This window comes from Juglans microcarpa x Juglans regia, chromosome 4D, assembly GCF_004785595.1.
Source record: "Juglans microcarpa x Juglans regia isolate MS1-56 chromosome 4D, Jm3101_v1.0, whole genome shotgun sequence".
Taxonomy (NCBI): Eukaryota; Viridiplantae; Streptophyta; class Magnoliopsida; order Fagales; family Juglandaceae; genus Juglans; species Juglans microcarpa x Juglans regia.
The window spans coordinates 25,283,813-25,355,901 of record NC_054600.1 but is presented as its reverse complement, the minus strand read 5'-3'; the positions used below and the strand labels follow the sequence as shown (position 1 = coordinate 25,355,901).

At 36.5% G+C, this 72,089-nt stretch overlaps 4 protein-coding genes, 1 long non-coding RNA gene and 2 pseudogenes across 8 annotated transcripts; 3 read left to right on the top strand and 4 right to left on the bottom strand.

Annotated features, from left to right (window-relative positions):
- Window positions 1–14,717: 14,717 nt before the first annotated feature.
- Window positions 14,718–16,023, bottom strand: LOC121258993 (germin-like protein subfamily 2 member 4). The gene is made up of 3 exons (XM_041160460.1): window positions 15,593–16,023; window positions 14,880–15,480; window positions 14,718–14,846 (listed from the first exon to the last, which is right to left on the bottom strand). The coding sequence occupies exons 1-2, from the start codon at window positions 15,705–15,707 to the stop codon at window positions 14,936–14,938; spliced, it is 660 nt and encodes a 219-aa protein (XP_041016394.1). The 5' UTR covers window positions 15,708–16,023; the 3' UTR covers window positions 14,718–14,846; window positions 14,880–14,935.
- Window positions 16,024–17,377: 1,354 nt separating this feature from the next.
- On the bottom strand, window positions 17,378–24,298 carry LOC121259789 (protein phosphatase 2C 32-like). The gene is given in 5 exon segments (XM_041161539.1): window positions 17,378–17,690; window positions 18,160–18,424; window positions 19,777–19,890; window positions 21,200–21,462; window positions 21,465–24,298. Coding segments are annotated over 5 exon segments (2,706 nt in total). The 5' UTR covers window positions 23,413–24,298; the 3' UTR covers window positions 17,378–17,574.
- Window positions 24,299–31,387: 7,089 nt separating this feature from the next.
- LOC121261717 lies at window positions 31,388–34,104 on the top strand. Its single transcript, XR_005939947.1, has 2 exons — window positions 31,388–31,637; window positions 33,658–34,104. It is a non-coding gene; the product is annotated as an uncharacterized LOC121261717 (long non-coding RNA).
- On the bottom strand, window positions 34,058–37,186 carry LOC121261716 (uncharacterized protein C24B11.05-like). 4 transcript variants are annotated; one of them, XM_041164211.1, is made up of 8 exons: window positions 37,116–37,186; window positions 36,206–36,267; window positions 35,890–35,955; window positions 35,710–35,807; window positions 35,457–35,585; window positions 35,087–35,377; window positions 34,914–34,979; window positions 34,058–34,329 (listed from the first exon to the last, which is right to left on the bottom strand). In XM_041164211.1, the coding sequence occupies exons 2-8, from the start codon at window positions 36,255–36,257 to the stop codon at window positions 34,177–34,179; spliced, it is 855 nt and encodes a 284-aa protein (XP_041020145.1). In that variant the 5' UTR covers window positions 36,258–36,267; window positions 37,116–37,186; the 3' UTR covers window positions 34,058–34,176. The 4 variants fall into 4 exon arrangements, with proteins under 4 accessions (XP_041020145.1, XP_041020147.1, XP_041020144.1 ...); XM_041164213.1 differs by having other exon boundaries at window positions 35,457–35,582; window positions 37,116–37,162; XM_041164210.1 differs by lacking the exon at window positions 37,116–37,186 and adding an exon at window positions 36,656–36,911 and having other exon boundaries at window positions 36,206–36,269.
- Window positions 37,187–46,444: 9,258 nt separating this feature from the next.
- On the top strand, window positions 46,445–53,027 carry LOC121260240 (annotated as a pseudogene).
- A 7,163-nt stretch (window positions 53,028–60,190) lies between these two features.
- On the top strand, window positions 60,191–65,069 carry LOC121259743 (pectin acetylesterase 12-like). Its single transcript, XM_041161468.1, is given in 13 exon segments — window positions 60,191–60,683; window positions 61,316–61,398; window positions 61,618–61,747; window positions 61,874–61,947; window positions 62,240–62,326; window positions 62,407–62,428; window positions 62,431–62,530; window positions 62,629–62,689; window positions 63,020–63,073; window positions 63,185–63,262; window positions 63,745–63,850; window positions 63,976–64,121; window positions 64,762–65,069. Coding segments are annotated over 13 exon segments (1,290 nt in total). The 5' UTR covers window positions 60,191–60,442; the 3' UTR covers window positions 64,870–65,069.
- Window positions 65,070–66,877: 1,808 nt separating this feature from the next.
- LOC121259744 lies at window positions 66,878–68,952 on the bottom strand (annotated as a pseudogene).
- Between the last annotated feature and the right edge of the window lie 3,137 nt (window positions 68,953–72,089).

Below are 72,089 nucleotides of genomic sequence, written 5' to 3'. Positions count from 1 at the left end.
ATAGGCTCCAGGCCCCTTTGTTGCTTCTCCCTTTTTTTCTTTTGGTAACATTGACTTCCTTCTATGATGTAACTCCATCTGACATGAATATACTGGGTTTCTTTTCTTTTTTTCTTGTGCATTTCCTTGTTCTTTCATGCTTCTCACTCTCACACACTCTCTCTCTCCCCCCGTCTGGAGAATTTGAGTTAAAGCTTGGGACGCTTCTGGACTTGGGCTTAACCTCGCAAAGAGTCTAGGGACTCGACCTTCTTGGACACGAGGCTCGGCAACTCTGGGGACTTGTATCCGAGTGGCCATGTGGGCAGAGTTTGGGATGCTCTAGGCTCAGCCTTAAGCCTTGGCTAGTCTAGAGACTCAGTTTTGCTGGACTCGAGGCTTGGCAAGTCTAGGGACTTGTATTCGAGTGGCCATGTGGGTGACCACACTGCGAGTTTAGGAACTCAGCTTTGCTGGATACGAGGCTCGGTAAGTCTAGAGACTTGAATTCGAGTGGCCATGTGGGCGACCATGCGATGAGTCTAAGGACTCGGCTTTGCTGGACACAAGGCTTGACAAGTCTAAGGATTTTGCATCCGAGTGGCTATGTGGGTAGAGCTCGGGATGCTCTGAGCCCGGCCTTAACCTTGCAGCGAGTTTAGGGACTCAGCTTTGCTGGACATGAAGCTCAGCTAATCTAGAGATTTGTATCCGAGTGGCCATGTGGGCAGAGCTCGGGATACTCTGGGCCCGGTCTTAACCTCGCGGTGAGTTTAGAGACTTGACTTTGCTGGACACGAGGTTTGATAAGTCTAGGGACTTGTATTCGAGTGGTCATGTGGGCAGAGCTCGGGATGCTCTGAGCCCGGCTTGAACCCAACGAAAAGTCTAGAGACTCGTCTTTGATGGACACGAGGCTCAGAAAGTCTAGGGACTTGTATCCGAGTGGCCATGTGGCCATGTGGGAAACCTCGCGACGAGTCTAGGGACTCGGCTTTGTTGGTTTCTAGTTTTGACAATTTGGCAAATTTGAGGTGAAAATCCATACATCTTTATTTATAAGTTCACTGGATAAATTTACAAGTACACATGTTTCATTCATGGATAACATTCGTGATCCCTATGCGAAGTATTCTTCAGGTGCTTGGCATTCTAGAATGGGAGAGTTCACGGCCTTGACCATCTTTGAGGCAGTAAGAATAGGGTCTATTGCTTGTCGTTACCACCTATGTGCCTTCCCACCGTGGCCCCAACTTCCCCTCCTCTTGGGTGGTCACCCTGATCTGTTTAAGCACCAGGTCTCCTATTTTGAAGGAGCGTGGCCTAACTCGCTTGTTGAGGTATTGCTCCACTTTCCTTTTATTGCTCATCGTTTGCATCGCAGCTTCTTTTCATCTTTCTTCTAGGAGATCCAAGCTTTCCTTTAGTCTTTTGTTGTCGACACTCGAGTCTAAGTGCTAGACCCGGTATGTAGGCATCCCCACCTTTATGGGAATCACTGCTTCTCTCTCGTAGGTGAGAGCAAATGGAGTCTCTCTAATGGGGGTCCTGACGCTTGTCTGATATACCCATAGTACCCTCGGAAGCTCTTTAGCCCAGCCTCCTTTATGAATCCCCAACTTTTGCTTCAAGGTGGACAATAAGGTTTTGTTAGTTGTTTAGGCTTGACCGTTGGCTTGTGGGTTTTTCGGTGAAGAGTACTTGACCTTAATCCCTAGCTCTGCGCACCATTCCCAATACTGTGAGCAACAAGTTGTCTCCCATCATCCGATGTGAAGCTTTGGGGGATACCGAACTGGCAGACTATCGACTTCCACAAGAACTTTGTGATAGCTCGGGCCGTGATGGTTGATAGGGCCTCTGCTTTGACCCATTTTTTGAAGTAGTCGACTGCTACGACTACGAACTTTGCCCCTCCTCTAGTCGGCGAGAACGGGCCGATCAAGTCCAGTCTCCATTGCACGAAAGACCATGGAAAGGTGATCAAATTCAACTCCTTTGGTAGGCAGCGCGCTACGAGCAAGTGTTCTTGGCATCTTGGGCATTTCTTTGCGAAGTTCTCCACATAGCGGAGGGATTGGGGCAAGTAGTATCCAGCCCGGATTACTCTCGTGGCCAATGCCCTTCCGCCTGAATAGTTCCCGCATATGCCTTTGTGTATCTTGGTCGGCACATATTGGGTTTTGTCTGGCGAGATGCATTTTAGGAAAGGTTCGGAAAAAACCCCTCTTGTATAGGATCTTTCCCAACAATGTGAACTGCTCAACCTTGTTTCTGACTTTGCGTGCCTCCTCGCGGTCTCCTGAGACTTCGCCATTCTACAAAAACTTCATGATGTCTGTGGCTCACTCGAAAGGTGCTGAGGAGGAGACTGACACCTCAGCCCTGATGGCCGAGTCGTCGACTGTCCTGACTACCCTGTGTTCAGGAAGGGAGAGCTCCTTCTACCCCGAGGTGGCCTTCACAAGCGATCTACCTTCTGGTTCTATCCCATCGGGATTTGCTGTATGCAGAAGTAGTGTAAGAGGTCACGCCCTTCGCACACTTACTGGAGGTACTTCTTCAACTTCTCGCCTTTTGTGGCAAATTCCCTCACACCTAACTGACATTTTTGTTGACAGGGCTTCATATTTGGTCTCGTTGTTGGTCTTTTTGAAGGCGAGTTTTATCGCGTAGTTGTGCCCTTCCTTGTGTTTAGTGACTAGTTGCACCCCTACACCCCTGCCACACCGGTAGGACGATCCGTCCATGTAGACTTGTCAGGGCCTCCCTTAGGGTGGGACTTGTATCTCCTCTTGGAAGCTTGTGAACTCGGCAACGAAATTCGCCAACACCTGCCCTGTAATTGTTGTACGGGGCAGGTATTCTATGTCAAATTCACTTAGCTCGATTACCCATTTGGCAAGCCAGCCAGACGTGTCGAGCTTCTACATTATTTTCTTGAGGGGGCATTGGTGAGCAATTTCACTAGATGAGCTTGGAAGTATGACCTCAACCTTCTTGCAGCAACTACCAACGCGAACACCAGCATTTCCATCTGCAGGTACCTAGCCTCAGCCCCGCGGAATGCCAGACTTGTATAGTAGACTGGCCGTTGTCCCTCATCTATATCTCGAATTAACACCACAAACACGACATGCAACGACACGACCAGGTACACGGTCAGTTTCTCGCCTGGTTGAGAAGCGGTGGATGGGCTATGTACTTTTTCAGTTCGGCGAATGCTTCGACGTAGGTAGTGTCCCATTCCTAGGCCTTTCTCAGGACCTTAAAAAATGGAAGGCATCAATTGGTCGATCGGGCGATAAAGCGGTTTAAGCCGCCATTCAGCTGGCGAGTCTATGGACTTCGTGAAGGTTGCTGCTAAGGAGGGGGTGGGGATTTCCTACTATTGCCTCAACTTTCTTTGGGTTGGCCTCGATACCTCGCTTGAAGACCATGAAGCCTGGGAACTTGCCCGACTCTACTCCAAACGTGCACTTCAATGGGTTGAGCTTGATTTGGTAGCGTTGAAGCACCACAAAGGCTTATCGTAGGTCCGACAGGTGCTGTTCGAGTTTCTTGCTCTACACTAGTAGATCATCTACATACACCTCCATGTTCCGGCCAATCTGTTGAGCATTTGGTTGACTAGTAGCTGGTATGTGGGGCCAACGTTCTTTAGGCCGAATGACATGGTCTAGTAGCAGTAGAGTCCTCTATCCGTGATGAAAGCCATCTTGTCTTCGTCGTCGAGACTCATCCAGATCTGGTTATATCCAGAGTACGCATCCATGAAGCTGAAGAGTGGGTGACCGGTCATTGAGTCCACTATCAAATAATTGCGAGCCAAGGGGAAGCTCTTTCGAGCAAGCCTTGTTTAGGTCTTTGAGGTCGATGCACAATTTCCACTTCCGCTCTCCTTAACTAGTACCATATTGAAAAGTCACTCGAGATAGTGGGTTTCTCGGATGAACCTCGCCGCAAGGAGACGGTCCACTTCCTCGGCCATAGCCGCATAATTTTTTACACTGAAGCTTTGGCACTTTTGCTTGACCTTATTGGCTATGGGGTCCACGCAGAGGCGGTGTTCAATGATTGAGTTGTCGATCCCAGACATCTTGTCATGAATCCAGTCGAACACATCCTAGTGCTTGACGAGGAGCCGCTTCATGGCTTGCCTTAATTCAAGAGCCATTTTGGTCCCTACCTACACGGTGCGCTTCGACCTTTGTCGATCTACAAAAACCAACTCCAAGGACTCAATGGGCTTTGCCTGCCACAGTGCCTGCTCGTCTCGAACTTCCTCATTCCATTCGACGAGGGTCGGAGGTGAAAGTGGTCCAGTTGCCTCCCCCGCTTCCCCAATCATCTTGATTTCCTTAACTTTTTGCCTTAGCTCCAGGGCATAGCATTCCTGAGCTAGCAATTGCTCGCTGTGGACCTCTGCCACCCCTAAGTCTGTGGAGAACCTCATCTTGACGTGGTAGGTGAAAGTTATCGCTCTTAGGCTGTTTAGGGTCGGGCGGCCTAGTATTGCATTGTATAAGGAGAGGGCCTTCATTACTAGGGAGTTAGCCATCGTGGCTGAAGTCCTGGGGGCCTTCCCTGCTAGGACGAACAGAGTGATGGCCCCATTGGCTGGATGATGTCGCCCATGAAGCCCTTGAGCGACGTCGGGGCAGGGTGCAATTAGTTCGAGTCGATCCTCATCTTGACAAAAGCTTTCCAGAATAGGATGTCCGTCGAATTGCAGTTGTCAATAAGGATCTTCGAGTGGCGAAGTTGGCAATCTGTGTGGTAAATACCAATGCATCGTCGTAAGGGTGGAGGATGCACTCCCCATCATTCTCACTAAAAGTTTTCACTATTCCCCTGACGTGCTTCCTGGTGCCGAGCGTTTCAGGCGTGGGCCCTCCGAGGTGGAGCCTCTTCCCACGTATCCTCTCGCGATCGTGCGGATCTCACCCACCGGTTGTTTGCCCTCACTAGGCTCTGACGTCGTGGGCTCCCTCGGGCCTGTCTCCCAGGCTTTTGTCTCCTTAGGGTCCCACTCTGCCGAGCCCTCAGATGATCACCCTCAAGGCATTCCCGTCAATCCATTATCTGCCACCGTTGGTCTAGCAGGCCCTCCAACGCCTCCCTCATTTGATTTAAGGTATAACAGTCCTCAGTACTGTGTCGATCCGTCAGGTAGTAAGCGCAGTACTTACTGCTCTCCTGTCCCCTTCGTGGCTCTTTCTATGGACTGGGGGTGTGTTTTCCTTCTACGGTCAGGCTCATGTGTGCATGGGTCCTGCCAGGCACCCAAGCCGACGATTCACCCCTTCTTTTGGCCTCCTATGCTCCATTCTTGCCCCCCTCGCAGTTCGACCCACATTTTTGTTCTGCGGCCTTCTTGTCCACTTGCTCTAGCTCGATCCTCTGGGGAGTCGTCAAGGCCTTGAGAGTGTCTTTAGCATTAATGAAGGCATCAACTCGGTCCATAAACTCCCTTAGTGTTATGGGCGTTCTCCAGGCTATCTCGTTCATGAAAGGGTTTCGGGACCAGATCCCCCCAGCAGGGCTGCCAGGGTGATCTTCTCATCCTGATCGTCTGTGGTCATACACTCTCGATTAAACCGATAGAGGTATGCCTTCAGACTTTCGTTGTCCCGCTACTTCATTGTCAGGAAGTAGGTGGTAGGGCGCCTCCTCTTCCAGCTCATCATCAACTGCATTAGGAAAAGATGGGCCAGCTCGGTGAAGCTGTCGATAATACTGAGCGACAAGGATCCAAACCAAGCCCTCGCCACCCCTTTCAATGTGAGCGGGAAGGCTCTGCACGCGACTTCTCTTGGGAACCCGTGCAGGGTCATGTGGACCTTTAACATTTTCAAGTGCTCCAGGAGGTCCTTGGACCCGTCGTACGCATCCATTTGTGGAACTTTGAATCTCGGGTGGAGATGAACCACCATGACTTAAGCGCTATACAGCAGGTCCATGCTAGTGAGCAATTGTTCCACCGAGGATGACGTACCTATTCGTTTGGCCATTTCGGCATATTTATCCTGCATTATGCACTTTTCTTTCGGGATTCGCCGTGATTTGGCGTGCTGGCTGGGCTCATCTCCCTCTAATTCCCCTTCAGTTCTCCGTAAAGCGGCATTCTCCTGGCAAAGAGCTGCTACCTCTCCATAAGTTTCCGTATGGGTTCACCCATCTCGTTATGAGGATATAGAATCAAAATATCTAAGTGTCTGAACCCCTCCCCTCACTGAGGGAAGGGGTATATATACCTAGTCGAGGGCAATCCTTGGGAAAGGGATCGTGCAACAGAGTTGCTAGACTTGATCGTGGTGACTACTAACAACTCAGGGGGCACGTCGTGGCGTGCATAGCATCGGGCTTCATTAAATATGGTGTGGCTCCCTGTTGTGGCGTGCCTGTTTCTGCCTTTCATTAAATGCGGCATGACCCCAATCAAACGCGCCCACTTCTAAGGCCTGTCCAGACGCCGGGGTTCAGGGACAAGGTTTGTCGGCCAGTAATGTAGTCAGACCCATTCTGCCTCCCAGCCTCTGGTAGCGTCTGTTGCCCGACTACTTCTCCTTCTGAGCCTCTTAGGTAGATTTGGTCCTGCCCACCCCTTGTCCTCGGGTCCTAGAACTGCTCGGGCTTTGTGGATTGACCTGGCCCAACCCTGGTGATTCACAAATACTTGATATATACTTGAAAAGGAAGCAGCAACGCCGATATCCTGAAGTCAGGATTGGATGCAATAGACCTGGAGATTGCAACAAAGATGATGAGACATGCAAGAACAAACTTTACCACCATTCTTGAAAATAGCAAGAAAGATCTAGATCGATTGATAGACTATGGGGTTTGGATAATGAGATGAGATGAGATGAGATAGTTTTAGATGAAAGTTGAAAGTTAAATAAAATATTGTTAGAATATATTTTTTTAATATTATTATTATCTTGAGATTTGAAAAAATTGAATTGTTTATTGTATTGTGTATGAGAATTTGTAAAAATTGTAGTGTTGAGATGAGATGAGATGGGTTGAGATAATTTTAATATCCAAACCTAGCTGAGAAAATGGTGAGATGCTTGGTTCAAATGTGGAGAACGAGATGTGTCCAACTGCTTCATTTATATAAGACATGTGCTCAGAATGTTTACAGTCTACAGATATTGTTTGATGTGATGGCTCAAGCAGAGAATTATAGAATTATAATGATGAGATGAGTTGAGATCAATATTTTGAATACCGTACCGGTCAAGGTACTGGAACGAAATATTTCGGTACCGGTACCGTTTCGAGATAATATTTCGGTACCGGTACCGTTTCGTGTACCGTTTCGGAATAATTTATACCTGGATAAATTATATATATACAAGCATTAACTGTATTCTAAAATAACAACAAAATAAGTCATAAACTCAATACTTCTCAATACAAGTCTTAAGTTTTAAGTTACAACTAACATAAAGTTGTAAACACCAATATTATCATGATAAAATTATTAACGTCACCATGTCATCAAAGATACTCATCCTCATCAAAAAGACAATAAGGATCAGGATTTGACATGTTAATCAAAATATTTTCATCAACATCAACACCAACATTATCTTTGTTTTCCTCATTTAGTGAGGCTAATGGCTCCTCAATACTTGCTCAATCCAAATCTTCTCCATCAAGAAGTTCAGATTCTTCACCCACCCATTCTTCCATCAAATCAATGTTTTCAAGATTGATTGGATCTAAAGCATCTCTTCCCTTTTTTATGCTCCTGTCAAAATAAAATCAAACATGAGTGAAAATGTTATATATTTTTCTACAGTGAAAACATTAGTATTAAAAAAATTTACTTCTCTCTCAGCTTCAAGTTATAACGAACAAATACTAAATCATTCAAACGTTTATGCACTAATCTATTTCTCTTCTTCGAATGAATAAAATCAAATGTGCTCCAATTTCTCTTACATCCAGTTGCACTACAACATTGACTTAGTACTCAAACATCAAACCTTTGAAGCGTTGGAACCTCGCAACCACATTGGGTCCACCATGCAACTATAATAATAATGCAATTATAAATTATTAATCAAATACAAGTAAAAATAAAATAAGATAAAAGTTAAAGTACAACGTCACATTATTTAACAAATGATATTGATAAATGATAACACCTGGATTAATCTTATCACGCTGGCGGATTGCTAAAGAATGTCCAAACTTACCTATTGCATTCTTATACAAGTCAAGTTCTGCAATGATCTTGTCTTGATTATCGGGATCAAGTTCCATCTTCATAACACAGCTGTTGAAGCCTCTTACAATATCATTTTTATTTTTAAAATTGGGGCTATAGTAAATTCAAGGGTTAAGAAAACAACCTGCCGCATGTAATGGATTGTGAAGCTGCCTATCTCATCTTGAATCAATGATCTTGGTGAATGGACTGAATAAACTAACTTTGTTATTGCATCTTGCTTTATGTTCTCTTGGCTCTTTCCATTGCATCATACAAGTATCACATTGCAGTCTTCTCATCCCCGTCAACAAGTCATAGAACACGAACCAAAGGCTCACTAACTTTAACAATAAATTGACATTGAGCCCAAAACTCTTTATCGTCTAAAACGATCTCAGTTATCTCCTTCCCTATGCTGCTCTTAGAATGACTTAATGCAATCCATTTATCGCAAGTAAATATTTGTTTGAGTTCTGTCTTAAACAAGAGCAAGCATTGGATACTTAAAAAAATTTTCGCAAACCTTGTAATTGCAGGACGACACAAATCATGACCTTTGGTAAAGTCTTTTCTCATCAATGCCAAAACCCAACCATGGTTATAGATGAACTTTGTTATCTTTTTTGCTTTTTTTTATAGTATCATCAATAAAGGGAAAATATCTTGGATCAGAAAAATTCTCCAACATTAAGTCTATGCAATGAGCTGCACATGAGGACTAGTAGAAAGAGCCATACTTCTGTTGTAATTTTTTTCCTGCAGCTTTATAACTTGCATCATTGTCCGTTATGAACTGCACAAGATTCTCAACTCCAATTTCTTGAACAACCTCATCAAAAATATTAAACAATGTTTCAACATCTTTTCTAAGGCTAGATGTATCAACAGACTTCAAGAACATTGTACCTTTTGGACAATAAACTAGAAAGTTGATTATTGATTGTTGCTTCTGGTTTGTCCAACCATCTGCCATTAGTGAACAACCGGTCTCATTCCAAACCTTCTTAATTTGTTGCAAATAATCTTGAACCTCATCTACAGCCATCTTTAACAAATTTCATCTCAACTCATATAAAGATAGGCCCTTGAATCCTTGCCCGATGGCAGTCATGGCATCGATAGTTAGTTGATAAAACTTGGATTGAGCCGCATTGAAAGGCAGATTAGCATCATACCACCAGTGTGCTACAGTCATATTTACTTTTACAATTATCTCATTTGAACATATAGAACTCTTAATTTAAGGTTGGGCCCCAGGAATTGTTCTTGGAGCAAAAAATCTACTCAATCCCCCACTGACTTTCCAGTTCTAGATTCTTTCGACTTCTCCTTACCTTTTGAAAGCTGAGATTGTCCCTCCATACTATTACTATCATCAATATCATAAGATGTTAAATCTATATCGCCTCTAATCTCTGAATTTATTTTTCTTTTTTTCTCTTTACTTTTTTTCATTTCATTAAACAACTCATTCATTTGCCATTTTACATCTTCAGAGACATTTTTACATGCTTCTACATCGCCTGGAATCCCAGCAAGATGATACTTCAACCGAGTGATCCCGCCACCTCTAATTACTTTATAACAATATAAATATTCAATATTATTTCTTGCCCCTGGCACTGCACGTGCATGGGCCCATGCTGGATCTTCTGATCTTACAGGAGCAAGTGCTGGAGTTGAAGTCATACCATCAGTTAATTGACAACTAGACATTTATAATTATTAAAGTATAAAACATTAACACTTATAAGTAAGCCATTAAGAAGAAACTCATCAACTCTAAACTATAAACAAACATCTATAAAAATATATAAACAAACATCTATAAAAATATAATCTAAAACATTTATAAAAATACAAACAAACACTATAACAATATAATCTAAAACATCTACAAAAATATATAATCTATAAAAAAATAAACAAACATCTATAAAAATATAATCTATAAAAATATAAACTATAAACAAACATCTACAAAAACATAATCTATAAAAATACAAACAAACACTATAACAATATAATCTAAAACATCTACAAACATATAATCTATAAAAATATAAACAAACATCTATAAAAATACAATTATGATTTATTTATCAAAAAGTAACAAAAAAATAATCAAATTAAGTAATAAACGAAAAAAATAATAAAATACCGAGATGAGGGTGGTGGTCGGCGACGTGCGGTGCAACGAGACGGAGGGCGGTGGACTGCTGGGCCACTGGCTGGCCGTCTGGGACTCGGCTGCTGCAGCTGCACTACTGCGTGAAGTCGACTGAAGGTAATGGGATGGGCGCCGCGAAATTGAAATGCAAAAAGGGAATAGAGATGATTCAGAATTCTTCACGTAGGTTTTATGTTTGAGGTGAAAGTCCAAACTTGCCCATAATAATTTGCCAAAATTTCGAGAATGCCATCAACTTAACACCTAGCTCCCAGCTGTTGAATGCGTACCGGCCGAAATTTATGTTTCGGCCGAAACATCAAATACCGGCCGGTACACCCGGTTTTTTAATCGGTATGGAATGGGCATATTTCAGGTACCGGCCAGTACGGTACGGTACCACGGTACCAAAAACAGTAGTTAAAATGAGATGAGATGAGATGAGTTGAGATAATTTTAATATCCAAACCTAGTTAAGAAAAGAGTGGGACGCTTGATTCGAATGTGGAGAACAATTGGCGTCCAGCTGCTTCATTTATATACGACATGTGCTCAGAATGTTTACAGTCTACAGATATTGTTTGATGTGATGGCTCAAGCATAGAATTATAGGATTAAAATGAACTTAAACTCCAAGTAATCCCAATCAAAGCTCATATGTACGTAACTCTACATGCATCCTCTTTTTGCCTAGAGTTGCTACTTATGTTTACCACGTTATCATCTCTCTCTCACCAACCACGCAGTACTGCTCGATCATCAAAATTAACTTAATGTACAACCAAGCCAACATATGTTAATTAACCAGTTCCTATTCTTCTGTGGTTGGATTATGGTCCTGTACGTCTGTCTTGTCGTGATGTATGTGCTGTGAGTAGTACTTGAGCTTATGTTATACGTGAGAGAACGAAGTGTTGCTTTGTTCCTTGTCGTCGCCGCGCGCTCTAGAGCGCCATTGCCGTCATGTGCCGACTTTCCTAGTTAAACCCAAACACAAGTCGGAGACGTACTACACGGCTTCTAGCTTCTTTTTTATGATATGAAGATAATGCATTAATTATATCACTGCAACACAGGTGGTTATACTGTTTTACGACCAGGATTTTCGTGGCAAATTTAAGCTGGTGGCAAATAAGGACCTTTTCCAGCAAGATATTCATCCTCGAAAAACGTTGCTAGAAATAGATACATTTGATCAATTTATTTGTGAGAAATTATACAACAAATTAGCATTTTTCCCTGCAAGCATGGCATCGTTTGCAGAGAATACTCATTTACGGGCAGATATGGCTTCATTCCAGACGAAATTGTTTCGTCACAAATAATATTTAATGATTTTAGTGGCAACTCTTTTTTTCGTAGTTAATGAGACGAAAATATTCTCGTCAACTACTATTTATACTATTCACCATTCTATATTTTATGAAAAATACATTCATATATTATGAAAAATACTATCACGCTCTATGAAAAAATTATAAATATGAGATGTAGAAGTGAATAGTGACTGATGCATAGTATTCCTATAATGAGATTTGTGATCACTCGTGATGATGTAAATTATATTTACGGCAACCTTTCTTCGCCACAAATGACTGTTAATGAATAACTTGTGACCCAGGCCAAAGTCATATTTCCAGCGAATGAAAAACTTGCCTTTAATGATGATTATTCGATTGACTCTAAAATTATTTGATGCTCCATATCTCAACTACGTTACGCTCTCAAGTCTCAACTTTCTCAAACCGCCTAGTACTTCTTGCCCGCTCCTACCACTCCCTCGCTTTCTCACCAAATCCGACGTGAAGCTTTAAGGATCGAAGGCCATGGTCATGGGTCTCGATGATCCTGGTCATGGGTCTCGATAATCCAAGGTCAGATCCATCTCCAATGCCGTGACCAACAACCATGGCATTGGATCTAGCTCAAAGCTCCAAGCTGGCCAGAGATGCTGTGAAAACCGATGCAAAAAAAGTAAAACAAAGTAAGAAATCAATCACATAACATAAAAATTTACGTGATTTGATAATGTGTCTACATCTAGAAAGTTGCAGAAGATTTTATTATTATAAAAAATCATGGGGATTAAACTAAGGGTGAAATACATTAACGTTTTAGAATGGTCATACGGTTCAAAATAAACATATTTATAAGGTTACGAGAGGAAGTTATCAAGTTATTCGTTCGAGTGAACTCTCTATCTAAGTTTCGCTTGAGTGATCTCACGCATGAACCTTTTTCTTTGGCATTTCTTGAGTCACAAACCGGATTCAGGATTTTGCTTCATGGCCTAAGTCTCATCGAAACTCCAAAAAAAAAAAAACGTAACGAATCCTTGTCGAGTTTGGTTATCAAATCAGACTGCTACAAGAATGAACCAGACTCCACAAACCCAACAAGAGATCACTGCCATGGCCATGCGTCTTGAAGCTCCAACCCAGCGTTAGATGATTGAATAAAGCTTTGGACATATTCATGGCCGTGAAAGGAGATCACCGATGACCAGCTATTCCTCTTCTTTCGACTGATCTTGTGTCATCCTCCTGTGTTTTGGGTTGGGTCTCCTTCAGAGGAGAGCAGCCATTACGCTTGAGTTTTGATTCTTTTACACTTATTTTTGGTTTCTGTTTTTGAAGGATTAATGGAGGTAAGGGAAGAAGGGAAGAATGGGTTCAAAGCGCCCTATTGTTCCTCTTATGGAATTAAAAAAAAAAAAAAAAAGTTTATCTTGTGATGAGAGAGGGTTGAGAGACATACGTGCACGAGTGTGATGCTTGTAAGTATCCAACCTTGCATTGCAATCATCACTCCAGGCTTCATATTCTCTATCGTTTGTTCTTTTGTACATAACCTAGACGTACATGTGACATGTGGGAAATCTTACAAATCATGGTGACAATTGCATTAACACTTCATTTGTATATTACTAGATGCATTCTTTTAATTACATATGGCAACACAGTTCGCCATTGTCTAGGTGGTATATCTATGTTATGCTCGATCGGGCCATTAATTTTGTGCTTAGTTTAAAATGCTTTCGCGTATATCATATTTTTTTGGCTTAGACACCTGTTCGGAATTTATTCCAGAACAAAGAACATATGGCCATTGATAGAGGGATGATGATAGAAGTGAGAACACAATAAATTATTCAATCTAAGATCAGAGGGGCTTATTAATTCCTTCAGCTCCTCATGATGTAGCTTTGGAGTTTGGAGATGATTATGACTAATAACAACCAACTAGCCAATGATGAGTACCAAGGCTACCAATAAGCTGCATCGTCTACTTGTTCCATTACCATGTTCCTACAATTGTTAAAAGTTGGGTGTATCTTAGGTTTTTTAGTAAACACTTTTGAGCCATGAAAAATAAGATGCTGATCTACTAAATATAAATTTCAAGTGTAGAAGGGTGCCGTTTTCAAATATGAAAGATGAGATTTGTCAAATTAACCATAAAGGATCATGTGGCGGGTGTGGGACATGCATGAATTAGATGAATTTGGCTTATAATTTGTGACAATTTGCCTCATGAACAGGTGTTGCTCTTGTATATATTCTGTGTAGTTTTGTCTATTTTAATAAAATTCTTAATTACTGATAAAAAAAAATAGATACTAATACTTTTCGTGAAAGAAATACATGATATATACACTAAAATTACTACAAATTTTATTCTAAAAATTTTACAAACTTCATGTAATTAGTAGTGCAGCATCGCTAGCTAATTAATGCATGTAATAAATATTAATTTAAATTATTTTTTATTTTAACTTTAGTTTAGTGATACAAAGTCTATATATGTGTGTGTATATATATATATAATATGTAATAAAGCCGATAATTCAGAGTATAAAATATTCGATTTTGAAAAGTACTATATAAAAATTAAGATCCTGCCTTATTGAAGATTGTGTCACATGCTTTATTTTTGTGGATTTTAACAGTCAAACTTTAATTAAATGTATGAATTATTATAATTTGACGGTTTAGATATTGTCAAATTATAATAATATATAACTCAACTTTAGAAGCACCAATAGCAGCCGAAATAATATAGAATCGAAGGAGTAGAATTTCAGTGGTTTAATTAGCTGCATTAACATATAGTACTTATGCATGGCATTAATGCTAGCTTGCTGGTCCACTTTTACCTACCATGAAATGGATGTCTCAACCCCTGATTACCAACAACACTGCCATGCACGGATGAAGGGAATTTAATTCCTAAGCATCTCTGAACTCCTCTACCCATTGATAGATCATGTCACAAGTGCTGAATTAGGACAAGTACCGTTAATGTCTGATTAATGCATATCGTGCCTCATATAACTACTCATGAATATAATATTCTCTTTTGCTTTAAATTAGAAATTACTCTTTCACACACATCATTGCACATATCCAATTTTATTCAAAATCTGTCCTCCAATATGGGCCATATTAAGACTTAATGTGTGTATATATATATATATATATATATATATATATATATATATATATATGGATGAAAAGAATTTGTAAGGTAAATGATCTCTGGTACTTGATACTTTTGTACTACTTCTTGGGAGCCAGCTTTGCTTTGATTTTGTCAATGTCTTTGCTACCAACCTGAAAGGCTATAGCCAACACATCGTCTGGCACGGGTGGTGTTGCCGTGAAAAGTGTCGGAGCAATGGCTTGGGTGCCGGGGAATTGGCTATTGAATGCCGCGATCACAGAAGCGGGCTTGTCGCCGTTGTTCTTCTGAAAATGGACGAGTCCCTTGGGAAACAGAAAGATTTCACCTTTCTTGATGGTCTTGGCGATTAGCTTGTTTGCTGTGGTGATGAAGCCCACATCCAGCTCTCCTTCCAGCACGAATACGATCTCAGTGCCACGCGGGTGGGTGTGAGGAGGGTTAAGCCCACCGGGGGCATAGTCGATTCGCGCCATCGACACCCCCAGGGTGTTGAGACCTGGAATCTGATTCACGTTGGCCGGCTTTGCAACTGAACCAAACGAGTTGTTAACAAGTCCTGGCTTAGCCAGACCGTCGAAGGTGAAATCAGCTGCCGTTACATTTGCCTCGTCCTTGCATAAAAATCCGTTCACCTTTTTATCTGTTACATGAATGAGTACGTACCGCGTACGTATATGAGAAAGTACATTCAACAACCCAACAAAATTATATACATCTACCCTGAGCATTCAAATAAATATCATATCATATACCTGAAGTGGGAGCAGCAACGCAGAGATCCTGAAGGGAGTCAGGATCGGATGCGACAGCAGAGCTGAAGATTGCAGTAGTAAAGATGACCAGACATGCAAGAACGTCTGCCATCATGTTTTGAGATAACTAGGAAGAGATTGCTATATTTAGTTAAACCAAGAAAAGGGTACTGGAATGTGCTTGGTTTGAATATGGAGAAAGAACAGCCAACTGCTTCATTTATATACAGATATAAGAAACAGAGAGATAGGGAGAGGTTCCGATGTGATGCTCAAGCAGAGAATATGATTTCAACTTAAATCCAAAGCAAAGAAATTAAATAATTAATTATGAAGAAGAAAACCATATACATCTGTGTTACCCCTTTTTCTGATGCACTATTTAGATTTGAATGTGTTGCTTAAACTTCAAAAACGAAATTAATGGCGCTGGAAAGACATACCTAACTGCTGCTTTTCTTTCTTTTTGGAGCAAACTTGCCAATTAAGAGAGAACTTTAGAAGTGATATAACTTTGAGAGTAATGTTATTCATCATTTTAATTTTTATTATTTCATAATGTAATATTAAATTATTAAAAATTATTTATTATATTTTTTTATAAATTTATTATTTAAAATTATATTATAAAATGAGAGGATGATATATATATACACAGATGTTTTCTAACTTTAAACCAAACACAACGGCCAGGCCAACAAAATGAAGCGCGGTTGGTGAGACATGATAAGGATGAATAGCAACTTTCTCCGTACAGTCAAAAAAAGAGGACGCAGAAACTTTAACAATCTGTTTGAAAATTTACCCAAGAAATGGCAGTAAACACTAAGCATCATTTACCGAACTCAACAACTCATCGCGCTGAAGAATGGGCCAGTCAGATGGGACAACACGACTACTTGCTTTATTATGCCTTTACTTTTGCTGCACTACGTGTTTATTTTCCCACTTTCCCGAACAAAACAAAATTAACTTTGTGTATAATCAATCAGGCTGGCAGAGTAGCTAAAAAGTGGATATATCATCATAGATCCTAAGGATATAAATGTTTATGCACGAGAGAACGATATGAGAAAAAACACCCATCTAAGAAAAATGTATTCGGCAGGTCGAGAGATTCTGTGTGCGTGAGAGAGAGTCCATCTATGATACTCTTTTTACTAACTCGACCTCAATTTCTACAAAAATAATTGGTATTCAGAAGGTGATAATTTAGGCTTTTTCTGCTTATGGCCTTGTCCCCGACTGTTTTAATTGACCAATTAAATTAAGTACAATCTCACAAGAAGTCTTGGACAGATTCATGATATAAGGACTACTGTAGTTCCAAAACTCTGAAGAACAGTAGTGCACATGGGAAGCTAGGTATCGTTGAGGAATAATCTCACATTATTTATGAATAAAATCTTTTGATTTGTTTATAAGAAATGAACAATCCTCTCTTGTAGAATCGATTTTATGAGATGAATTAAACTCATAAATTTCTTCATGATATCATAATATATTATAAGACGAATAGAAATCCACACTACTTATCATGTCACATAGACAATGAAAGATACTGATCAGCAAGTGAAGAATGGTGTTGAGAAATAATTTTACATTTTTTGTGAACGAGGTCTTGTGTATATTTATAAAGAATGAATAATCATCTCTTGTAAAATCGGTTTTATGAGATACGTTAAACCTATGAATTTCTTCGGACACCGATCATGATTCCTTGCTTTGTGTCAGATCCTCCAGCCTTGCAAACACACGCGTCAATATTAAGCATAACGAAGGATAGAAGGAATAAATGAACTTCTATTTCCAAAAATGTCCAGAGTATGATTCCAAGTTCTGAAATTCATAAATGTTTTACACCTTGCCTGAAAACTGTGACATTGTTGAGGCTATGTGCAAATGCGAACAAAGCTATAGCCGAGAGAGAGAGGGGGAACCCCCCAAAATAGAAGAAGAATGAAAGAGTAGATGTGAAGCAACTATCCAGATGATCTCCAGATCCTTCCCTCCAGTGAAACCACCATAACAGAAACATCATCATGATATTTGCGTCTATCCCCATGTGGAATATCCAGCAACTCATGAAAATCCATTCCTGCAAAATATCATCCGGAAGCACTCATAAGAATGACAAAGCAAATACAAGCAGATCATTTTTACTACCATCCATTCATTAGGGTTCTCTTTCACGGTCTTTTGTCCCAATTAGTCTCTAATTCAGGAAAGCAAATTTCAAGCAAGAGATTATATCAAATAATAAAGCAGAATAGCATACCCAGTGGTATCAACCCTCTCTATACTAGCTTTCAAAAACTTTTCAGAAAGTCAACAGATTATATCATCATCAGAAATCACCCACTATTTGGGCAAGAAATGTTCTTAATCGAACATACAAAAGCAACGTGTTGTCATCCATGCATATTAAACTGAATGAGGAGACATTCTACTCCTGTCTGCCCACCTAATTCTTTGCTTTTTCCTTTCCAAATTAGCAAGTATTATCCAATCTAAGCTTTCATTAAGTGCTGACGAAATGAAAAAGACTAGTAAGTTAATCAATTTACCATTCTTTTTGGCAGCACGAAAGAGAAGCTCTGCGATAAGGTATTGGGCAGGATCACCTTCAGGAACATTTTCTATGAACCAAGTGACATGGGCAACTACCTCCTCGTTGCTAAAGTACTGGTAAAGTCCATCGGAGGAGAGTACTAGAAATCGATCGCTTGAGGAAAGTCGGTGGTGAAGAAGGAAAGGAATGCAGCTGACATAAGGAACATTTCCCACATAATCAATCCGAAACATCCCCAGCAGAGCTTCATTACAAGTTGGCTGCACCCAACAAGTGAAATTAAAAAAATGTTGAAATGCAACGACACAAAAAATACATGAGAGATGGATTAAATGGAGGGTCTGCAAAAGTAGACATCAATGATACCCCTTTCAAGTAAATGAAAGGATGCAAAGTGGTCTTAATTAACCTCATGAGTTGCATGATCTGAACTTCATTGTAGTCCCACGCTATGCCTTAAGATGCATTACAAGCCAAGTAACTCTTGGAAGAATCATAACCGGATTGAAGGAACAAGAGTAAACTGCCTAACATGGAGCTTAAATCCAGACGATCACACCATTGATAGTGTAACCCATGAAATGTGTCTAATGCTCCAAAAATTGAGTGATTATTATACGATCTATCTCTTGAGGTCACACTTTACAGCTATCTGCCCTGTCCATGACAGAGCCCTAAGTGGTCCATGATTACATGGTGTGAGAAAATCATGATCAACTTCTATTCAGAAAAGCTCCTATGGACAACCCAACTTTGGTCCCTAGCTAACGAATGCATGATTCACATTCTCCAAAGCAAAATATTTAGATATACCCCCATAAACTGCTTTTGCTCCCAAAGCCCACTGATTGTGACCCAACATTAAGTACACAGCTGCAGTGACTGACAGCTGAAAGAGAAATGGAAAGATCGTGCAGGTTGTATGTTTGGAGAAAGTGAAGAGTAAAGACTTGGAATCAAACCAGGTAACAATCACGCTAACAAAAGTTTAAAACTGCAATATAGATACAACCAAACCAACTTTTTCCTCACAATTCTAAAAATGGTTTTCTTTTCCTTACTGCTTAATATTTTTAATGCCTACTGCTCAAGGATGGGTCACCTCAACTTTGGGCCTGGTTAAAGAACTGCACGATTCACATTTTCTGAAGCAAAATGTTATGAATATTGCTTTGACTGCAAATTCAGGAGTAGTTTGAGGAGGCTTTGTGCATTTATACCAAATAATATCAATACAAGAGAAAAAAAGATATAAAAGGGTTCTGGGAGATGAGTTTAGTGTGTGTGTGTGTGAGAGAGAGAGAGAGAGAGAGAGAGAGAGAGGTCTTCTGTCTTTTAGGAACAGCTAATGGATTAAGGGGAAGAGAAATAGTTGCACTCAGAAAAAAAAAAAAAAAAAAAAATCCTATTCTTGAGCAACAAAGTATGCATCATGTTTCCTTGGTGGCATGCAGTCCTCTTTTCTCTAGTAACATTGTAGTTATGACAACTGATAAGCACAAAGGCATGTTTCTACACAGACATAACATGTGCATCTTATGGATGCAATTGAGCTGAAACATTCAATGAAATGTTACGCAGCTAAGAAACAACAAATACAAGAGCAAATAACCTTCTTCAGGAACCCAGCACCGAACGCTCTGGTGACTTTCAGTTGACCCTTAACTCGATCATTAAACACAGCCTGGTTATCATCAGGATGTTCTGCCCGAATTCTGAAAACTTCCTGCAGCAGAAAATAAAATAACACAAATTGTTGGCACATAATCCCAAAATTTCATCATAATTTTCTCTTCCTTCATCTATTTCTTTTTTGCTAATTTCCTTAATCCATTTCTAGTTTCAGGCAAATGAATTTAAAACAATATAGTTTGATTTCTTTATAATCCTAAATGAAGGCAGTTCATTATGAAGTCTAACTTAATCAATGAACAAAACTTCAGGCAACTAATTGGTTAAACCACTAGAAGGCATGGATATGGCAACTAATTCTGACATTCAGATTTAATTAACAGGACCAGGAAGATGATTACTTGTTGCTTGAGCAAATAATTAATTACGGTTCCAGTGCGATGACAAATAGTATTTTTTTTTTTTTTATTGGCACTGGGTGTTCGGGAACAGTGTCCCAACTAATCCCGGCACAGGCCCTTGGCAAGGAGTTTCCTGTAAGCGTACCATGGGTAATTCAAGGGGAAAATCCCCCAGTCCGATAGGCGATAGCCCCTAGAGATTGTTTGCACCCGGTAAGATTCGAACATTAGACCTGGAGGGAGCATACTTCCAGCCCAAGGCCTTTACCACAAATAGTTCCTAACCACATGTTTGGTACATAAAAGCCACAAATTAAATTAAAAATATACAACAAAGAGGCTGTAATTTAGAAGAAATACGTTCTTGTTTTCTCAGTATAACTGAACCAAAAGGTTGATTCTAATATGCGGAGGACAGACTGTAGCCATAGTCAATTATTGCTATAAATGTGACTTCCATATGCATGAACATACAAGGACAGGGGTGAAGGCTACTTATAAAAAAAAAAGGACAGCAATTTACAAAATCACAAAAAGGGCAAGGGTAAAAATGCACCTACACCCCTGTGGTTTAGTGTGGTTTTATTGCCATCCCCTCAATTTCAAATTATTTTAATCATACTCCTTTTTGTATCCAGTAGTCCTGATCAACTAATTTCATTTTCACTTTATGTTAAAATCATCAATATAAATTAGTCATATAAGATGAACATAATCCCAGATTCCCATACACTCACTACCCACATCTCTCTCTGATCACATCTATTGGGATATACAACTGTTCTCCCGTGACAAATTTTTTTAATGGTTTCAAAGGAAAGTAGTTTAATTGAATAATTGGATACCATAGGAGCATGATTATAAAAATATAAACCTGAGGGATGTTAATGGAACTGCATCAATCAACATGGTATCTAGGTGTATTTTAACTAAAGATGATTGAGAAATGCAAAAGACAGATCCAAAAAGCAAGATGATATAGATTCATTATAGAAATGTCACCTCTTCAACACTTGTACTGTGATCAGTGGAAAGCTGAACAGCTCTCATCTTTAATCTGCATAACGAAATCTCCCGGTTTTTATTTATTTTGTTAATCTGACTGTTCTGATTATGCATAGGAGAATCTTCAGATATTCTGTCCAGTTCCATACGCACTAATGACTCTCTAGATCTATTTCGATACTTCATATCATCTTTCAAAAAATTTGGATTAGGATAACGGTCATTTGGCCTTTCCTGAGCCAAGATCACACGGCTATCCCAAGGTTCATGACATACACATCTTGATCCTTCATTAACATCACTAGAACACATGACCCCATCAAAGCAAGCTCTGGGTTTTTGTCTAGAGCCTTTTCCACCATTTCCATGTAATCCTCTTCAGTCCTTTCAAGAGCTCGAGCCATCGCCCTTAAAACTGTATCATGATCAACAACACCAGATTTGCATCTCCTGATAGGTCCTGAGGGTTCCACCATTCTCTCTTCAACACAAGTCTCCTCTCTGTGCCAATCATAATTCCAAGGAAAAAGTTTCTTTCGCAAGGACTTTTGCTTCCGATACATTTTTCTAATCTTTGAACCAATTAATGACTTTCTAGTATTCTGCCTTTCCCTTGAAACACAAAGAGCAGTTGCACCTTGATTAATGGATTCAACCCCAACCCCAACATCTTCACCTGATGTGGTGGGATCTTCACCCCGATGGCTACAACTATTGATTTTGGGGTTTAATGAGCAAGATCTTACCTGATCTTCTTGTGAGGTTTCTCGACTCAATTGAAAATCCCATGAAACCTTTCTTTGGTTCCCGACCTCTGAGACTAGCATAGAACCCTGTCCATCCCAAGGCTCCATCTGAAGTAGCTCATAAAGACGCATGCTTTTCCTGCCTTGACCAGTCAAGTTTGCGGTTGCAACTGAAATGGCTGCACATCCAGAAATGCTGGGCTTCTCACCATTGGTTTCGACACCATTCCTAACTTCTTCATTTTCCTCTACTATTTCACAGTTAGAAGATTGACCTCTGATAATTACAGGCCTACATGAATCCTCTAAACTACAAGAAATCACTTTACTCGAATGAGGTTTCGGCTGGTCCTCCTTCCTGGACCCTGAAGTTGCTTCTGTTTTTCCAGTCTCATGGAGCTTGGGTTTTAATTGATCATTAAGAGGTTTATCTTCATAATCCCAAAGCAGTCCTTCCAGTTCTCTGTCTATAGCTTTGTAGAGATGGCTCATCAGAAAGTCTGGCGCATCTGGCCCACTAAAACCATCATATATTCCAATAAATAACCATCCTTGTTCTTCAGAAAGCACAACCTGTACCCTATCTTCACCAGCCTTGCCATGAGCCCATTGCAAATTGTGAGTACATCTATATTCCCCTTCCGATAGCACCCCATCAAGAAAGTTTCGTGAGGCATCTGGTCGAAACTTTGGCTCCTTAGAATGCCAGGCCAATTGAGACACAGGATTGAAGAAAAACCGTTGCATCCATCCATGTCCCCCAGAATGTTTTGAGAATGTCCGGGAGAAAGTGCTCCTCATTGGTCCACTCACACTCCTCATGAGACGGTGGAGGCCTGCTCTTTGACGAACTCGTGCAAGTGGTGCAGAGAAGTTAGATTTATCAGTAGCATCAAGTGGACCAGACATCACACCCTTCTCGATCGGGCCGGACATGAAACCACCTCCCCTTTCCAAAGGACCTGAAGCAAAGCCTCTTTCAAGAGGTCCGGACATGAATCCGTTCAATGGCCCGGAGCAATGAGGAACAGGCTGCAAAGGGATTGCAGCAAATGAGGAGGTGCTTTCAAACGATGCAGCAGGCTCTTGGACATCGCTGGCAAACAATACACTCTGGTTACCGGTCCTCGCCGTAGAAACATTGGCACTGACGGAAGCCCCTGAGATGGTTCTAAATGTTGTTTCCGGGATGGTCTTACTTGGTCTGTGTAACCCAGAGGGATCATCTATCAGGTCATGTCTAAATGACCCACTTAAAGTTTCAGAATCAAGGGTGCTCGAATCAACAGTATACCTTTCAGAGTTTGATGGGGTAATGGCAGGAGATTCAAAAATCGAGGGCCTAACGTAACAAAAGGAATGGCCTAATCCTTCATCTAATGGGTCTAAGAACTCTAAATCAACGCCATTTTTCTCACTGAAAGGCACAAAACAGCCGACAACACGAGAAGTGCCGTTACCCATTAATTACTTTCAGAACTTAAAAGAGATACCTCTGAGAAGGAGGGTTTATGTAACTATGCACCATGAACAAGTATAGAAGAAAAGAAATCAGCCGAATTGGCAAAAACCCAATAAAGCCCAGAACCACCTTGCTATTATTTTGGTGCCTACGCATCATCAGTCTCTGACTCAAAGCCTAGTGTTTTGCATTAAACATAGACCCAACCTTTTGTGTGCCAGTTAGTGCAAACCAGCCAATTTCTCTCGTCAATTAGAATAGCAGGCAGAAAATATCGAAACAAATCAACAACTACAAACGGTAAAATCCCATGATCTGACCTTGTGGATAGTGGTAAAGCAAGAATAAAGCAGTGGATCGAGCAGAGCCGCAGACAGATCTAGAAGCGCCAAAGGACGGTGAATCAATGAATGGAACACATCAGAAACAAACAAAGACACAAACCCATTTCAGATTATCTTTGTGGAATCTGACAAATATCCAAATAAGAAAAAGCAATACACCCCATATGATTGAATCATGCAGATTGCGGACAATAGGAGAAAAAACGCTAACACAGCGTTGCAAGAGAATTTAAAAAGGAAAAAAAAGAAGCCTACAGAAAATAGTTTTATCGCGAGAAATCAAAGATTGAAAGCCGGAGTACGTATTTTGACTAAATGGGGAAGAGCAGAGCAGAGCAGAGAGGAGGAGAGAAAATGTGGGTATCGATTGAAACATATTTATATTCAAGAAAATATACATAAAAAAATAGGGATTTGGTCTGATGATGATGAAGAATCAAAGTTGAGTTCACCAAGGAGAGTCCCTGTCTTGGGGTTTTCAAATGGTTTGGGAGGGTAAATACTATAAAATAAAAACCCACTCCAACCCAAAAACAATTAATACAAAAATCAAAAGATAAAAACCACAAAAGTATATAATATTATAATTACATTGAGAAGGAGGAACTGTTCATTTCTTTGCCTTTAATTCTATAAGATTTTCCAGCGAATGATTGGGCTGTGTATTGGTGGTGTTGGAGTCAATAAATAACCACTAGCCCCATCATCATTCTCATCAATGAAATTGGATAGGTGGGGACGCCACCATTTTTGTTTTACCATAATTTCATTGAAGGATAAAAGAAATGAAACTGAATTTTAGTCAACAAAATCCCAATGCTATAAAACCAGTAAAATTCACAAATACGCAGTAAATAGTTATGGTGGGAGAGGATTGACTCGATGAGAAGGAGTTGGTGATACTTCTCCGAGAGAGCACTGCCAGGGATGAATGTAGGGGGGACCAGAGGTTCCTGTCCCCACCAAAATTATTAGTGAGGGGAAAAAAATCTTACCCAGCTTTTTTTTTTTTTTTTTTTTTTTTTTTTACCAAAATTTGAAAAACAAGAAAAATATGAGGGGGCTTTTTTTGTTATATATTTCTTGTTCGATAATTATAATCCTAACTTTGTTGCTTGATCCTGCAATGAATACTTTTGAGTCTAGCGGTGCAAAAGAATGGGAGAGGATGGCAAAACAAAAGACTAAGAAAATAAAGAGTAATGTTATATATGATTTTAAGATGTACAAGTCGTGTTTTATTTTTTTAAAAAAAATATGTTTTATCATTAAAAAAATAATTTTTTTATATAGATTGTATATTTATTCATTTTTTCAAAAGGAGTATCTAGTACTTACATATTCTAAAACTGTAAATATCATTTCTTCAAAATAATTTAGTTTTTATTTTGAATTTAATTTCTCATTTCGCTTAATGAAAATGAATGCCAATTTATTTTTTTCATAAATATATTTTTTTCACTAGTAAATTCCAACTGCACCAATTAGTTATTCGTTTCATTTCTCTAAAAGATGAACAAATAAATCGCCTCAATCACTCATTGGACAAACTCAAGAGAGTATGAGTATGTCCCTGAGATCTCCATAACTAAGATATGTTTTCTTAAATAAATATCAATATTATAAACTTTTTACTATAGAGATTTACAAACTTGAATAGTCCACGACTCCACGTGGTCACTTTAATTCTCGAGTATCAAATTTAGGATGAGACCGACCATCTCGTCGGTAGACAGTACCGATCACTTCCTTTTCTATTTTTTTGTATTTTTTTGTAATTCTGTGTTTTTTAATATTTAAAAAAAAAGATTAAAAAAATACAAAAATATTAAAAAAAAATACAAAATGAAGATAAAAAGTGTCGGTTCAAAAACATTATCCATCAATTTAATTATAAAATTTAAATAAAATAGAAAAAACTATTAGGCGGTCAAGTCAACCACACCAGCCATTAGGTTGTTAAGACTCTCTTTGGGGAGCGAAGGCTGCCCACTCAAACAAGAAATTAGAAAATGAGGATGGACGGGGGGTGGTTGACCACTCCTTTATAATGAAAATTGACTACTTGACTAGTGAATCAAGTGATTCTCATGAGGAAAATACTTTAGATACAAATCATATCAAGTAACATCAGTTTGTAAAATTATTTTTGTATAATTCTTTTATAACTATAATATTTTCTTATTTAAAACTTACTAGTTACTGAATAGTTTTTTTTATATTATTTTAATAAATTTTTTTGGAATAATGGGATACTTATCACGTCACAAGAAAAATTATAACTTCAATTTACAAAGTGATTTTTATAGTAAAGAAAAAATGCGTCCCTAACATTGTCATGTCTTTTTATTTTTGGCCTCGTGAATCCTATGTCCTAAAGATCGTGCGTGAATGAATACCTTAGTCAGCCACCGAATCTCCTATTTCAATCAATTATTTCCTAATTATATGTCTCCAAAAAGTCAACATACTGCACAAATATCCTACTAATTATCTCCTAAAATTTCTCCTTAATTCCCTCCTCTTACTTCTCTAGCTTTCGATTGCTACCAATAATATTATATATACACAAATTTCGTTATCGATTTTCCCCACTTTTCCACTAGCTCTTTCAATTATTTCATATCCTCAAACTCTATGTGTGAACGTCATGTTTTATATATTTTTGAATCAAATTTTAGCAACTCAAATCTTTAAAGTTGGGTTTGCAAAAACGAAAAAGAAAACAGCTAGGAGAGGACGGCCTTGGGACCGAGGAGTCTCCGATACTAAAGTCAGTAGAGTATTTTAAAAATTTGTAAATAATCAAAAAGTCTAGAAATCAAAGAGTTTTCGTACCTGAAAATTGATATTTATACTGAGAATCTGGAGACAAATTGTGCCTTCCCCCATGAGACCTACGTCCTTACTACCGTTCCCTTTGTCAAGATCCTTTAATGCGGTGTGATTCTGGGACAACGTCATTAATGTGACGTGTTGCTCTAGTAGTGGTGTCATTAATACGACGTAACTTCCTGATTGCTTTATTATGCAAGCCCTATTGGCCTTTCGTCAATGTTCCCTTGTCAAAAGATTAAAGATTCTCCGTTTTTTCCATTCTGCCCTATATAAGTCCCCATAAACTGGATGCGGTCAAGTGGCGTTAGTCTTATCCATCCCATCAGTCATCATTACTTACTTTCCCTTGCAAGTGAGTTGCTTCGTGGGCAAGTTTGGGCCCTAGGGCTTGGTATTAAGGCGAAGTCCATTACTCTCGATCAAGTGCTAGTGGGCTTATAAATGAAGAAAAAATCCCCTTACACCACAAATCTATTATCAAACACAACACTATTTTTATCAATACATATTTGAAGTTTATGTGTACAACTATCCTCTTTTTTTAATTTAAATATGCCAATGAGACAATAAGAGACGTTATAGAATCACCTAATTTATCTATTTTTCTCATTTTAATTTTTAAAACTCACGTTAACTGTGTCGTGAACAGTAAAAAAACACCCTCGTAAAAAGTCTATGAATTCTTACCCGTGAGACTATCAATTTTTTTTATTCAATAATATTAGATACAATTCTAAATTTTGCACATTTTTTTTTTAAAAAAAAAGAGATTTATTATTAAAAAAATAATTTTTTATGTAAATTTTAAATTTTTTCAAATTTTTTAAAAAGAATGCACGAGACTTAAAATTTTGACACTGTAAATATTAATTTTTTTTTATACTAATCAATTTATTTTCTATGCTTACAATAAATAATTTTCTGATCAGATGGAAGGTTTGACTGCCTCATCTCAGATTCAAAACCCAAAAACAGCAAGAAGCTTTTATTTATTTTTTAGAAACCCATATCAAAATGGAGTCATGGGAAACGTGGGACATTAAATACAACTTGGACGAAGCTTTTACATGGTTTGATTATAGTTGCTGTTCTTCAATTTCTGGTGGCATTCTGCTATATATTGATGAATAGAAGGGTACTTTTGAATTCAATAATTCAACGCACGAGATTTCCTGACATTGCCATCCATATATGTATCGGGATTTTGACCCAAGAAAAACAAAACAAACCGCAAATTAAATTGAGATATACATACAGTCATTTTCATGTATTGCACATGTTATTAATGTGATTAGTTAAAATAATTATTTTATATTAAAAAAAATGATACATCTAATTACATTAGTAAAATATATAAAAAATACATAAAAGTGATTGTAAATAAATTTTTTGAATTAAATAAAGGTAAAAAAAAAAGACATCCAAAGACTGCAGCATTATTGTCTGATCTGACCCCAGGCCCTCAGTTCAGTGGCAAGCATACATATATGGAGGATACGCCCAGATGCAGAACAATGATCTTGTTGTAAGAAACTATAATGCACTTAAACCATGCGTACGTGCGTATATGCCACTTTGAGCTCGATGTATGCCACCTCCTGATCAGTGGCCTGAATGATTGATGTACAACCATGTAATCACGAACGTGCATGCATAGTATTTATTGTTACATGTGCGAATGTTTTAAGCAAGATAAAAGTTCATTAAAAGTTTTATACATAAGGAATTACATAAATGTAAAATCTTAAAGTGACGTGAATTCATATGATCTATTAAATCTACTTTAGAATAAAAGTAAATTTACAATTTAACGTACGATATCAAACCACGTCACTTTGTGAATTTATTTTTGTATAATTATTTTATAGTTAAAATATTTCTCTTCATGTATTTATCTTTCTCTTATTTTGTCTTAGAATTCAGACCAAAATATTCATAAATCTTGATCCAATCCTAAGTGTATATTAAATGATAGTCAATTAAATTCTCCTCTTTCATCAACCATAACCTTTATTACAAGTGATGATATGAATCATGGCTTGATATATATATATATATATATATATATATATATATATATATATATATAAAATAAATTCACAAAGTGATATATTTTGATATGATGTATCAGATTATAAAGTTTTTTTTATGTATATATATATATATATATATATATATATATATTCCGATTTCCTACCTTGTGAGGGTCGTGGACTAAATTTTGGTTCGACTAGGTACCAAAATTAAGTGTAACTGCAAAGCTTCATCTAATAATAATTTAAAAAAGAGAGAAAAAAAAAAGTCAGAAGAAAAGGGAATAATAATAGTGATGCAGCTGATGCTGTTGCTGTTGCTGCCGCTGCCGCTGCCGCCGCCTAATACTCAAGGACCGACTCCACAAGCACCCACTCCTCTCACATTGTTGACCAAACCCACTAGATGATGGCGACAAAGAAGCAAAGAACCTGTCCCCACATGTACTCTTTTCAACGCCATTAGAATATAAATCTCTTTGCTCAGACCAAAAATATTGTTTTCATATACTAATGTTTTTTTAATAATAATAATAATAATAATAATAATAATAATAATTATAGTATTAGATTTTCCAAGATTTATGAGCTTAATAGTTTAATAAACCCCAATAGAATAAAGACATTGCGTAGGAAAGTTGGTGGAAGTGGGCATCTTCATGAACCAAAGTCTAACCTATAATATTTTGAATTATTTGGACTTAGGTACGTAGCGGCTCATCCATCAACCTATCCACGTACATCGAAAACGAAACTTCAAAATAAACAGTGATAAATTATTGAAAATATATAATTTTTCTTATAGATTATAATTGCCTCTTAATTTGTCACTCACATTCGTACAAATAATCATAAATTAACCATTGCCTCTTTGACACTTTCACTTGAGTTTACTTTTTAGTTCCGTTTAAATGTTGAGTTGAGTTCTTTATAAATAATAGTGAGTTGAGATGGTAGAGTACTAAGTTTTGTGGAGTCTACTTAAGATGAGTTTAGATGTATTTAGAAGTTAAAATAAGTTTAGAGGTCTTGAGTTAAAATGAGTTTAGTGATTTGAGAGTTGGGTGTTTCGATATTAGACTCGACTTAAGATTAAACTGAATTAAATTGATTTCAGTTCAGTCTAAATTCCAAACGGAGCCTTAGGATTAGTAGCTTTTTACCTAATTAGTAAGTTTGACATTAATCTAATATTCTAATATTAACAAACTAGAGTTAAGGGTTATGACCTAAAATAAGTCAAAATTATAAGCCATTTGAGTTCATTTAAAATGAACTAAACTAAATACATGATATTTAGAATTGATAATTTTGTTACAACTTGTAAATCTCACACGAATTTAAGTGAATATGTGGAGTTAAATTAATTTATTTAAAATACAAATTTGACTTAACACAACTTGAACTCGACATGATAATACAAGTTATCAGCCAAATGTACGCTTTCATTCAACTTATCATTAAATTAAAAGTTTGTGGACGTGCACTAAAAAGAAATTAGTAATTTATAAGATATAGTGGAATTTATTCATGGATCTTTAATTTTTACTGGTTTGCAATCGTTCCAAGCCACTTGTCCACTAAATAGGACGCTTGTTTCCTAGGCAGAAAAGAAAGGAAAGCTAAGTCTACTTCTTAAGGAAGGGAGGAGAATTGAGAAGAGGTATGGATGGACCATGATTACACCCAAAGTGGTGACTAAAAATAAATGTTTTTTTTTCCTAAAAAAATACATTAATCCAAGGCTAATCAAACTTTTTTTTTCGGTTGCAGATCCACTAAAAGATGTTTGGGTTGATTACTTGCCAAAAGTTGATAGGTTTTGACTATAATGTGCTATGAGATCATGATTGCCTCTGATTATGTCTAAAGAAATAATGGAATTATATAAAATTCACAACTTGAGTTTGCTCCATTTAAGTATTTCATATCCCCCAAGAAAACAACAGTTTCTGATTGAACCTAGCTATAAGAAAACTGCTTATTCACAATTAGTTATTTTTTGTGAAAATGATTATTTTTTATTAAAATAAGTCTGTTTTTGTTACAAATGATCATTCTCGTCGTAAATGATCTGTCACAAATGCTCAATTTTTTTTATTTTTTTTTTGTGCGCACCCTAACACTATTGTGTTGCTTTGGACTAATCATAGTTGGCAGCATACACAAGAAAAGAGAAAAAAAAAAAATCTCTATTTTTCACCTTATATCTTATCATTTTTTGTGGGATAGATTAACGTGTCACATTTTAAAGTGATTGTTTTTATTGATCAGTTTAAGTATGATTGAAGATGAAAAAATATAAAAATAAAGAAAATTATTCCTCTATGGATAAAATCAACTAGTTGTAGATAGCATAACACTACAAGATAATATGGATCATAGGACTATCAACTAACCATGTATTATAAAGAAGGTCGACCGGCCTAAAGATAAGGCCACTTAGGTCATTGCTTAAGGCGCCTCCCCATGGTAAGGCCCCCTAATGTTTTTGTCTTGTTTTTTTATTTTGAGAAAAAATAAAAAACCATTACATTAAAAAATAAATCAAGTTAATGACAAAAAGTAAACGTGTTAGACAAGTTCTTAAATGCATACAATTGTAATATAATACTATTTACACTACATGGATGTGGCCAATGCACTGTCGTTCTTAGAATATTCCGAGGATTATTCATGAAATTATATTCATTAGCCTTTCTGTGGGCTGTGGCCTGTTGCGAATAATTCGAAGACCCCCCTCCCCCTGTCTGAAGAATCGATGTTCATTTCGGGCCGTAGTGTAGATCCATTCCCGCGCCACCACCAAAATAACGAAAACGAGAAATGCCTCCCAACCTCATTTCCCACGTATCGGCACATGACTCGTAACAAGGAACCCCTCCACTAACTTCCTTCTCTTCTCTCTTTTATTCATCCTATATCGCGCTGTGACTAAAAACCAGAGTCCATGGCTTCTGCAGTCCCAATGCAAAGGAGGTTTGTCAAAACACTCTCTCTTCTATTTTCCAGGTTCTTACTACTTTCATCTCGTTTCAAAATCTCAATCCTCTCAGCTTTATTACTAAATCAAACCCGACCAACTCAAACCCAAGTGTGCTTTAGATTTCCAGTCAATATTATGGAATTATTATTGATGGCTCTTTAGGTACGCTTTACTCTTTCTTTGCACTCTGAACCGTGTTTAATTTTTGAGTGGTTCGGAGAAACAATCAATCAACATCTGCATTCGTTGCAAAGATTGTTTGATTTGATACAGGGACACGAAATGCACTTCTAACGTGGAACTGGTTGTTTTTCGCATGCCCGTATTGCCCACCAACTATTTCAAATCAACTAACATCGCATTGAAGTTTTGGTATTTATAACTACTAACTAATATTCAATCATGCCATGTTAAATCCAATTCCTTGCCTTTTTTAATTCCTTTTATTTCAATTTCCACAGACAGTGCATACAAGGTAGGGGCTCTTACCATTAATCATCTTTGTTCTCTCTGTGACTAAACCGGGCATTGTCGGAGTTTTCAGGGTATTCATAGCCAAGGCTTGTCTAATGTGCGTATGCCACATTTTATACGGGGCTCAACTCCTTTGCAGTCAAGCTACTCCAAATATAAAATAAATAATAAAATCTACCTCTTCCCATCAGTTTAAACTTTTGGGATAAGTATAAGTTCACATGGTATCAGAGTATATGTCCTGAATTTGAACATATGCATTATAAATACTATCTTCTTACGAATCAATTTCATTAATATCTTAATGCTCACCTTCCTGTGTTGTCTCAGCCCGTTCCCTGGAATAGTTAATTGAAGCGGGGGTAAAAGCTTTGATGCATGTTAAATCATCAATTATCCAAAATGTTAATGTATACTGGAACAAATGAATCTAATCATTAAATTAAAACTCTTTAACCCATTCTATGGCTTTTTGTGTCAAGGAATATTTACCGTAATCCTTGTAGCTATTATAGTTATTGTCGGTAATCTGGTTTCACTATCTTATATTGGGTATGTTACTTTAGGATCTAGAGCTGCAGGCCAAAGTGACAACAAAGTGCTTCTTTGATGTAGAAATCGTCTTGAACCTGTAGGTAGAATTGTAATTGGCCTATCTGGAGATGTTCTTCCCAAAACTGTTGGGAATTTCCGAGCCTTGGCCTATCTGGAGATGTTGTTCCCAAAATATTTGAAGATGAGAAAGTCTTCAGGTAACCTGGAAATGTTTTTGACTCCTAATTGACATCCTATGGCAACGTTAATGTGGTGGCATGGTGCTTTACAAATTAGCTAATGAACCACTGGAAAATGAAAATATACTCAAATGGTATCTCCCCTACCCACTCTTATGGGTGAAGGTGAGATTGTAGGTTTAAGACCCATCGCATGCATGTGTAAGATACCAATATAAATGAATAGGCATAATCACCAGCTAAAGGTTGAACATTGGCATTTCTCCTTGAGACTTCTCAGGAGGCATGATCCTTACTTGCACATATCAAAATGGGTGTAGTTTGGATAGTGAGTTGAGATGAGATGAGTTAAGATGGAAGTTGAAAGTTGAATAAAATATTGTTAGAATATTATTTTTTAATAATATTATTATTTTGAGATTTAAAAAAGTTGAATTGCATATTATATTTTGTGTGAAAATTTGAAAAAGTTGTAATGATGAGATGAGATGAAACACTCCTCGTATCCAAATCGGAAAAGGTGGAAGCTGAGGGTTATGGCCTGAACTCAACCAACATTACACCTGAATAAGACAGTCGAGTTATTAGAAAAGTTTCATGAGTTTTATTTATTATCTTTTAACTGTGTTCATTTCAGGTCAAAAGGTATGGGCTTTTAACCGAATTCAAGCCTTTTTATAGGCAGATGTTTACAGTGCTGATCAGGTCTGCTGGCCCATTTATAACTTGCATGTTTCAGTGGAAATATAAATAGTAATACAGAATCCTGTGGTAGTTTATGTTGGTTCTCCATGGCTAAAACACCTAATTGATAATGTCCTGAATTTTTTTCATGTAGATTCCATGGTTGGACAATCGACATGTCATGTTTGGACATCTTATTGATGGAATAGATGTTGTGAGAAAACTGGAATCCCAGGAGACAAGCAGGTCATATACTCCTTGGGTGCCATGCACAATGTCAATTGCGGAGAGCTGCCTATAGATGGTTGATTTAGCTGTTAATTGATTTGTCCCTTGGTTTCTTTCTGTCTTTTTCCTAGTTGTCACCTTTTCTGTTTATTGTGCAAATGATTTGGCCAACAATCCCGTACATCAGATATTGTTAGTTTTGGGTGAGGAAAACTCAGACGATTTTCGATGAGCTAGCATTGGAGGAGGCAGTTCACAGGCAATTCTGGGATGCCAAGTTGGAGAATATGGCTTGCTCAAAAAGAAAAGCAACTTGGGGACTACGATTTTTGTGATCTTTATCCTTTAATGATAATTTAATAAGCTTAAGATAGGCATTCCGGATACACTTTATTCTACAATTTTGTATGAGAAGGTATACATAAATGTGTGGCTGAGGTGAAAACTATGCCAGGATAACGGTTGGAACAGCACTGGGCTGAATAACTTGCTCAATCTGTTCTTCTTCACCTTCCCGTATCTCAGGTAGTGCTTCTTTGATATTGTGGATGCTAGTCAAGGCATGATCTGCACCAGGCACCAGTGTTGAGCTCCCCACCTGTATCAATAATCTTGCTTTGATTAAATATGAAAAATGTTTATTCTATTTCTCATGAGTATACGTAATGATACAACTAAACTCTTTAACTATATTTATAACTCATAATCAGTCAATAGAATTGTGTCACTTTATTAAAAGTAATTTTAATTTTACACGAGTACTTTTTATTTTAAATAAAGTTACAAAATAATCGTAAAAGAATTGAAGGTTTATAGATAGATATAAATGTAATCCTTGCTTAAGAGTTTCAAAGATATGATATGTGTGAAATCACCAATTGTTTCAAAAGTTTAAACTAATGGAAAAATGTAGATTTTTTTATTTATTTTATATCTTAACACTATCCCTCGCGTGCGGGTCAGACTTATTCTTAATGAGTTGCCTAACACGCAGAATATTTAATTAAATAGGGTAGAGTGTATAGTTAGGGTTCGAATTTAGAATCTCTACTCTGATACTATGTGAAATCACTACTCATCTTAAAAGTTTAAGCTAGTAGAAAGATGTAGATTTTATTATTTATTTTATATTTTAACAATCCGTAACGGTCTTTTACAAATAAAAACAAACATAGGGCTTACGATAACAGTATGAAGTCCGGCTGCTTTCCCACTCAAAATGTTTCGAGCACTGTCATCGAAGAAAATCTGAGAAAAGAAAAGAAAAATGACCTCCATCACTCACTCCGAAGATGTTTAAATCACCAACTACTATCAATAGCTTTCAAAGAAATGAGATGTGCTTCGAATATTACAGTTTTATTGGGGTCAATATTTGCAATTTGAATAGCAACTTCAATGGCTTCCACAGAGGGCTTGCAGAGAACTCGTGAATAAGTGCTGAGATTTGCACAATCAGGAACATTGGCCTCGGCGCCTGCCGTGAATTCAGCATCATCATCACCATCTGGCACGTCCATGCAATGAGAAACCGGTTCAAGGGGAGGGTTAAGAGTTTCAAAGCATATGATGCCTTCAAAACAATCTTCCAAACCCAACCTGCTCAGAACTTGATCTGCATGTGCTTTGTCCGCATTAGTGAATATCTGAAAACCAGCAGAAAATAGCCTTTGAATCGCCAATTTCTTGCAGTATTTTTCATGTACAGATATGATTTATACGTACTATTTTGCGCTGTGGCATAGAAAGTAGAAGGTTCCTTAAAGTTGGATCGGGCTTGAGGACATCGTAGGGTAGTCTTCCATGGACATAAGCATGAAACTCATCGTTGTCAAACTCGAAACCAAGAGCCTGCTGGTTAGGAAAGACTAAAACTTATGGATATATCGACCATGAACAACTTCTAATTAGTTCAGGAAAATCCTTGAGATATTGACAGAAAAAACTTTGAACAAATCCATGTCTATTGTATTTTTACCTTTAGACCCGCCATTGTTGTCCCGTATTCCTTGTACAAATCCAAGCACAACCTTGGTACTTCAGTTTCTTCCATGTGCAAATGCTGCAGCATGAACTCTGCAATTTTAAAAGCTCAATTTTATTATCTTTGTAATGATAACACCACCACCATCATCATAACATCTGTTGACAGTCATACCTTCTATGTTCTTGCGGCAAGCCAAGTTGATACCTGAGCTCATGGGGTACAGAGTATCATCCATATCTGCAGAACACGTTTGGTATCCACTAGTTATTAAAATTTCCATGCAAACTTCATCATCTTAAAGGATTTTTTGTCAACTTTAAATGGTGATGGATGCACTTTTATTTCAAATTTTCCAATCTCTTATCCAATTTGGTTGATCAAACATTAAAATTTGCTTGCACACACAAATGGGAGACACCCATTAAAGCAACGCGGCCTTTATTCTTCATAGAACATAATTAAACTAACTAGATTAAAGTTTCCATACCAAAGAGCAAGCACTCATATTTAGCTGCATTGGACCTCCGAACCGAATCCATCTTCAAGACTATCTGCAAGAATGTTCCATTTCATAAGATTGCAGAAGACTGATTAGAGGAATCTGTTTAGAAAATCCTACTCTATAAAGCTCATGTCTTTCCCTCACATAAACTCTAAAGTTAAGGGAAACAGTCTCTTATCATAAAAACATCTAACAAGTAACAATCCTTGCAGTGATGAACATGCGGCCATCTAAAAATTATATCCATCATTTAATTATTTACGTTTATTATCTCATATATTCGAGAATCATGAACTTAATTTTGATCTGGTCCACGATAAGATTCATCAAATGAAACAACTATGACAAGAAAGGAGAAGATGGGGAAGAGGTCTATGATTAAAAACCATTTCGGAAGGAAACAAACCAAATTTGATGAGGAGAAGAGAGAAATACCTGATGAACCTTTCAAGAAATGAAATGAAAGAGCATATAATAGGTTCAAGGCTCAAAGCTTCCAATATAAATAATTGATAATCTAATCAGACCAGATTTGAAATTAGGACAACATATTCAGCAAATTTCATGGAAATTATGATGAAGGCAATGCAAATCCATCAATGTTAACCACAAACACAGAAATACTCTTAAATTACTACTGCATACATAGAAGAAAACAAACATGTACATATATATATACACACTAATAAATTTCCTGAGATAGTGAAATATATTAAGGTTGTGAATAGTAATAAAAAAGTAATGAAAAAATAATGATATATAGAATATTAAATAGTAGTGAATAGTAATAAAAAATAGATAAAAAATAATAAATAATAGTAAAATACTCTTCAATAATAGTTGAGAATATCTTGACACCCAAACTAGGCAGAAAAGAAAGCATAATATATCTTTGGTACCTTCAAATAGTAGAAAGATATAACTGCTCTGATCACACGTTATCGGCCAATAGTGACAAAGAGGGCTTATTTATACATATGTACAGTAAATGATGCCCCACCGATCAGAGTGAGGAATGCGAGAAGTGACGCATGCGATCTTGTCTGAGGTGTTAAGCATATTTATCTTTAATTCTTTGGTATACATTGTATGAGAGTCATGTTGCTTTCTGTTACCCATCATTTTCGATCGTCATTTATATATATATATATATATATTATATATATATATATGTATGCTTGATACGAGAGATCTCTCATCACAACACACTCATACATGGAGTTCGTTTAATTTTCCAAGGCATATCCATATATAACAAAAAGATACGGAGCTGTATATGTTTGTGAAAGGACTGCATGCGAATACTTTCAGCCAGCTGGGGTATCTTGGAATCATGGATATGTGGGTGAGATATTACCTATAAGTGGGTTATTAAAGATGAGGATTATTCTTTTTTCTAAGGCATAATGGATCATAAAAGTATCAAATAGCTATATATATATATATATGTCATATTCTGATAGAGGACATGATAACATGCATTCTGCATAATAATATACATATATAGCATCGGACCTCTTGAGATATCCTGTCTTTTGCAATATTCAAGTCGGCTGCGCTGCATATATATGTTGCCCTTTTAATGTGGCCATGAACCAGAACTTGCGTCAACTGCATAAAGTCGAATCATGATCATCCATTCAGTTGCAGGTTGGCAAGTGTACTTAAGGTGGAAATTGATGTTAGAACGACAAAATTCGTTTGGCCGGAACAAGATGCTCTTTACAATATTGGACAGTGTTGACAAAAGCAAAGATTCGAAATTAAGGCATCTAAATTCTATTTGCACGCCTTGATCTTAATATTATTCGAGCCTACCTTTTGTCACGGAAATTGAATTTCACAAAAGTTGAGCGGACAGTCGATACCACTCTTTCGTTGCATTCTCATCGACACGTACATTTGTAGTGAATGAATTGAAAGTCCAGAGAAGAAGAACTCGATCATCAGCATTAAGTATATATTGCTTGCAATATTCATTTGTGCTCTGATACCTATCTTTTTTCTCCTTGCTTTATCATTCAAGATAAGAAATTTGGGTAAAACTGATCCTGCAAGCTGGATTCTTCTTCACCAACCTGAAACAGATTTATCACGGAGACAACTCGTAATGATGATTTCCCTCATGATCTTGACCTCTTCAAAGCCAATTAAATTGCTTGTATTATGTGACGACCCAGTCCCAGAGGTCCGGAGAGTTAATTTCTAATATTGAATATCTTTTCCAATAACACAATTATATATAATCCACCAAAATAAAGATTTTAGGGCTATAGTCTATTCCCAAAAAAATAAACTCGAATACTCAATTGGGTTTTCTATATGTATAAGCCCAAAAATATTTAAAAAGCAGACTAGAGTTGGGTCCGGATGTTACATCCTCCCTCCTTAAAAAAAATTTTGTCCTCGAAATTTGTTAATGCACCATAAGCAAATCCTAAATATTTATCCTTCACAACCCTTCCATGCATATCTCAGTCTTCGATCATATTGTCGAACCTAATATTCCAAAATTCTAACCCTCCAATATTGTAATAACCTCATACAAATAGTAAAATGAACTCTCAAACCATCATATTACCAAAAACCACATTTCCGCTGCACACTCTGACAACTTATAGTTATAAACACATTGTATCTCACTCACGTACATCTGAAATTAACTAAACCTTCCATTTAACCAATCCATAGAATTACGCCTACCGGAACTAACATCTTGAATGTCATAAAAATCGTTTCCTTAAAATATGCAAAAGCGAAAACCCCAAATTGTGTGGGACACATTGCATAGGTCTGCAAGTGTTAAAACCTTACGTATTGTCAAAAAATCATATCCTAGAGCTCGGAAAATTCTACAACCTTTAATCTCATCCGAATCACTTTTAAAATATACAGCATCTCTAAACCTCAAATTTCCAAAAAACTCAATCTATAAAATCTACAGGATCTCAAACCTTAAATTTCCACATAAAATCTACCGAAACTAACATCTTGAATGTTATAAAAATCGTTTCCTTAAAATATGCAAAAGCGAAAACCCCAAATTGTGTGGGACACATTGCATAGGTCTGCAAGGGCTAAAACCTTACGTATTGTCAAAAAATCATATCCTAGAGCCTGGAAAATTCTACAACCTTTAATCTCATCCGAATCACTTTTAAAATATACAGCATCTCTAAACCTCAAATTTCCAAAAAACTCAATCTATAAAATCTGCAGGATCTCAAACCTTAAATTTCCACATATCATCTCTTAGTCCTCAAATTTCTATACCTCCAATCTGAAATAACTTTCTAGCCCACAAATATTCAAAACCTCATATATTATAGTCTGCAGAACCTTAAATCTGTCTCTAATACCAATTGTGATGCCCCAGTGATCGGTTCCAAAGGTCTAGAGAGTTAACTCCTAATACTGAATATTTTCTCCAATAGCACAATTATATATAATCTACCAAAATAAAGATTTTAGGCACATAGTCTATTAAAAAAAAAAAAAAAAACTCAAACACTCAATTGGATTTTCTATACGCATAAGCCTAAAAATATTTAAAAAGCAGACTCTAGCTAGAACCAGGTGTTACATATTATGTATAGTTCTTTAACGTGTTTGATTATAAAATGTTAGCCATGCAAATAGTGTGCAAGGAGTTTTGCTACTTCCAAATTAGCAAGAAAACATATAATTTATTCTGTTTTTTATTATGAGTAGCTTTTGTACTTGGACTCAGCTCAAGCATTCCCTTCCCTAGTTGCAATGTGGGCTTGCGTCCAGTTCTGGACTTACAAGGTAATCCACGATTGGTTGATCCGCTAAGAATTGCACTGTTGCAATATCAAAGTAATACTCTATATAATTTTGAGTGGGGTTACCATGCCCCCACTCTTACCGCTGGGTGTACCGTTTAGTGATTTTTTTTATTTTTTATTTTATTTTTTCATATTTTTTTAATACATTTAAATATTTTTAAAAAATAAAAAAATATACCAATATACTTAAAATCACTTCCATAATCACTAAGTAAAAAAAAAAAAAAAAATTGACCAGCAGTCAAATGGAGTGGTCAAAGTGGGGAGGCAAAGTAGTTTTATTCTATAATTTAATGTAAATATATCCCTACGAGTTTTGCTACACAACTACCGCTGTTCACCCAACCCTCGCACTCCAGCCGATTAGGATTTTTATTTTTATTTTTTTAAAAAAAACGTGTCTTTCGTCCTGAAAGGCATTTCAATCCACCCCCCCGTGCCCCCCACGCATTCTTCTTCACTTCTTCAGAAATCCTTCCCCCGCTTTCTCTCCTCCACTCCCTTAGCTCGTGTTCTTTCGCCGGCCTCACCCTCTACCCGCCCTGTATGGCTCCATCACTCCGAAACTATGTTGAGTTATTACTTCGGCACCGTGTAACAAATATTTTCCTCTGGGTTCACCATTTCCGTACGGCTTCTCCAGCTTCATCATTTCCGCACGGCTTTAGTCCTCTGCTGGTATTGTAGCTGCCGAGAGCTACCGTATGTCATCTTAGAAGGGTAAGAAATTAAATAAAATGGTTTTTATTTTTCTCTTTTCATTTCATCTCTCCATTTCTAGCATTACTCATTTTGTATGTTTATGCATTTATGGATATGCGATTTGATGTTTGTTTGATCTGTATTTTGTAGAGTTTTTGGGTTGTTGATGTTGTACGTATGCCACTGATTTTTTGGTTGTTGATAACATCTGAAATGAGCTGATTTGATGTTTGTTTGATCTATGTTTTGTGAGGTTTTTGGGTTGTTGCTATTGTATGTATGCCACTGATTTTTAGTTATTGATAACATCTGAAATGAGCCGATTTGATATTTGTTTGATCTCTGTTTTGTGGAGTTTTTGGGTTGTTGATGTTGTATGTATGCCATTGATTTTTTGGTTGTTGATAACATCTGAAATGAGCGAGATTTATTGGTTGGGACTGGTTGGAAGGGGAAAACACAGAGGGAATATGCCAAAAAGAGTTTCACAGCCTTAATATACAACATGGTATAAGGTTCATAAGCATGGTCTCAAATTCTAAAATTTATATTTTTTACTATCTCTTTTAAACCAGAACCAGTCGTTTTGTGACCCCGAGGGGGGGGGGGGGGGGGGCGGGGGGATTATTGACCACAATTACTGATATCAGATGCAATTTCTAGTTTAGTTTATCAGTAAGTATTTTTATGAGAATTTATTGATGATTTCAAAGGCGCTATGCAAGTAAAAAGGGAGGATACAAAAAATTCCCCTAATCATAAATAGCTAAATACTACCATTTTCAAATGTCTATTGTTCATTATCTTGTTTAAATAAAATACTCTTAGTTGGTATGATTGCTAATCTTGTTCATATTTCATGGTTCCATCCCTTTGTCTTAGCATTTGTTTTTTTTCCTTAGGGAACAACAAAGACCCTTGTGTTGAGAGAGATACTTGAAGATGGAGTTTCCAAACTACCACCTGATAAAGAATCTTTGGCTTCTTTTGACATAGCAGTGTTTGTTCATGACAGGTAAATCTTTGGTTTGATAACTTGTATTGTTTTTTTTTTTCCTTTCTATTTCCTGAATTTCTTGGGAAATTTCCCTTATTGATGATGCTGCACATTTGCACATGGGGTAGGTTTAACCAATGGCTTTTTAACTTGTCTGCATGATAGACAAAGCGTGTGTATGGATTTTGACCGTCTTTTCTTTTCTTTTTCTCTTTTTTTCCTCAAGAGGTTTAACTATCTAGTATCTGCTTTGGAAGCTACTTACTCTATTAAAAGGTGGACTTACTTTTTCTCTAGAATACTATTTTTTTTTTATAAGTTCAATCTTTTTTTTTTTTACTAATCGAAGTGACAAGAATACTATATTATTTGACTTGGTATGATTTGTTGTGTGGAGATAAGGTTTTCAAGGTAGTTTATCGAAGAGTGTTGGTGGCAGACATTTTTACTTCTAGTTGATGACACTTACTTGTGGGATGCTGGTTTATCTGTGAGACACCTATTGGGAGGTGGGAATTCTTCGTTTTTTATTTGTTCTATTCCATGCCTTTGAGACGGGGCGGTAAGACGGTAAGATAGGCTTCGTTAGGTCCCCTTAAATAAGTGGAGTTTGAGGTAAGATCGTTTTACGAAGTTTTATATCCTCCTGGTAGTTATCCTTTCTTTGGAAACATATATGGCAAAACAAGGCTCCCTTGAGAGTGCTTTTTTTTGGATTGACTATTCTTGGAAAGATTCTCACATTCTATACTCTTAAGGAAGAGGCACATGACAGTGATTGATTGGTCCTGCACGTATGAGTTGGTTTGTTGCTGATATTAATTGTTGCTCTCAAATAATTGGTTGGTTAGTTTCATGTATTAAAGCAACATGCATTTACATAGCAGTTAGTTAGTCAGATTTATGTTCAGTTAGCATTTTATTTTTAATTTGTTCGTACAGTTATAAATACCAATATTTTATTTGATTTATAAAGGGGATAAATGAGAATGGATGTGTAATATTTTCTTCAAGTGTAATATATTCAATAAGTGTAATATGATATGTAAAGGGGTTAATATTTTCTTCAACTGTAAAGGGGATAAACTAAATATTGTCACGCAAGGTTTATTGTCTTGAAGTATACTAAAAAGGGGTAAACCAGATATGTAATATGATATGTAAAGTGTAATATAATATTTTCTTAAAGGTGGTCTGTTTCTATATAGCCAACTCACATGCATGCATGGCCCCAAACAAATATTTGATATTGTAAAACTAAACAACTAATTGATATTGTCACGCAGGGTTGAAAGTGTTTGTGTAAATAGGTTTGGATTGAAAATTTTAAAAAACCAACGCATTCAGAATTTAGACTTGTGGGTTTTAGAACATGAGGAGTTGATCATTTTATTAATATAGATGAATAATCTATCTAATTACAACATGCACCATAATTGCATTAAACAGTGAGAGATAAAATATGTTTGTAGTTTAAAAAACTAAATAAAGAGAGAACAATTTATATTGATTAAAATAAGTAATGAAAGTTAAAAAAGAGGGTCACCTTTTTTAATATTTTGGGTAAGCTGTAATTATTATAGTCATAGACAATATTATAGCATACAGTTACAGTCCGAACAATCTATAGCAAATTTAAAATTAACTCATTACAACTATAGTCCGAACCAACCAAAACTATTACAATAGGTACAATCCAATACAATAGATACAACCAAAACTTTGATAGAACGAAAGGGATACAAAACAACAGATGATCTTATTTCTATCGATCCCAGGTGACCAGACAAGGCATCTACTTATGAACTTTGAATCCATGTTTCTCTTCTACCAGGCTTTAGAGCTTGATGAAATATGTAGAAAGAGACAAAACTGAAGTGCAGACAACCAAAACAGAGGAAGTGGAACAAAAGCAACGAACCAGAGAAAATATAAAAAATATTTCAGTTCAAGTAAAGATCCTAGCCCCAAATAAACAAAAACCAGAAATGTGTGCATTGCTTACAAAACAAGATACCAATGCACCTCTAGGACTTTAAGGCTTCAAACCTCCAAATAGAGTGTTTTTTTTGCATGTTACTAGGAAATAGTTCACAAGTCATAAAGAAAAAACCTAAGTACATGTTTGTGCACATACTGATATAGAAGTCAAACATCTAATAAATCAAAATATCAGCCAATTCAATACTTGATGTATTTGTTCTCATTGATAATCGGGGGGATCAAGGCTCAACAACAGAAAAACACAGTGGGAAAACACCCTGGTATATTATATTTTGAGCACTTTCTCTATGAGAAAATTGTGAAAAGATTTCTAAACAAAAAAAACCCACTAGAAAACACCCTGGATGATTTTGTTGTTACTTTTTCAGAATATAATGATAGCCAATTAATAATTATTCTCTCCATCAAAAAATGCCAATGGAAACCCAAAATTAAACAATAAGCATCTAAGAAGAGTCACAAATGGAGATACATCAACACATCATTTTTCTCTAATTAGAAGACAAAGATAGGGCGAGTCAACATTAACTGCATATTTTCTATTATTTTTGGGATCCAAAGCAATAGTTCAAGATATATATGAAGTATGTGGAAAATGATCGATATTTAGCTCATTAAGGTAATTGGGAAATGCATGCAGTTTATAAGCTATTATATCTCAATAAGGTATAGTGCAACTAGCACAAAAGTACTAGAAGCCCACATCTCGTGTAATGAACACACTTTAGTACCACATTGGTTATTAACCAAATCAATGTATAATAATTAAACCAAATCAATGTATAAAAGCAATAAAATTATCCAAATCAGTGTATAACAACAACAAAATTAAACCAAGTCAGTGTATATAACCAAATCGGTGTATAAGAGAGACAAAACTAAACCAAATCAGTGTATAACAACAAAAAAAAATTACCCAAATCAGTGTATAACAACAATAAAATTAAACCAAATCAGTCTATAAGAGCAACAAAATTCTACCAAATCAGTGTATAACAGCAAAACAATTTAACCAAATCTGTGTTAGCACGGAAACCTTATAGCACTTGGTGAGAGAGAGAGAGAGAGAGAGAGGCTCAAAGGGGGTTCATGGTAGGAAGTTTACTCCTTCCGATATTTAGGACAATATATTCTCCTATGAGACTTCTATACCCAACGAGAGTGGGTCTCAAGAAAAGTCACCGATAGTGCAATTTTTTTTTCAAACATTTTTTAAACCTATAAATATTTAAAAAAATAAAAATTTTATTAAAAAACACTTTCTTAACCATTAAATTAAAAAAAAATCAATAGATTTTATCATTTTCCATTCTCTTACCTCTTATGAAACTGATGGCAAAAAATATGGCATTGAAAAGTAGGGATGAACATTGACTTAGTCAAAATTCAAATTTGAATGAGCCGGATTTGGATATTCAACTTTGGATTTCTATTTTTTTAGCTTCATATTTAACTCATTTAAAAATAATTCTTTGTGGGCTTTCATGGAGTATAGAGTGAGTCATGTTTTTTATAAAGGAAATATTGTGGCTAATTTTCTTGCCAAGCAGGGAGCTTAGGGTTTAAATCTGGATTGGTCTGATGATAGTGATATGTTGCCCAGAAAATTAAGAGGTCTTCTTTGTATAGACATAATTGGTCTTCTTTATTTGCAAATCTCATAGTGTTATTCCTGGTAAGATGTTTTGGTTTATTTGCTTTGTTACTCTTAATTGCACGTGCCTTTTTCTTGCAGGTTTTTATCTATTTTTGTCTTGTGTTTGTTCTCTCTTTTGTCTAGATTTGGTGTTTGTATTTACCCTGAAATCATTAGTATTTTGTATTTTGGTTGAGTGTTTTAGATTTTTTATGCTTGCGTTTTGGTCTTTTATGATTATTTGTATCTCTTAGGTACCTGGTTGTAATCATGAATTTCCTCCGTCACAAGTGAGGACATTTAATAAAATTGGGATACCGTCATCTTATTAAAAAAAATCAATTTTTTGAAAAAATTAAAAATTAAAACTAAATCATTCATTGTTAATTTACTTTTATACTAATATCTAATTTATTTTTATACTAGACATATACTATAGTGTCTAATTACATGTTATTATACTTTAGTAAATTGATATTCTATGTTATTAACTTATTACACTAGATTTATTAGTTATTTTTATATCAGTGTCTAATTTATTTCTATATAAGACTTATACTATAATGTCTAATTACATGTTATGATACTAATGTCTAACTTATTTTTAACTCAATTATATATTAGAATTTATTGTGTCTAATTACATATTATTATACTTTAGTTTATGTATTATTAACTTATTATACTAGACTTATTTAAATACTAGTGTCTAACTTATTTCTATACTTGATTATAGTATGGTAGTAATATTATAATATTTATATATACTAAACTATCATTAGTTTATTTATATTATAATATAAGTATATTATTTTATAATAATTAGTTCATATTAATATATTATTAAAATTAACTGTATAAGTTCTAGTTATATAGCTATATAATTATAATACCATATATGATAAATACATAGATAAATATATATTTTTATAACATATATACAATATTAGACTTAGATTTAAAATCAAAATCGGACTTAGAGTCAGTTCAATAATACCTCCAACTCCTACTGAAAAATTAAAAAAGAAATCCGACTCTGATTCATTTTGTCTAAATCAAAATAGAATCGAATTTTCAGATTTTTCATTTTGTTCAAATAAAAAAAACTCGAGCAAAGCCCAGGGTGGGCCTGTTCATGAAGTTTATCAGATTTTGCTTTCTCCTCCTTGGGCGTCCATGGACCATGTCTGTATCTGTTGATTCTGTTCACTTTGGAAAGGGAAAATTCAGCAGCAAGTGCAAACGCAAAAGAAGTTGGTCAGATAGTTAACGTCTTTTATGGGTTCGTTGAAGGAGTTGGGAAGGCTCGTGAATGGGCTATCGTTAATCGCCAAGGAGTTCATGATAAGTTCCCAAGCGTTGGAAGCCGCCAATAATGGGGATCTCCAACAACTAATCAAGAAAGCCATTGTGTCAGCCACTGATCTCTCCGTCCTCACTAAGGGCAACGTCTGCCGCCTCTCGGACTCTAGCTCCTCCAACCCCGATTCCGTTGTTCACTTCTCAACTACCACTGCTAACGATTCCTCCTCGTCCTCGGAGGAGTCTGTAGCTTTTCAACAACGACAACAACACCCATCATCATCTAATGATGACGATGACACTCTTACTAATATAGCAGAAGCTGCTTCTTCTTCGTCCTCTACTTATGCGGCGGAGAATTTGGATACTCGAGAGGCGTTTGGATCGGTCAAAGAAGGTGAGCCCCAGGATTTGGAGGAGAAAGACAATGCTCAAGTGGTATTGAAGAGGAGGAAGCCGAGGGAGAGGCGAGTTCCTTCTACCCCGTTTTCCAGAGCGCTTGGGTCAGTGCTCTTTTCTGCATCTATTCGTTCCAATTTTATTGTAGCCTCCCTCGTGCTTTATGATATGACTTGCTATTCTATGATGGTTGTATTGTATATCAAGGTCAAATTTTGCTTATCAATTCCTGACTCAAAATTCTCCGACTTTTCTTTAAGGTTTGCTGGCCTTGGAGCGGGACGTGCATGGGGAACTGTTTAGGACTCTGCCAGGAGGCTTGTCTTTGGTTCGCCACGATCACAAGACAAACAATCTGCGGTCTCTCCATTCCTCTCTGAACAAAATGCACAACGTCTGGCCCTTGCACTTTGCAGAATGCGTGGAGCAGCGCTCAAAATAGGCCAGACGTTGAGTATACAGGATGAATCGCTTGTGCCTCCTCCGGTATTCTAGTTATTTTCCTTTGTGCAATTTAATTTGATTGCTCGGTATAGTCAAATGAAGAGGTTCATTTTTATAATGATAATTGTTCCAACTTCTCGCATACTCATGAGAATCAATTACATAGTGTCTGGATTTTTGAGCCGAGGTTGGTGTCAAAAACATCGAGATCCAATACATTTTCAAGCTTTCTGTATGTTCCATAAACTGTAATGCAATAAATTCTGTCGCATGGCTTTTAAATTTGCAGTGCTATGATAATATAATCTAAAGAGAGTTGCTGAAAACAGTGATCACAAACTGTCATCTTGTAAGATGAATGCCAGGTTCCGTGGCATTGTTTGTCTATAGTTGTAATTTAGTCTAGGCTATGGGGAATCTATGAAAATGGCGATTCTGATCTTTTCATTTTCTCTTTTGTTTTATTAACACTGTACCTACGCTTAGAGTATAGAATATTGAGAATTTTTTTTTTTTTTTTTTTTAAGTAATTAAGAGATTTTATTAAAGCAAGTAAATAGGCGTACGCCAAATACATAGGAAGTGTACAAGCTGAAAAACCTAAAAACAAGTTAGGAACTAGGAGCTGAGAGCTAAGAAAAGCTAAAAGAAAAACATTCATGTTATCCCCATTCAATACAAGAACTTTCGCCCAAAGACGGAGTTTGGAAGAAAACCACTCTGAATTCTACCAACAATCATTTTCTATCGTCAAAACACCACTCATTCCTTTCCCACAGGCAACCACATCAAGCATTGAGAAGCTTTTCTAATAGAAAAAGAATATTAAGAAATCTCATTTGAACGGATTAAGCTATATGTATGCTATATACATATATACGTGCTACAATATTTTTCACATATTTTGATTCAATGTAGATATTGGCTGCTCTGGATATTGTCCTTCAAGGTGCAGATGTGATACCAAGGAGCCAGATTAATCAAGTTTTAGATGCTGAATTGGGTCCTGACTGGACATCGAAGTTGACTAGCTTTGATTATGAACCAATAGCTGCTGCAAGCATAGGTCAGGTGATTAGACATTGCTACATTATTCGGTACAATCTGTTCCCTGAATGCTAGTCCCACCAAACCCCCACCCCTCCCCCTGAATCTGAAGCTCATCCTATATTTAATGTTATCCAATCATCTTTAAAAAAAAGTAAAAATAAGAGTAAAGATGGTAGATGATGGGTATCAGAAAATATGATATTTTTCAGATTTTGTTTTCTCTGTTAGCCTCACAGTTCTAGAACAATTATGGGTTTACCGAGCTGTCACAAAGGATGGAACGCAAGTGGCAATGAAAGCTCAGTACCCTGGTGTTGCAGATAGTATTGAAAGTGACATAGAGAATGTGAGACTTCTTTGAGATTATACAAACCTAGTCCCAGCAGGACTTTATCTCGACAGAGCTATGAAGGTAAGTACATTAAAAAATGCGTCATACATTGATATTTATCCGCATTGATTATTTTAGTCCTAGTATTGGTCAGTCTTCAACACCATATTTATCCGCATGCAATCTCCAAGATACCCAGCAGCTTATTGTTATTCACAAAGCCCAGTTATCTCAACTTTTCATGCCAACCTCCTTCTGTCTTTAAAGTCACCAATGAAATTCGTGGTGAATTATGGTTCTTTGATCCTCCAACAAACTCGTGCCACTCTTCTATACCAGTTGTCAGTACAGGTTTCAGTCTTTGCTCATATCACTCTCTTTTGCCACATGATTTGGACACTTAGGCCTTGTTTGGTTACACAGATGAGATGAGATAAGATGAAAGTTGAAAGTTGCATAAAATATTGTTAGAATATAAATTTTTAATATTGTTTTTGTTTTGAGATTTGAAAAAATTGAATTGTTTATTGTATTTTGTGTGGGAGTTTGGGAAAGTTGTAATGATTATATGAGATAGTTTGTGCAACCAAACGAGACCTTAGTTCTCTTTTGTATGATTAGGTATGGAGATTAATTCATGGAGGATGCTGGCTGAAGCTAAGAAAGATGTAGGGTTATATGTATTGAACTGTTTGAAATGCATGCTTAATTGCTTCTTGGAATTTTCATAGGTGGCAAGAGAAGAATTAGCTCGAGAATGTGACTATGAATTGGAGTCAGCAAATCAAAAGGGCTTCCGTAATATTCTTTCTGGCACCGAGGGGTTTTATGTTCCATTGGTTGTGGACAATCTTTATGGGAAAAAAATCTTAACTACAGAACTTGTTTCTGGTAATGGCACTACTGCCAATAATTTGCTTCAATTACGACGCATGTGCAATCCGAACCAAAGCTTTTTAAATGCCCTTAAGCTTCCAAACAGAGAAGTACAAGGGCAATTCTTTACAGTTAAGACAAAAACAAGGGCATTAGTCACATAGAGACCTGCTTATCTATTAAAATGCATAAAACATAATTTATGACTGCCAGAAAAGTCACCTTCTTGTTTCAAGTAGTTGCGATCATCAACTGCAATTGCCGTTTAGTCAGATTGGCTTTTATTATTAAAAGCATCAAAATATATGATTGCTTTAATTTAATGCCGCAATAAAATTTGTGGCAGCTGGTGTTTTTGGAGGCCCCTCATGTTGAGCCAATATTTGATTTAAAAATGCCATTAATATTTCCTGCTGTGGTTCACAGAGATAATGAACAACTCTCTTCCTGGTTTCTCCTTGTCTGCAATTAAAATAATATTCTCTTTTGGAGATTTCATATTGATATGATGCCAGCACTAATAATTTTATCATTTAATGGAGATGAAAAATTAAGCAAGAGAGAATCTGTTCTATGATTACTGGTGTTCGAATACATAGGATCAATTTTCTCCTGTTACAGGAATTCCAATTAATAAAGTGGCATTCCTAGACCAGGAAACTCGTAATTATATTGGCAAAAAGTTGCTGGAGCTCACATTGAAGGAGTTATTTGTATTCCGTTTCATGCAGGTATACTCTTTTCTTTGTGTATAATGAAGTTTTTTTAGTTTTATGTGTAGTCGTTCTTATTTTTTGTCTTGTATTCTGTCTGAGTTTCTTTAACTTTTTCCTGTACATGGTCCATTTTCTATTGCCCTAGGAGCGGCTCAGGCATTTGTTGTCAATGACTGGGGCTGTTCATACCGACAGTGGTTAATATGAGCGGCTTCCTGAAGCTCAGTCCCTTGCTTGTTGATTTACCAATATGCTAGAAAGGGCTTTTCTCGCTTGTTTAGTAAAGTCATGTTTTAATAGAAAATTTATACACACATCATTATAAAGTCAGTCATCTGAACTTGAAATTTTTTGGAGTTTTTGGATCAGATATTGTAATTAAGTTTTAGGACAAGCCTAGGAGAAAAATCCACTTGTGATGCACGGCATGTTTGATTGTCAAATTTGCTGCTGTAAAGTAACTAGTATGACTGATGATGATAATGCTCTGGAATAGAAATGCCCCTTATGATTCTTTCAATCCACTGATAATTGTGGGTGGTTGACATGCTGGAACATTGTAATTAGAGGTGTAGGCAGTGCTTCTTGGAGTAACAAAGCTAGACAAGATGTTTGGTTGAGAAAACCATTTAGTTGGGAAGGTGGGAAAGATATCACAGAGGCATGGAGGAAAGTATTTAGGAGGTTTTGCTTGACAAAAAGTGTCAAGACATCATCTAATGGGAAGTCAAAACTATATGCCTGAATGGGTCTGAAAATGTTGGGATAATCCAGTTCAACCAAATGTTGGTGGCTAGATAATTCTCATAAATGGGTGTCTACCCCGAATAAAATGAGAAAATGTTTTATATTTTGGGTGATATGGATTCTAAGCGTTTGGAGCCCTAGTCAAATCAGACCTGCTTAGAACAAGAATGGATTGTGCGTACTAGAAGCTTACAGTTTAGCGGAGTGCCCCAAGCGGTGATCTAGTCCAATTTATATTTTTTATAGTTTCTGACTCAGTCGCTTAGTAATAGCAAGAGTGAAAGCATCTGTTTTACTTGGCATGCATGGTTTTGTATGGTTGGTATGGTTGTTACTTCATGATTTCTCTGCTATTGTTTGTTGACACTTCTGCTCATTTTCCCCCTAACTATGGTGTATTTTTGTCTTCGATCAAGTGCAGACTGATCCTAATTGGAGTAATTTCTTGTTCGAGGAGGCAACAAAAGTAATCAATCTTATTGACTTTGGAGCCGCTCAGGATTACCCTAAAATTTTTGTTGATGACTACCTAAGAATGGTGAGTTTTTTTTTCTACATTTAGCTTATTGAGGTTAAAAGTTTTGGTTTTTTGGTTTCTCTCTCTGTCCCCTTTGAAATTTTGTGGTTCACATTTTTAACATTTTCCTCAATATATCTATAAATATGGCATAATAGAGGGAGTAGGGAAACATTAATAAGCATACTCGCGTGCTTCACTGCAAAGAAATCTGTTGAAGCTAATAGAGCACTGATCATTCTCTTTTCTCCCTTAAAATGACAAGGATGTCACTGTTCTTTTTGGTTGCATGTGTTCATATGAGGTGCCGAGGTGACTCACCTGCCCTATTTTCTGGAACACTTCCAAGTAGCAATAATATAGTGTTTTATTATATACTTACAAAGCAGAATTCTCACAAGTAGCTTGGACATGACTTATATGTAATGACAATATCTAATGGGCTGGACATGTATATAGTTCTCTATAATAATCTGTGTTTCTCTACCTCCATGACAGTGCCCTTTTCTAGAGCCCAAAGAAACTGTGAATATTCTAGGTTGGTTGTATGAGTTTAAAGTGAAAATTAATAAGATAGGTTCACACGCTATAATTATATTTGGCCTGCAGTCATGGCAATTGCAAAACTCCTCTAGTGCCTGAACTTGGCTCTGTGGATTTTGACATTAATTCAGAGTAGGGTGAATCAAGTTGACAGTGTATGATAGATAACTTCAGTTCTTGATTGACTATAATAGAATCCATGAAGTTTATGCTAGATACTTGGATTAATGAGGCTGATTTTGTATTTTAACTGTGAATCACAGCAATATACCTATTTTAGACCGAGATCCATGTTCCTGAATGCTTTTATGTATGTTTGATCAGGTGACTGCATGTGCAAATGGTGATAGAGATGCAGTCATTGAGATGTCAACAAGACTCGGGTTCCTCACAGGAAAGGAGTCTAAGAAATAATGTTGGATGCCCATGTTCAAGCTGGTTTTCTTGCGGAATTGCCTTTTTCGAAGCCAAGTGGGTACGACTTTCACTCCACCAATATTACCCAAAGTGTCTCAAACCTGGGGGCGACAATGCTGAGGCACAGGCTGACGCCCCCACGTGATGAAGTCTACAGTCTTCATCGGAAACTTTTGGGCGCTTTTTTGGGCTTGTTTTAAGCTTGGGGCTGTTGTACCATGCAGATTGCAGACAATTGATAGTTCAAGTTTATGAGCATCATCAATTTGGTGAAGGAGATAGGTGAGATCTTTTCAAGTGGCTCAAGTTCTTCCTAGGCTTATATATTCTTAATTCTTTCAAATTGAATTATCTTACATCTGTATAATAATTCTTGTATGCAATTATGCATCTCAGCAATCATAGAACATTTTTTTTGTTGTTCAAAAATGTAGAGAGAGAGAGAGAGAGAGAGGCACACCATGTGGATTCATTGTCCAGGCTTATGCAGTCTAAAAGTGACCATTCGTATTTAGTCTATTTTGCCAATGGGAACGCACAGATGAGGGATCCACCCGCATATCATAAAAATATACGGCTCATTATGAAAGCATTTCATGCGGATTCATTTGTTTCTTTTCACAAGGAATATTTCTTTCTTCATATTCTTTTTCTTCAAAAGCGATCTGTAATTCATTCAGGTCCTCAAGAAGCTCTGCTTGTTTCACGGGTTGCTCGTTTAGACTTTAGAGTCTTGTCTGGGACCTATGGAAGCAAGATTTAAAAAACTACAACTTTTTGAGAAAATCATTAGAGAGATTTTTATGGGTTTTTGGGGGAAGCATTAGATCCATTACAAATAACATTTTTTTTTTTAATTTTTTTATTGGGGTTTTAGACAGTACTTATAGAGTTCATTGAAATAAGTTTGAAAGAAAGATTTTCTAAGCATTTTTCCTAATGAAATTGTTTTGGCTTTTATCTGTTATAGAAAAAGAGATAAATTATGCTTTGATGAAAAATAGTTTCAAGTTTATTTTGGTGTAAAGATGTTTTCCAATTTTAATTTTCAAAATACTTTGTGTTGCCTAACATCAATCTCCCAACTTGGGTTTAAATTTAACTTAACAAAACACTGTTTATTTAGTACACAAGAAACAACTATTTTCACAATTTTTTTTCACAAGAATCACAATTATGTTTGAAATGAAATATGTAAAATAATCTCACTATTTTGGATACAGAGACATCTCATCTCATCTAATTTTAACTAATAATCTCACTACTATTTACAAACTATTTCATCTCATCACATTATCCAAACAGACCCTAAAAGGTATCATCATTTTATAAAAATGGCCTTCATTTAAAATATGATTTTTAAAGATAGTTTTGAAAATGATTGGTTGTTTATCAACAAAATGATTGTGTTCATTTTTGTGGTGTTGAGTGACGCTTGTCAATTTTTAGTTGATAATTGACTTGATGTTGTCTCGACTCTCTTCTAAGGTAAGTCCCAAGTTTGAAAGGTATAATAGAGTGAGTTATTAACTCTAGACTTTAATATATATATATATATATATATATATATATATATTTCAAGCAATTTATCTTTTTTTAAAATAATGATTTATTACGAAAGACTGACAACTAATCTGATGGTTTTTAAATTCTAATAAATTACAAATTTTAATTGAAATACTCAGCAATATATACACACACACACATATATATATATATATATATATATATATATATATATTCAAATGATTCTAAATGGCAGTTTAAATTTGTCTTGTATACATTTTTATTAAGAAAGTAACGGAAGTTGGTGGTGAATGGAATCGATATAGCATATGGAAGTGCAAGAAAGAACAAATTAAGTTGAAACGATGATGTTTTTCTTTTTCTTTTTCTTTTATTTTTCCAGATTCCAGCAATGAGTAGGAGTAGATAGCAGTGTTTTTGATACCGTTCCGTACCGGCCGGTACGGCCGGTACATACCGTACCGGTCAGTTGGCCGGTACCGAAAATATGGTATTCCGTACCGGTTTAAAAACCGGGTGTATCGGCCGGTACCGGCCTGTACCGGCCGGTATTTTATGTTTCGGCCGAAACATAAATTTCGGCCGGTACATATTTCGGCCGGGTCAGTCGAGTTTAAGGCTGATGGCATTTTCGAAATTATGTCAAATAGTTAGGGGCAAAGTTGGAATTTCACCTCAAAATTAAAACCTACATTTCTCTTCTCTTCTTTCACGTTCAGACTTACTTCTTCCTTCACGGCAGCCGAGTCCCATAGCCAAACAGCGCAGCGCAGCGCGGCAGCGCCAGCCCAGCAGCCGAGTCCCAGACCGCAGACGGCCAGCCAGCTGCCAGCGTCCACCGCCCTCCGTCTGGTCCCACCGCACGTCGCCGACCACCCCCTCATCTCGGTATTTTACTATTTTTTTTGTTTTTTACTTAGTTTGATTTTTTTTTTGTTACTTTTTTTATAAATAAATCATAATTGTATTTTTATAGATGTTTTAGATTATATGTTTGTAGATGTTTTAGATTATATTGTTATAGTGTTTATTTTTATAGATGTTTTATATTATATTTTTACAGATGTTTGTTTATATTTTTATAGATTATGTTTTTGTAGATGTTTGTTTATATTTTTATAGATTATATTTTTGTAGATGTTTTAGATTATATTGTTATAGTATTTGTTTTTATAGATGTTTTAGATTATATTTTTATAGATGTTTTATAGATGTTTATTTATATTTTTATAGATTATGTTTTTATAGATGTTTATTTATATTTTTATAGATTATATTTTTGTAGATGTTTTAGATTATATTGTTATAGTGTTTGTTTGTATTTTTATAAATGTTTTAGATTATATTTTTATAGATGTTTGATAGATGTTTGTTTATATTTTTATAGATTATATTTTGATAGATTATATTTTTATATATGTTTGTTTATATATTTTATAGATGTTTGTTTATAGTTTAGATTTGATTGAGTTTCTTCTTAATGGCTTACTTATAAGTGTTAATGTTTTATACTTTAATAGTTATAAATGTCTAGTTGTCAATCAACCGGTAGTATGACTTCAAGTTCAACTCCAGCACTTGCTCCTGTAAGATCAGAAGATGCAGCTTGGGCCCATGCACGTGCAGTGCCAGGGGCAAGAAATAATACCGAATGTTTATACTGTAATAAAGTAATTAGAGGTGGCGGAATCACTCGGTTGAAGTATCATCTAGCTGGGATTCCAGGCGATGTAGAAGCATGTAAAAAGGTCACTGAAGATGTAAAATGGCAAATGAATGAGTTGCTTAATGAAATGAAAAAAAGTAAAGAGAAGAAAAGAAAAATAAGTTCAGAGATTGGAGGCGATATAGATTTAACATCTGATGATATTGATGATGGTAATAGTATAGAGGGACAGTCTCAGCTTTCAAAAGGTAAGGGGAAGTCGAAAGAATCTGGAACTGGAAAGTCAGTGGGTGGATTGAGTAGATTTTTTGCTCCAAGAACAACTCCTGGGGCCCAACCTTCAATTAAGAGTTCTATGTCTTCAAATGAGATGATTGTAAAAGCAAAGATGGCTGTAGCACGTTGGTGGTATGATACTAATCTGCCTTTCAATGCAGCTCAATCCAAGTTTTATCAACCAGCTATCGATGCCATGACTGCCATCGGGTCAGGATTCAAAGGCCCATCTTTATATGAGTTGAGAGGAAATTTGTTAAAGATGGCTGTAGATGAGGTTCAAGATTATTTGCAACAAATTAAGAAGGTTTGGAATGAGACCGGTTGTTCACTAATGGCAGATGGTTGGACAAACCAGAAGCAACAATCAATAATCAACTTTCTAGTTTATTGTCCGAAAGGTACAATGTTTTTGAAGTCTGTTGATACATCTGGCCTTCGAAAAGATGCTGAAACATTGTTTAATATCTTTGATGAGGTTGTTCAAGAAATTGGAGTTGAGAATCTTGTGCAGTTCATAACGGACAATGATGCAAGTTATAAAGCTGCAGGAAAAAAGTTACAACAGAAGTATGGCTCTTTCTACTGGTCCCCATGTGCAGCTCATTGCATAGATTTAATGTTGGAGAATTTTTCTGATTCAAGATGTTTTCCCCTTATTGATGATGCTATCAAAAAGGCAAAAAAGATAACAAAGTTTATCTATAACCATGGTTGGGTTTTGGCATTGATGAGAAAAGACTTTACCAAAGGTCATGATTTGTGTCGTCCTGCAATTACAAGATTTGCGACAAATTTTTTAAGTATCCAATGTTTGCTATTGTTTAAGAAAGAACTCAGACAAATGTTTACTTGTGATAAATGGATTGCATCAAGTCATTCTAAGAGTAACATAGGGAAGGAGATAGCTGAGATCGTTTTAGAAGATAAAGAGTTTTGGGCTCAATGTCAATTTATTGTCAGAGTTAGTGAGCCTTTGGTTCGTGTTCTACGACTTGTTGACGGGGATGAGAAACCTGCAATGGGATACTTGTATGATGCAATGGAAAGAGCCAAAGAGAACATAAAAGCAAGATGCAATAATAAAGTTGGTTTATTCAGTCCATTCACCAGGATCATTGATTCAAGATGGGATAGGCAGCTTCACAGTCCATTACATGCGGCGGGTTGTTTTCTTAATCCTGGAATTTACTATAGCCCCAATTTTAAAAATAAAAATGATGTTGTAAGAGGCTTCAACAGTTGTGTTATGAAGATGGAACTTGATCCCGATAATCAAGATAAGATCATTGCAGAACTTGACTTGTATAAGAATGCAATAGGTGAGTTTGGACATTCTTTAGCAATCCGCCAGCGTGATAAGATTAATCCAGGTATTATCATTTATCAATATCATTTGTTAAATAATGTGACTTTGTACTTTAAATTTTATCTTATTTTATTTTTACTGATTAATAATTTATAATTGCATTATTGTTATAGTTGCATGGTGGTCCCAATTTGGTTGCGAGGTTCCAACGCTTCAAAGGTTTGCTGTTCGAGTGCTAAGTCAATGTTGTAGTGCAACTGGATGTGAGAGAAACTGGAGCACATTTGATTTTATTCATTCAAAGAAGAGAAATAGATTAGTGCATAAACGTTTGAATGACTTAGTATTTGTTCGTTATAACTTGAAGCTGAGGGAGAGGTAAATTTTTTTAATACTAATGTTTTCACTCTTGAAAAATATATAATATTTTCACTTATGTTTGATTTTATTTTTACAGGAGCATAAAAAAGGGAAGAGATGCTTTAAATCCAATCAATCTTGAAAACATTGATTTGATGGAAGAATGGGTGGGTGAAGAATCTGAGCTTCTTGATGGAGAAGATTTGGATTGGGCAAATATTGAGGAGCCATTAGCCTCACTAAATGAGGAAGACAATGATAATGTTGGTATTGATGTTGATGACAGTGATGACGTTGATGAAAATATTTTGATTAACATGTCGAATCTTGATCCTTATTGTCTTTTTGATGAGGATGGGTATCTTTGATGACGTGGTGACGTTAATGACTTTATCATGATAATGTTGATGTTTATAACTTTATGTTAGTTGTAACTTAAAACTTAAGACTTGTATTGAGAAGTATTGAGTTTATGACTTATTCTGTTGTTATTTTAGAATACAGTTAATGCTTGTATATATATAATTTATTCAAATATAAATTATTCCGAAACGGTATACAAAACGGTACCGGTACCGGTACCGGTACCGAAACGGTATCGGGACCGAAATATTATCCCGAAACGGTACACGAAACGGTACCGGTACCGAAATATTTCGTTCCAGTGCCTTGACCGGTACGACTTCCGGTACGGTATTCAAAACTTTGGTAGATAGGAAGGAAAGGAAAAGGTGGGTGGAGGTGGACACTAACACAATCGTCAATCAATACAATATGGAATACTTTGGACGCCTATAATTAACGGCTCGGAAAAGGAAATGGCTGAATTGAGAGCACACCAGCATCAGCTTGACTATTTCATTCCTCAAAATTTCTCTAATATTATTATTATTATTTTATTTCATTATCTTAATTTATAATGAAAATTTTGTCGATGTTTTATATTTAATAATATAACTGTTATTCAGTTAGTATTAATTATAACTATTTTTTTTTACTATTTTCAATGATTATCATTTTTTTCAAATCTCATATTAATATCTAAAATTCTATGATAGCGTTAGTCTAAAATTCCATCTAATAGTCACACCTCTCATTTTATCTATTTTTTTCTAGACAAATTTTGGAGCTATAAAATTTTACCACTTTGTAAGTGTCGGTTTAAATTTCCCTTTTTTTTTTTTTTTTTTTTTTTCTCTGGCAAGTAGCGATCTTCTGTTTAAATTTCCTTTTATGACGTAACATGTCAACCTTGTGTCGTTGATAAAGATTTTCTCCATCTACAAAAGTCTACCGTTTAGATAAAAAGTTGAGATAAGATAAAAGTTAAAAGTTAAAAAAAATATTGTTAATTTTTTTTAATATTATTATTATTTTAGAATTTAAAAAAATTAAATTATTTATTATATTTTTTATAAAAATTTTAAAAAAATTATAACAATGAGATGAAATATTTTTAATATTTAAATACAAGTACAAGAGTCATAGTTTTTGTTGTAAAAAGCTTCTCCACTTTTGTAAAAGATGTTGTTTTTGCATAAAAAAAAGTTCCCTACTTTATAAGCTATAGCAAATATTCTTCTTGCAAAATAACTGTAAAATGGAAGCAAAAAACTTCAATATCACAACAAACAACAGAAGCACGCACATGGATGTGGAGAGAGAAAATAAGAACTTTTAATTAATTGCCAATAGCTTCAGTTACGCTCAAAAATAGCTAACACAGTAGATAAAAGCCATCTTCCATGTGGGATGCCTATTGCCATATTGAGAAAATTCAAGTGATATTAGAGAAAAAAAAAGAAAAAAAAGATTGACACTGTTTGGATTGAGAGTTGAGCTGAAAATTAAAAATTGAATAAAATATTATTTTTTAATATTATTATTATTATTTAAAAATTTTAAAAAATTAAATTATTTATTATATTTTATGTAAAAATTTAAAAAAAATAATTGAAATCACTTATTAATTTAAACGGAATCCAAATGCAACACTCCAATACTAGTGCTAGCCGAATTATTGACGAGAGTCCATGTTACTGTGTCGGCAGCCATTCTTTTGAGCACGACAGCGACAAATAACAATGGTGGATGCAAGAGGATACTGCCGGATGGTTACAGAAAACAATAATAAATTCAAAACCCAAAAGCAAACATACTAAAAAAAAAACGTAAGAACTGCATTGATTGAGACGTGGCTTTACAGCTCTACGTACAGTCCATTGATAGATCACAGAGTGGAGAGAGAGAGAGAGAGAGAGAGAGGGACAGGCAAAGGTCTTCCTTTCCTTTATTTATTTTTGTTTCATTGAGCAAACAGACTGTCACTCTCTCTCATCCTTTTGTTTTTTAGGGACCCTTTTGATTATGTTTCACTACGAATACTTACACCATCAAATTAATTTATTCCCAACAGCTAGCATTTCATTGCGGGAGTGAAATTTCCAAAGACAAAAAAGGCCTGCCTGTGTTGCATTTCGCAAACATTTGTTTATGCTCTACTTTACATAGTAAACATGTGGTAAAGAATGACGGAGTGAGGACGGGGGTTGGATAATTACAACAAACGTAGGAAGAGGAAGAGGAGAAGAAGAATGAGGGTGATTCAGATTCTGACGGTGCTGGGGTATGCCTTTTGCTTTGTTGGGTTCGTGTTGAGCGGATCTGAACGTGGTTCTTTTGAGGATTTCAATGTCACAGAGTTGGAAATAGAGACACAGAAGGAGGGTCTGCTTTCTTTCTTGGAGAATGATGCCGCAGCTTCATCACCTTCCTTGTCCAAACCCCTCATGGTCCCCTTGACTCTTATTTATGGAGCTGCTTCTAAAGGAGCCGGTCTCTCTCTCTCTCTCTCTCTCTCTTCTGTGCGTGCGCCGAGTTGTTTATGTACACTTTTGTATTGCGTGTCTTGCACATTGGCTTCACTCGGAAGCAATTTATATTCATTATATTAAGTGCATGTCATTCTTGTCATCGTTCATACCCCTTGCTTTCTAGCTAAAATCTTTCTTCTTTTTGTTTTTTTTGTTTTTATAACTTTTCGTGTTTTACATTTTTGTTTGGGATTGTGGACAGCAATTTCCTTTTCTTGCGAGCCATTGCAGCTCTAATTGTTTTATTAGTTTTAATTGCTATCAGCACTGAAGTTGGTTCGGATCATCATCCAATCAACTTGTTAATTCACTGTCTCAATGTCATTGTTGCTTTGATGCTAAAATTTTCCACCGTCCTGCTTAATGTTTTCACGCTACTTGTGGCTGCACTCATCAACATGCTGCATCAAATCTCATGTAGTAAAACCGAACTGGGGTCTTCCTTCTATTCCAGCTGTTCATTGGTTAAGAAGGAAATTACATGTTTCAAGTTTTTCACGATTGTTTGACGTGCCGATTAGCTGCTAAATTTAATTAACTTCTTAATCTTGTGTGGGAAATAAGTTCTCTGTTTGCTGTTTTCTATTGCAACAGTTTGCTTGGATGGGACGCTGCCAGGTTACCATCTGCATCGGGGTCGCGGATCTGGTGCAAACAGTTGGCTCATTCAATTAGAGGTCTGTGGCACCCTTTTTAACTGTTGGAATTCTCATATTCTGAAGAACGGTGGATCGAATACTATCCATGTTTGATTTTTAAAGGCTGTGTTTGTTTGCTTGTTTGTCATCGGTTCTGTGTAGTTTCAAGTGGCTACTAAAAGTAGTCTTGCCCTCTACTCCTTGAATGCTTTGTTTTGGCCAATGCTTCTGGCTTTACGTCATTATATCTTGATGTAGGGAGGGGGATGGTGTAATACAATAAGAAGCTGTGTTTACCGCAAAACTACTCGCCGCGGGTCATCAAAATTTATGGAAAAACTGATACCATTCACGGGAATATTGAGCAATAAAGCAGAAGAAAATCCCGGTTTATTTTCCAAGCCTTGATACTTTCTCTCAACACAAACAATTTTCTTTGGTTCATTTATTCCCCTCTGTTCTCGTTTTCTGTTTTCCTGAGCATTTACCTACAGAGGGCTTCTTATGCTTGCAGATTTTTTCAACTGGAACAGGGTCAAGCTACGTTACTGTGATGGGGCATCTTTCAATGGGGATAGTCGGGATGAGGTTGGTTGGAACAAAATCTGCCCTCACACTTTTTCCTGAAACATTAGATACCCTTTTTTTTTTTTTTTGTCCTACGGCGTTTATATATACATGGCATCAGTTTCATGAATATCTTGGAAGTTGGACCTTCAGAGTAAATTTTGTTTCTTTTTATCACTTAATTTACACGAGGTGAGGTGCAGTCATTTACAAAATAATAACCCCCAAAATAGGTGTAGTTTCATTCCAATGTCAATTATCATACAACATTGTTTGACAAGGTCTTTCTACCTGTGCCACTATCAATTTTTAGGCTGCACAACTCAATTTTCGAGGACAGCGGATTTGGTTAGCTGCTATGGAAGACTTAATGTCCAAGGGAATGCAGAATGCTAACCAGGTTTACTGTTTAACATTGAATTCTTTATTTTTACTCAGATTTGATCTTAATGGTTATTTTTTGTCCAAATATCTCTTCAGGCTCTTCTTTCTGGATGCTCTGCTGGGGCCTAGCATCCATACTACACTGTGATGAGTTTCGGGACTTGTTTCCACGAACTACCAAAGTGAAATGTCTAAGTGATGCTGGATTGTTCCTCGATGCGTAATCAGCTATAATACTTGGAAATCTTTTACAACTTCTATTAGCATGCAAGTTGTTGATAGGAAAATGTATACTGATGATTTCATTTGACCATATAGAGTTGATGTATCTGGTGGGCGAACTTTAAGGAATATGTATGGAGGTGTGGTTAACTTACAGGTAATGATCATTTTTTCATTTCCATTGTTGTCAAACACAGTTCAGAGTCTTAAGACAATTTTTTTCATGTGATTTTTAAAAGGTTTGATTGTAAACTTGAATTTAACTTCTTGAGTGCTCTTTTCTGAAATTTTCAAGCTATATCTGTGGCATTTACCTTTTACATAGTAAAACTCAGTTGCCGAAGTATTGTATTATAATCACAAATAATCATCTTCTTGATTTTTTTTCCTTTGATTGAAGCAATATAAATCTTATGGGTTCTGAATAAATTTTCACTTGCCTTGTATGTCTGACCTTTTATTTATGGATATCTGTATGAATTTTTAGGGAGTGCAAACGAATCTGCCGAATACTTGTACCAACCACCTGGATCCAATATCGGTGATTCTCTCTTCTCTTGATTGTAATGAAATTTCATGAGTGAATTTTATTGAGAGAAAAAAATCCAAGAATCTGACATATTTGAATTCTCTCTCTCCCTCTCTCTCTTAGTGCTTCTTTCCTCAGAACTTGATTGCGAATGTTAAAACGCCATTATTTATTCTAAATGCAGCCTATGATGCATGGCAGGTAACCCTTTTTTTCTTCTCTCTCTCTCTCTCTCTCTCTCTTTTTGGTTGTTGGGGGGGAGGGGGGGAGCTTAATTCTATGCTCTATTTTGCTTTCCAACAATTTATAGTTATATCCATTTAATATGTCAGTGGTGATGATTGATAGAGTTATCTATGCTTCCCACATCAGTGGTGAGGATTGAGAATGAGTTATCCATGCCTCCTGAACTGCCCACAAGTTTCAAATGCTACTTTGTATTAGAAAATTCATCTTTTGAGCTGTCCCCTGTACCGGCTCTTAGCGTGAATGCACTGCTAAAGCAGAGTATTTTTCTTATAGTTTGGTAGAGTCAGTAGATTTCCGATAAGCTTAAAATAATACCTCTGAGGCAAGCAATCCAATCATTGTGCTATCATCATACTCTTACGTAAAATGGTTTCTGCTAACCAATATAACCTGCAATTACTATGATTAGATCTCATATTATTTGTTTTGAACAGCTCCAAGAGAGCTTAGCTCCACGTTCAGCTGATCCTCGTGGCTATTGGAATAACTGCAAATTAAACCATGCACTTTGTAGTTCATCACAGATCTATTTTCTCCAAGGTAATCTTTAATTTATAACTTTGTTTTGGTTTTGTTTCCTTTATTGCATCAATCGTGGATGTAGATATTTATTTTGGCATATTAAGCTTTTTTTTTTTTCTCTCTTTTTTGGTTCTATAAAGCAGGCTTTAGAAATCAAATGCTCAATGCCGTTAGAGGTTTCTCAAGGTCCCGTCAAAATGGATTATTCATAAATTCCTGTTTTGCTCATTGCCAGTCTGAGAGGCAGGACACATGGTTCGCTGACAACTCTCCCCTAATTGCAAACAAGGTATGCTTACTTGTAAAAAAAAAAAAAAAATGCAAATAAGTTTGCACTATATTGATATCCATAGCAATCTGTCACTGTACTGTCACGATGATATGACAAAAATCATATATATGGAATTTTACGTCCTTTATTTTCTGGTCATGTAGAAAGAGGCCGTAGGTTTAGAATTGAGGGTTGGTAAGCATACTTTTGTATCATGTGATGTGTAAATGAGATCTGAACAAGCTACAGGAGAGAAGTAGGATGTTTAAGAACATCCACAACTAGGTATTGCAAAGCTTGGAACCATTGTTGCTGCACCAATATGAAATCAGTTGGAAAAACAACTATAAAAAAGCAAGAGAGCAAAACCGGAACAACCCCCCCCCCCAAAAAAAAGAGAAAAAGAAAAGGAGAGGGGGTGGGGTTGAGAATAGAGACAGACTGCAATATTTGCTATATATTGTAACCGGACATTTTAGTTCTGAAATTTAGGGTGGACTCTACTCGATTGATTAATATGTTTACAACACTCTTGATGCATACATATGCTTTCCTTTTCCACACATGCACACATATAGTTATGTTTTTGGTACTTGAGAAAAGAAAAAGCTTTATTAGTGTGATCTGTATGTTATAATTACATTATTTCTTTATGCAGGGGATTGCAGAGTCTGTTGGAGACTGGTATTTTGATCGAGTGGGTGTGAAAGCTATTGACTGTGCATACCCCTGTGACAACACATGCCACAATCTAGTTTTCAAGTGAGTGCGAGATTATTCAATTTCTGCTCACGTCTTCTTAATTTTCCCTGCATCCTATTTCTCAATTGTGAAATTGTAAAATTCATTTCATTGAAATTTGAAATGATAAATTCATGCTTGCCAAGGAGTGTAACTATAAGAGCTAGCACATTCTTGCTCATCATCTCTTTTGCATATATTTATGAATGAGGTTCTGTTGTCTCAGCAGAAGTTGAAGGTTCCCCAGGCTCAAATGTCCAGAAATGATGCAACTCACAGACCCAAACATAGCATAGTTCAGCACTCCTCACAATCTTATACTGGAGACAATTGAATTATTTCGTTCCAAATAGTTTACAGGACCTCAAAATCTTTGAATTTACACGATTGTTAATCTTTAGTTCCCAAACTGTACAGGACCAATCTCCCACCAACTCCTAGGCTAGGCATTACCTAGTGCGGGTGTGCCTAAATTAAGAGATGCAAAGCCAGAACAACCAATTAGCTGTCAAACGTATGATGGAACGTGCCATTAGGAGATTTCAACTTCTGATAACTAGGTTTCCATACTGGGGGGCTTTCTAACTGCCATGAACCTAAAAAACAAAGTAGTTCTGAAGCAAAGGTGTTCTAAGTAATTTGTAACTGGCCGGATTTTAAATGACAGCAAATGAAAATTTTGAACCGTTATTTTGAGAAGAAACATTGGACGTCAGAATTTAAGGCTTGAGGAAAACCAAAGTGGTATCATGTTTCTCCCATTGAATTGATCTGCATTTGATGATGCTAAAGAAAATTACCCATCCTAGTATCCTACCATTTCTGAAGCACCAATCTTCTAGGTGATTGAGTTTTCCTGTTACCCACCCTTCTTTAGTCTAGAAAGTACCGAAGTTGTTGTCATTCGTAGTGTGCGGTCCGTCTAAAGGAAGTTTCTTTGTTATTAGACACAGATCACAAGCTCATGGTCTTCGTAGTTTCTTGGCTTTCAATATCTTAGATACACCCTTTCAATTCTCCTCCCAGTTTTGGTGTTAGAAACTAAGATTAGTGCCTTCTTCTGCAGTGATGCTATAGCCACCATGACATATTCCCAATCCACAAGGATGACTTCTACCCACCTATATCTGTTAAGAGCATTCTTGATGCCCATAACATGTTCCTGATTCAGTACCCTGCATGGGGTTCCAATTAGCACCGTGGGAGTCGAATATCATTGATACTATCCCCATGTAGAGAGAGCATGGATTTCATTGACACCATCACAAAATCTTCAAATCAAGCCACATTTCTCTCTTTACGTTTTTATATGAAATTGTGATATTTAATGTAGGTAGTAATGGATGTGGATGTAGGGAAAGTGATTCCTCGAATCCCAAAGGTTGGATGTTGGGTTAAGCAAGTTATTTAAATGCCTATAATGAGTGTTAGTGGCAACCTTTTGTACTTTTGGGGTGGTTTTTGCATGAGCTATATATCATAAGGTGCGTAAATCCATTCATTTTTTTAACTCAGTACTAGCAGGGCACAAGGCCTAACTAGATTTGCACCCTCCGTTTCCTCTTTTTAAGTGTACCATTGGTGTTGAATTGAGCGGTACCCAGCTAGGCGTTCGCATGCACTCCAATGAATGAAATAAAAACTACTATGGCACCACCTTGGTGCCTGTTCACAAATCGCCTTTGGGGTTTCGAGAATTGAATGATGCGATAAAAGTGCACTCAAACTGAGATTAAACATAGCATCACTTACGGTATTTTCCTCTGTGCAGTTGTGTCTAATCCATCACCTTTTTATATCACATCTACTTTTGGTTACTTGCTAGCTGATGCGCTTTTTCTTTGCCAATACATCTTGACTCACAATTTTATTGTCTAGAGTAAGAGTTTGCGTTGTGTACATTTAAAGCACTACCTGTCTTAAAATCTTAGGCTGATGGACAGAGTTAAATTTAACTGTTGAAATTATACTCTAACGCGATCCCAAGCAAAGCAGTGAGTAATCGAGTCAATCAAGATGCTAAAGCTAAACAATTTCAGAAAATCAAACTAGTATTCAACTGTGTTTATAGTCTATCATCAGTACTGTTCCATCCTCAATCTGGCTATAGTGCTATATATACAGTGAGGAGAATTTACATATGAATTGAAAAGCATGCAGTGCGCAACCAAATAGAAAACTGCACCTCATGAAATACCAACAATCCCAGGAAAAAAATTGAAGAAACGCTGCAAAAAAGGACCACTCTTTCAATATCGAAAGAGAGATGAAGAAACAACATTCTTCGTCCCACTAAAACACAGGCACGAAAAAATAAAAATAAAAAAATAGAAAAAAAAAAGGTGGATATATATAAGTTAGAAAAGTAGTCAGCTTCCCTGTCGAGATGTTGATGCGAGCGCCACAGCCAGTGCCCACACCTTGAGCCGAGCCTTGACGTCTCGTGGATCATCACCTAAGTCACAGTACGTTCAGCACTCGATTAGTCGTGATATATGCAATCTATGATATTTTTCTTTTCACTCAAGCCAATCAAGAATTAATGGTTCAAATGCACACACCACCGCACGCATGCTAGCTATACCAATGAACACCATCATCAAATTTTTCGGTAAATTTGTATGGGATTAGATTATGGAGGAATGTAACATAATTATCCTAATTTCAGTTGAAAATCCATACCTAATGAAATGTTACATGGATAGAAGAAGGCATTGCATGTAAGCGTGCACAAGACGTACGAATCGAACATATTGCCTAGCTAGCATGTCTTTTCATATTATAATTGTTCTCCTGTTTTGTGTGTTTGCGTTCACGTATGTGAGAGTGGCAATGAGCACTAACCTGGGCTGGAGATGCGCCAGTTGGCAATGGGGAATTGCCGCCACTACTGGTGTCAAGCGGTGAACCGGAAATAGAGAGGCCAGAGGGCATCTCCAGCATGCGCTCGTGTTCCAACTCAAACCCAAGATCTCTGCAAGCCTTCACTTCCTCCAAGTCCATGCACAGAGACCTCCTGCCTCCCTTTGGCCTGGTTATCACCATCACCCCTGCGCCACTACAGCCGCCAGAACCTCCACCGGCACCGCCCTGGTCGCTTTCCCCACTGACGCTTTGGCAATTGGAATTATTTACCCCCGCGGCATCCATCCCGCCCATGTCCATCATCATGTTGTTCTTGCTCATCTTGTTGCAGTCAAAGTTTTCCCAACCAGCTTTTTCCAACAGACGTCTCTCCCTGATGATTTTCCTTCTCCTCACATTGTTCCTCGTCTTCTTTCTTGCTAGAAGACCCTTTTGAGCTTCATTCTCGCTCGCATACTCTTTGACCCCTATCAGCTGTTGATGATTCTGATTCAGCAGCCCATGACCCCGGTTCCTACGAGGCGGTGTCGCCGGGAGTGAATAACAACCCTGTTCGCTATCGGAGTCAGATGACAACCCCGTTAGTTCTTTGCCTTCTTTTTCATCGGAGTATTCCTCGTCTGCATCAAAGCTTTCAATGGACAAGCGTGACATGAACATCCTCATGCCATTGTCTCCTTCTGCAGCTTGATAGTAGTTCCCATGGCCAACATCATCATCATCGTCATCATCTTCATGATCATTCTCGTACAAATTAGAACTGCTCGTACAGACGGAAAGCCTAGACAAGTTGATCAGGGGATGGGGTTGTTGATCATGATCATACCTATCATAGATATCATCATCGTAGTCATCTTCCTGTGTTGAAGAGTGGATGGTCATAGTCTCATCTGAAGCCATCTCAAACAGTCTCCTCCACGCAGATACCAACTTGGTACCAAACAATTAAAGTCTGATCAATTATTGGTGCTAGCACCAGACCAAGCACGAGTCAGAAAAATAGATATTGGAAAGAAAACAAGTGAAGAAGGTAAAGCGTTTACGAGTGAATCAAAGCAAAACTGAGTAGAGAGAGAGAGAGAGCGAATAATAAATGTGGAAAGAGAGAGAGTGGCGTTTGGGATTTTGTGAATCATTCGTATCTGCCTTGATGTATCATGATGATAATAAAAGGATAAAAATGGAAGTAGAGTCGACAGCTGCAGCTAACGACCCTATTTATACCGTAGCACCAGTTCTCCTGTTTCCCAACTTACCCCTCCAGCCTTCGTGGCTTCCATTATCAATGATTCCAGGTGTCACTTCATGTGCTCAATGTGTACAATATTTTATTTATATAATAATCAGATATTCATTTATTTAAATAAGTCCACAACATACACAAGGGGTGGAGCGTCTCAAATACAATCCCATTACACGATATAAAAATTTAAAAATTCCAAATTAAAAGAGGAATTATTCAATTATTTTGATATTTTATAAATAATTTTACTTATCATTCTATTGCTCATAATCTCATTATATGACATTAGATGATTATAAATTATTTATTATATTTTATTTGTGAACTTATTATCTTTTTTCATTGCTATCTCTATCTGATCCACATTCGTGATCATGGATAGAAACACAACATGATTGATAGTGAATGTAGAATTTGAAATATTTGACACCCGGAGAATTGATTGGTTTGATGCGTATAGCAAATAAATGTATGGTGGTGCTTAATGATCTCGATTAATTTGAAAATTGAGGGTCAAAAAAACCTTCTAATCGCATTTTTTTTAATTACTGTTCTTTTATTGTGTCCAAAAGAGCATAGCAAAAAGACTCGTGTGACAATAGGGAGATAGGGTAGTTACGACTTATAAGTGTAGAGTAAACGTAGATTCAGTAGTAGTTGTGTAACTGTGTACGTGTTGGGTTAGAAGTTAGAACTTGTATATATAGTTTCGGTCTGCAGAGGACTCTCTCAGATATTTGGCCAATATTACGGGAAATTTAGGGTATTGATGGTCTATAATTATTTATATATATTTTACAATTTGAATAGAGATATGATCTATATATATTAAATATTATTAATTTTCATCAATAAAAAATGATGTTGACATTATTTATCAATAATATTTAATACGGTGAATTTACATTTTATTTTTCTATCTTCAAACTCATGTAAAGTATGTTTAGATAAAATAGTGTAGGGAATTCTCACGATATATATATATACAGAAACCATGTTGGCATAGAGTCCCATATATACCATTGGACAGGAGACACGCAGCTCCCTTCCTATATTCTATTATTATATATATATATATATATATGAAGGAATATTAGGACGAAAAATGCTACTTGTACTTAATAAAATTTATAAAAAACTTACGTCTCCACATATTAATTATTGATATGTTCGAAATTATGAAATTTGAAATTTAAAATTTGAATTTAAAAATAAAATTGAAAAAATGAATTTTATAAATAAAAATTGTAAGTATATATAACCTTACTTATATTAGGAGTCATCAGTCTTGAGTGGGTCATTGCTCAAAAATAAATCACATGAGAATTGAATGTGAACATGGGCACATAAGAAAGAGAAGATAAATGCGACCTGCAACCACGAATACCTAAACCATTGGCCATTCAACTAAAGATTAATCCCCCCCAATAAATATATATATATATATATATATATATATATATAGTTGGAAGATAAGGACATACGATATTAATATTAATCCCTTAAATTACACGACTTTTTATTGTATTGCATAGTACGGTAGATTATAAAATTATTTTTATTTTAAATTTTTTAATAATAATTATCTATATAAATCTTAGAATTTGTGTTTAGGTTTGGTCGTCATGAGTATGAATGACACCTTAATTAACTTCTATAAGATCATCCAACTCCACAAAAACTGTGAGATCCCAGAATTTCATAAGTTTTAATTATTTTAATTTATTTTGATATATTTTTCCTTATATTTTTAAATTTAGTGTATTATTTTAATTATGTTATTGTGATTATTTTAGTTTAGGCTTGTGAATTTTATTGTTTTTATTCTTGAGCTGTGTGTGTGTTTTGTTTGGATTGTGTGTGTGTTTTAATTGAAGCCCAGCCCGTGCGGCCCGTGAGAACCCAACCCCCCCACTTATCAATACGGCGCCGTTTTGGGTCAAGGAAAATTAGGGTTTTATTCTTTTCTCATTTGGCGCCGCACTACTTCATCATCTTCCTTCTTATTTCTTCTTCTTCCTTCTTCTGTTTTCTTCTTTTCCAGCAGCTGCCGTGTGTCAATCCTCCTTCTTTCACCTCCTTCTTGCATGAACTCTCGGTGTCGTTCGGTGGAGGATCCTTAGCTTGCTGTCATGCGTGCCGCTCCCCACGGCCACCACCTCTTTCTTCCGCAAGCTTCTTGGTGGCGTTGGGCATGGCTTCCAGGTGGTGCTGACTTTGCCGCTGCATCACGTGTCTGCGCGATATGCTTCTCCTCCTCCACGGCTTGTGCTGCCAATTTTCTTTTCTCTACCCGTGTGACACGCGATCCTTCCAACCGCCACACTTGGCCTATTTAAGGCCACGGATTTCTCAAGTTTTTGGGGGTTTCCGAGTTCCTCAATCTATGTCCCTCTTAAACTTTTCATCCCTTTGTAATTGGAGTGTTTGGTCTGTGAATTTTTGGGCAAACCCGAGTGGTTGTATGGCTTTGCTGAGTGCTTTTGATTCTGAAATTTGTGAGTTTTGGGTGTTAAAACCGAGAGCTTAAGATTTTGTTGTGCTTGGTTTTGTTCTAATTGAGGGAAAAATCAATCGGTGTTTGTTGTTGCCGTGTGATAAAACCCAATTTTTGGGCACTGTTCTGCTGAGCCGCCACCTTGAGCAAATGTTCTTTCGCTTGATCTTTCAGAAATACTCATCTTCGTGTGTATGTAATTTTCCAGTTTTTATTAATAAAGTTGTTGTAATTGTATTTTGTAAACTATCATTTCTGTTATAACTGTTGATTGTAATGATCTGTTGGATTTGGGCCATGGGCCGTTAAAGCGTTGGGTCGTAACTATTGTAATTGTTAGAATTGAGATTTGGGCCGGTTTGAAGGACGGGTTTGACTTGTTTTGTGAAATGGTGAAATTGTAAATAAAGGATTAATTTTATAAATGAATTGTATATTCCTATTAAATGATTGAACTGTATATTTATGGTTTTTATTAAAATGTGATGTGATGTTACGTGGTCTGTTGCATTAGTTATTGAATATGTGGGTGCGTGTGTATCACGACCCTAAGCCGAGATGGGGTATTATCTCGGTGGAGCTTCTCTGGTCACTCAGGAACGTAACTGACTGACGTGACATCCCCTGAGTTATCGCAAGG

Bases quoted from the DNA above. Each gene is read 5' to 3' on its own strand.
- LOC121258993 (XM_041160460.1), bottom strand. From the start codon at position 15,707: ATGATGGCAGACGTTCTTGCATGTCTGGTCATCTTTACTACTGCAATC. The intron at 15,481-15,592 runs GTATATGATATG...TTCATGTAACAG, and splicing joins CGTTGCTGCTCCCACTTCAG to ATAAAAAGGTGAACGGATTT.
- LOC121261716 (XM_041164211.1), bottom strand. From the start codon at position 36,257: ATGGATTCGGTTCGGAGGTCCAATGCAGCTAAATATGAGTGCTTGCTC. The intron at 35,956-36,205 runs GTATGGAAACTT...CGTGTTCTGCAG, and splicing joins ATATGAGTGCTTGCTCTTTG to ATATGGATGATACTCTGTAC. The intron at 34,980-35,086 runs GTAATATTCGAA...TTCTTTTCTCAG, and splicing joins ATATTGACCCCAATAAAACT to ATTTTCTTCGATGACAGTGC.